The sequence below is a fragment of the Rana temporaria genome, chromosome 2 (assembly GCF_905171775.1).
Source record: "Rana temporaria chromosome 2, aRanTem1.1, whole genome shotgun sequence".
NCBI lineage: Eukaryota > Metazoa > Chordata > Amphibia > Anura > Ranidae > Rana > Rana temporaria.
In genome coordinates this window covers 497,392,436-497,464,524 of record NC_053490.1, presented here as the reverse complement: position 1 = coordinate 497,464,524, position 72,089 = coordinate 497,392,436, and positions in this window count along the sequence as shown.

Below are 72,089 nucleotides of genomic sequence, written 5' to 3'. Positions count from 1 at the left end.
ATATCATAGCGCGTGTCCCCATAGAAGTCAATGGAAAACGAAAATAGTTTGTTCCGCATTGACGTCTATGGCATGTAATACCGCATGTGGCCAGAGGTGGGGGGAACCGGAGAGCCTCTGTAATACTCCGAAAGGTTCGAGGTCAGCTCGGCTGAACTCGGAAAACCTCGGAAAAGTATTTCCGAACGGCTCTGATCGGCTCCACTCGGCTCCGGCGCCTCAGGTCAAATGTGGTACTGCACACCGCTGTGGCTTGAATCCTGCCGTGTTGCGAGACAACACTCGCAAACCGAGTCAGGATTTAAAAAAAAATAGTGCTTGTATCGGGAAACGCTCGTTAATCGAGTTACTCGCAATCCGAGGTTTCACTGTGAAAATATTTTCTGAAAGATGCACATGATACAAGCTTATGTAACACAGCACAACAGCAAACTAAACGTTATCCAGTTAGTGTTCACTTCTACTTAAATACTATTAGCCGGATTCAAAAAGACTTATGACGGCGTATCAGTAGATACGCCGTCGTAATTCCGAATGTGCGCCGTCGTATATTTAAGCGTATTCTGGAAACCAGATACGCTTAAATTTGGCTAAGATACGACCGGCGTAAGTCTCCTACACCGTCGTATCTTATGTGCATATTTACGCTGGCCGCTAGGGGCGTGTACGTGGATTTACACGTTGAATATGTAAATGAGCAAGATACGCCTATTCACGAACGTAGTACGCCCGTCGCAATAAGCTACGCCGTTTACGTAAGGTGTTTTTGCGGCGTAAAGATAAACCACCAAAAAGATGGCGCAGCCCATGCAAGGTATGGACGACGGAACAGCCGTCGTATTTTACGTCGTTTGCGTAAGCGTACGTGAATGGGGCTGGGCGTAGGTTATGTTCACGTCGAAAGCAATGAGTATTTGCGACGTGATTCTGAGCATGCGCGCGAATGCGCCGTACCAACGGCCCTCATTTACATGGGGTCACGGTTGATTTAAATGAAGCCCACCCACTACATGCCTACTTTGAATTAGGCGGGGTTACGCCGGGCCATTTGCGCTACGCCGACGTAACTTAGGGAGCAAGTGCTTTGTGAATACAGTATATGCCTCACTATGTTGCGTCGGCGTAGTGCAAATGGGATGCGCTACGCTGGCATAAAGATACGCCGCGATACGTGAATCTGGCTATATGTATTCTGAAAAACAATCTCAGAGGTAATGTTACACTTTCATTTGTATATATTATTGTAATAAACACTTCTTTTTAGTTAAAAATCACAAACACATGTACAGTACCTAACCTAATTGTTCAGGGTCAGAACTCTTCCATAGAGGTGTCTGTTCTACAATGGAACATTTGGGAAAACAATAAAATAAAAGTTCAAGCTGGCGCAGGTTTGTAGACATGGAGAACTGCTTTTGAAAGTGCTGGGACAGAGACTTAAATGATGCTAATTTTAGAGTACAAAGATAAAAAGAACAAATTTAAACTTTGCCTTTGAAATTTCCTGACGTGTTATGACCTACGTCTTACAAAATTGCAAAAACATGTTTTAGTGTTTTTCTGATGTTGGGTCACAGACCATAGTCATTTTATTAAAACACGGAACAGTCTATCTTGGCCTTGTCCAATTTGGCTTTGGATTCATCAAATTAGGTGTCACTAAGGTAACCCCTAGGTCAATGAACTATGGTACACATGGTAAATTGGTTTATCCCAATTATGTATAGTATACCAGTTACATTTTTTTTAAGATCAAGTGGCCGTTGACACTGGCAGTCACACATTTAGTTTCTGATAGCTTACCTTTCATTAACCACTTAAAGACCAGCCGCCACAGTTGTACTGCGGCAAGTTGGCTCTCCTGGGCGAATCGCCGTCATTGTACATCGGCTGCTTTCAGACCACTAGGGGGCGCACATGACGCCAGAGCCGATGCGAATGTCCGGCGTGCGCAATGTCCACCGTCCCCCGCTCCAGAGAGAGACCGAACGGGGATCTGTCAATATAAACAGACAGATCCCCGTTCTGTCAGGGGAGGATAGACAGATCTGCTGTTCCTTGTGATTAGGAACAGTGATCTGTCTCCTCCTCCAAGCCCTACACTGCACCCACAGTTAGAAACACCTCCCTAGGGAACACTTAACCCTTTGATCGCCCACTAGTGTTAAGCCCTTCCCTAACATTTATAAAGTAATCTGTGGCTATTTTGGGCACTGATCGCTGTATAAATGTCACTGGTCCCAAAAAAGTGTCAAAATATTCAGATCTGTCCGCCGCAATGACGCAGTCCCCCTAAAAATCGCTGATCACTGTCATTACTAGTAAAAAAATAATAATAATAATAAAAAATGTATAAATCTATTAAAATCAAAAATATGTAGAATACAGATCGGCCTAAACTTATAGCAAAAAGTAAAAAATATAGTTGTTTTTTTAAATTGTCAGTGTTTTTTTGTTTACAGCACAAAAAAAAAACCCCGCAGAGGTGATCAAACACCATCAAAAGAAAGCTCTATTTGTAAGAAAAAAAGGACCTCAATTTTGTTTGGGTACAGTGTCGCACGACCGCGCAATTGTCAGTTGCCGTATCGCAAAAAATGGCCTGGTCATTAAGGGGTCCTTAAGTGGTTAAATATGATCAACATGTATCTTTTTCACTAGCATGGCTGCCTTGTTCTACTCCTTTAAGTTCCCCAGTCTTCACTTTAGCAATGATATCAGAACTCATATCTAGACAATCATGTAGCTATGATTTTGAGGTGAACATGGTTTGACCTGAACTTAGCATGTTCACAGTTCAGAGAACTGCCAAACAAACCAGCCAGGGATTTTAATAAGGGGACCCTGTGGAATGCACAACTCATGCAAATAAAGTACATTAGTATACAGTAGTTATTCAAACTGACCGGGGACCCTGGGCAACATCATTAACCAAATATGCATAGGACCATACTTGCTCAAAGACATCTCACAAGAACCTTGGTTGGTTTGTTCACAAACACCAGCCTGTTGGAAACTGACATTTAGCATTGTTCATTATTATTATTATTATTATTATTATTATTATTATTATTATTATTCACAATCTATATTGCGCCAACAGTTTGTGCAGCGCTTTACAATGTAGAGGGAAGACAGCACAATTACAGTACAGTTCAATACAGAAGGGACAGGAGGGCCCTGTTCATCAAGCTTACATTCTAAAGGGAGGAGGTGGTGATACAAAAGGTAATAGCTGCAGAGAATGATTTGATGGGGGGGGGGGGGGGGCTCAGGGACAGTTGTTAGGGGGGTGTGGAATAGGCTTCCCTGGAAAAAAATGAGTTTTCAGGGATCTCCTAAAGGTGGCCATGGTAGGGGCTGATCGGACATACCAGGGCAGGGAGTTCCAGAGGATGGGAGAGGCTCTGGAGAAGTCCTGAAGGCAAGCATGGGAGGAGGTAACAAGGGAGCTAGAGAGCAGAGGGTTCTGGGAGGAGTGGAGAGGATGATTTGGGCGATATCTGCAGATGAGGTTGGTGATGTAGGTGGGGGCGATGTTGTGAATGGCCTTGTATGTTTTGGTTAGCATTTTGAATTTTACACAGTGGGGTAGGGAAAGCCAGTGAAAGGATTGGCAGAGAGGAGCAGCAGTCACGGGTCGGTTAGTGAGGTTTATTAGTCTAGCAGCAGAATTCATAATAGACTGAAGAGGGGATAGCCTACGTAAGGGTAGGCCATTAAGGAGAGAGTTGCAGTAGTCAAGGCGGGAAACAATCAAGGAGTGAATAAGTTGCTTTGTGGTTTCATTAGTCAAGAAGGGTCGAATTCTGGAGATGTTGCGGAGGTTAAGGTGGCAGGATTTAGCCAGTGATTGGATGTGGGGGCTGAAGGAGAGGTCAGAGTCAAGGATTACACCCACCACCCTGGCATGTGAGGGACCAATGGTTGTGATGTTGATCTCAATGGTAAAGTCATGGGGGTGATAATGATACCACGACAAAATGATAGATTACTACCAGGAGCTGGCTGGAGATCTGTCATTTAGTTGTGATAAGAAATAAAAAAAAAAGCACAATAAAAAAGTATATAGTCAGTATATAGCAGGGCTTTTTTTCAGCAGGAACGCGGTGGAACGCAGTTCCAGCACCTCCAGCTCTGAATATATGTAATTACAAGGAGTGATGGGGTGTATTGGAAGGTCTATTGATGCTGGCTGCTGGGGGATATATTGTTGCCTGAGGGGATCTCTTTTTTTACAGGGGGGGTACCTATTGTTGCTGGGGAGCTCTTATGCTACTGGGAGACAATCGTTGCTGGGAGACAACTGTTGAGGGAGGGGTCTATTGATGCTAGCTGTTCAGAGTCTATTGTTGCTGGGGGTGCTCCATTGTTGCTGGCTACAGGAGATCTGTTGTATGTGCTATCATTAGCAAATTACATACACATTACTTAGCACCATAGGCGTGCGCAGCCTGTTGCATTAGGGTGTGCACCCCAAAGCACACATGTGAGTGCAGAGTTCAGATGTACGCTGCGTATAGAGTGCCGCGGTCTGGTGTACGCTGCATATAAAATACAGAGTTTAGATGTGTGCTGCGAGAGTGCAGAAAGAAGGCGTGCGCTGTTCATAGTTCCTATAGAGTGTAGAATTCAGGAGTGTGCTGCCTATAGCGTGCAGAGTTCAGGTGTGTGCTACCTATAGAACGTAGAATTCTGGTGTGCGCTGCCTATGGAGTGCAGAGTTCAGGTGTGCGCTGCCTATGGAGTGCAGAGTTCAGGTGTGCTCTGCTCTCTATAGGCAGCACACACCTGAACTCTGCACTCCATAGGCAGCGCACACCTGAACTCTGCTCTCCATAGGCAGCGCACACCTGAACTCTGCTCTCCATAGGCACCTGAGAGGGAAGGGGGGGGGGGGAGAGGGGGAGACAGATGGGGAGAAAGGGGGGCATGTGGGGAGGAAGAGGGGGGAAACAGGGGAGAGACAGATGGGGGAAAGGGGGCATTGAGGGGGTAGATTGGGCAGAAGGGGGGGCAGATTGGGGAGACAGATGGGGGCGAAGGGGAGGATTGGGACGGATAGGGGAGGAGGGGAGACAGATGTGGAGAAGGGGGGAGAAAGATGGGGGATTAGTGGGGGAGACAGATGTGGAGAAGAGGGGACAGATAGGGGAGAAGGGGGGCAGTTTGGTCAGAAGGAGAGAGACAGGGGAGGAGGGGGGGGCAGGTAGGGGGAGGGGTGAGACTGATGGGGAGAAGGGGGGACAGATGGTGAGAGGGGAGAGACAGATGGGGAAAAGGGGGCGATGTGGAGAGTTCACTGAAATGCTCACTTATCATAGGCTGGTCTCTGCAGGCTCTGTCATTATTCATGCAGCCACGATCTAGCTGAAGCTGCTGTAGTTCCAATCTCCCGCCCACAAGTCCCTTTCTCAGGCACACAGCACTGGCTGCACACACAGGGATTGCGATGTGGGCGGGGCAGACAAAGAGATAGGAGCAAACCAATCAATATTGGGATTTTTTTTACAAAAATGTGTAGCAAAATACATATTTGCCTAAACTTAGGAAGATTTTTTTTCAAAATTGTCGCACTTTTTCTGTTTATATCGCATAAAATAAAAAACGCAGAGGTGATCAAATATCACCAAAAGTAAGCTCAATTTCTGGGGAGAAAAAAGACATCAATTGTATAAGGGTACAGCGTCGCACCACCACACAATTGTCAGCCAGTTGCAGTATTGAAAAAAATGGCCCGGTCATAAGGGGGGATAAAACTTTTCAGAGATGAAGGGGTTAAGATTTAACAAGTCAAGACTAAAAGGGCATTTTTTTTCTTCCACAAATGGCACACATGTATTTTGTGATTGATAGATGACATTCATTTTTATTTTACTCACTTTTTGTCAATGATTTTGGTGCTCTGGTGAGGGGAGGGGCTCCCATGCAGGAGCAATGGAGTGGAGATGGATCCAGTTCCAGTAATTTTCTCAATAAGTCCTTTTCTTCCTGTATTCACGGCGCTGCTCTGATGGAGGAGGTGGGTGGAACCAACACCAACTCAGGGATGGCGGAGGCTGCTGGACATGTAGTGCACTGTGCAGAAACGAAACTCAGTCTCTCTAGTACTCTAAACCAGTGGTCCCCGACCTTTGTGGCACCGGGGCCGCTTTTGGTGTAGCCACTTTTTTCAGGGCCCGTTGGGGGGGGGGGGGGGTGACGTCATATAAGGAAGGCGGGTGGTTTGCGGAGTGTTACAACCCACCCTGCACTGTAAAGGACCACTGTAATATAAAGGGGCCTACACTGTAAGGATTACACTCCCCTTTATATCACAGTGCCCTTTTGCAATCATGGCCCCCCCATCACAGTCCTCCCTGCATTCATGTTCCCCCATCACAGTCCTCCCTTCGGTCATGGTTATGATGCTTAAAGTGATCATTTAACTTATTTATCTTTTACAGAGAAAGATAGCATAGATGGCGTTATTTTGCATTGCGCTGTATAATGTATTATTGCTGGGATTTGTTGTTCCTCTGTAAACTGTTGGTATTCTGCATTGTGCTGTATAATGATTATACTGCGCGATGCAGATTACCACTGACCAGTTATAGAGGAACTACAAATCTCAGCAATAATACATTATACAGCGCAATGGAGAATACCAGTAGCTATAGAGGAACAAAAAATCCCACCAATACATCATATAAACGCAATGCAGAATACAAGCAGTTACAGAGAACTACAAATCCCAGAAATACTACATTATATAAAATGCAATGCAGAATACCAGCAGTTACAAAGAACTACAAATCCCAGCAATAATACATTATATAAAATGCAATGCAGAATACCAGAAGTTACAGAGGACTACAAATCCCACAAATTATACATTATACAGGCTGCTTAATATATTATTGCAGGGATTTGGTGTTTTTTTTTTTAAACAGGAAACTTTAAAACAGATCCCCCTTACCTGTTTCTGAAGCCTTGTAAGTCACATCGGTGGCTCTGCGGGCGTGTGTCCGGCCTGTGTGGTGAGCGTGGCGTGGTCTGGACTCCTTCAAATGCCGCCCACAGCCCACACACACTGCTGCCCCCCAGGACAAACCACCCCGCTTCCATTAGTACAGACCCCCCTCAGGAAAAACCTCCCGCCTCAATTAGTACAGACCCCCCCCCCCACAGGACAAACCACCCCCCCATTAGCAGAGACCCCCCTTCCATTAGTACAGACCCCCCCCCCGACAAACCACCCCCTCCATTTGTACAGACCCCCCACAATCATCCCCCATTAGTACAGACCACCCTTCATTAGTACAGTCACCCCCCTCTATTAGTACAGAGGCCACCACACCCCCCCCTCCCAAGACAAACCCCACCCGGGCGGCAGCTGGAGAGGAGAGGACAGTGTGCAGCTGCTCCGCCCGGGTGGAGAACATGATGATCGTGAGGAGGAGGAGGATTCAAAAATACCGCGGCAGTGGAGAGCTCAGAGCGGCCTCAGACAAAGAGAGGAGGAGGGAGCGGAGCACTCTGGCGCTTGAGCGCCGCCATGTCTGTGGCGCCTGGGTGAACTGCACCCGCACGGCGCACTCATAGTGGAAACGGCCGGCTGGAGGTGGAGGTGGAGGTCTCGTTCGGACGGCTGCAGCCGATTTTGCGCCCTGTCCCCTGGCTGGCGCTGACGTCACTCGTTGCTAGACGCTAAGCGGCCCCAGTGTTAGCAACGAGTGCAGGATAGAGGCTCCACCCACCACCTCCTGGTATCCTGGTCTGTCAGTGTCAGTGCAGTCTCTCTCTCTGCGCCGCTGATCGGGTCCTGAAGTAGTTCTGGCTGAAAAAATAGCCCGACGCCACCACACAGAGCGATATGCGTGCATGGTGATTAGGGTGTGCCTGGGCACACCCGGCACACCCCGTGCGCACGCCTATGCTTAGCACCATGAATTGATACTTGGTTCTGTATCCATTGCTGAGAGGTGGGTAGGGGGTGGAACCAAGGAATGGTGCTTGGAGGAGGGTAGGGGGTGGAACCAAGGAATGGTGCTTGGAGGAGGGTAGGAGGTGGAACCAAGGAATGAGGCTTGGATGAGGGTAGAGGGTGGAACCAAGGAATGGTGCTTGGAGGAGGGTAGGGGTGAAACCAAGGAATGGTGCTTGGAGGAGGGTAGTGGGTGGAACCAAGGAACGGTGCTCACAGGTGGGTAGGGGTTGGAACCAAGGAATGGTGCTCAGAGGTGGGTAATGGGTGGAGCCAAGGAATGGTGCTCAGAGGTGGGTAGGGGGTGGAACCAAGGAATGGTGCTTAAAGGAGGGTAGGAGTGGAACCAAAGAATTGTGCTTGGAGAAGGGTAGTAGGTGGAACCAAGGAACGGTGCTCACAGGTGGGTAGTGGTTGGAACCAAGGAATGGTGCTCAGAGGTGGGTAATGGGTGGAACCAAGTAATGGTGCTCAGAGGTGGGTAGGGGGTGGAACCAAAGAATGGTGCTCAAAGGAGGGTAGGGGTGGAACCAAGGAACGGTGCTCAGAGGTGGGTAGGGGGTGAAACCAAGGAATGGTGCTTGGAGGTGGGTAGGGGTGGACACAAGAGGTGACTTGGAAGAAGAGAGTTCCTGCACCTATTGTTTGAAAAAAAAAGCCCTGGTATATAGTATATAGAGCGAACATGCACGAGTGCCCCCATTACAAGCAGCTTGCCATGGGGGGGCACTTGGCAAAGATGAGGAGCCAGGAGGCCAGGAGCTCCAGCAGGGGACCCCAGAAGAAGAGGTTTGGGGAAGCTCTGTGCAAAATTATTGCACAGAGCAGTAAGTATAACATGTTTGTTTTTTTTGTTCTATATTGCCTTTAGAATCACTTTAAACATTCACACATTAATCCAGAACATTACAAAAAATTCTGACTGTATTTTGTGACTCTTTCAAACTATGTTGCTATTAATGTCGACAGCAAATGTTATTACTGCAGCGGAGTGTTATTTGCATTAGTCTCACTTGCTGCACATTCTGTTAACTATAAATATCATTCCAGCAGACGCATCAATTAAAACATATATATTTTGAGCCCTAGAAAATGTTCCATTGATCTAATATATGTTTGAAACATGATTTTTTTTCCAAGGCCATCTTAAACCTGTAATCATGCTTAATCTCTGCTGAAATCTGAAATAACAGATGTTATTTTTTAAAATAAACACGTATTAGTGTACTTGTCAACATGTTTTATACTGTACGTACAGAACGCTACACGTCTTAGCAGGGTAATAAATTTTCAGCGAGTACTGAGATGACACTTGGTAGATTATATCGAGAACATTGGACCTGTAATGACTTCTCGCTTGGGCAGCCAGGCTGAGCATTATTCCTTACTTGCTTAGTTGGGACAATCAGTGCACCCTTTTCCCAGGAACAACATAAAACATAGGTAGGACATTAGAACTTAATTTACGAAAGGATATTTGCCACCAGAGCAAAGAACAATGCCGAACAGCTCCCAAGCAGATCACAGTGCTCACGTCCTGCTGTCAAAACCAGTGATGGATTTACTGCTCTATGGTCTGTGCTGAACGCCAAGCAGATAATGAAAAACAAGATCCAGCTGTAAAGTACCTCACAAAAGTGAGTACACCCCTCACATTTTTGTAAATATTTTATTATACCTTTTCATGTGACAACACTGAAGAAATTACACTTTGCTACAATGTAAAGTAGTGAGTGTACAGCTTGTGTAACAGTGTAAGTTTGCTGTCCTCTCAAAATAACTCAACACACAGCAATTAATGTCTAAACCGCTGGGAACAAAAGTAAGTATACCCCTAAGTGAAAATGTCCAAATTGGGCCCAATGTGTCAATATGTTGTGTGGACACCATTATTTTCCGGCACTGTCTTAACCCTCTTGGGCATGGAGTTCACCAGCGCTTCACAGGTTGTCACTGGAGTCCTCTTCCACTCCTCCATGATGACATCATGGAGCTGGTGGATGTTAGAGACCTTTCTCTCCTCCACCTTCCTGACTAGGGTTTTAATAGGGTTTAGGTTTGGAGACATGCTTGGTCAGTCCATCACCTTTACTCACAGGTTCTTTAGCAAGGCAGTGGTGACCTTGGAGGTGTGTTTGGGGTCATTATCATGTTGAAATTCTACCCTGCGGCCCAGTCTCTGAAGGGAGGAGATCATGCTCTGCTTCAGTATGTCACAGTACATGTTGGCATTCATGGTTCCCTCAATGAACTGTAGCTCAACAATGCGGCAGCACTCATGCAGCCCCAGACCATGACATTCCCACCACCATGCAGCGACACTTGTCTTTTTACTCCTTACCTGGTTGCCGCCACACATGCTTGACGCCATCTGAACCAAATACATTTATCCTGGTCTCATCAGACCACAGGACATGAATCCAGTAATCCATGTCCTTAGTCTGCTTGTCTTCAGCAAACTGTTTGCAGGCTTTCTTGTGCATCATCTTTAGAAGAGGCTTCTCCTCTGGGTCATAGGAGTGCAATTCGTTTTGCACTCCTGTGACCCGTTTTCAGCAGAGAACAGTCTGAAGTTTGCTCTCCGCTGATGTCATCAGTCGAGGCAGGATGTCACTGAGACTTCCAAGTCGGTCCGCCAGCTGCCTTGATTAATGGCAGTCTCAGCGAGCCGCTGAGATGCTAAGATGACCGGTCCCCGCCCCTCCGCGGCTCAGTGAGCCAATAAGCACGGAGAAGTAAAGCAGATGTGATGCTGACTGACAGTCCTTCTCACTCCCCCCCCTCTTCTCGGGGAGGAGTGCGGACTGAGTGATCGGTGGTGTTCGGTGGCTTGGTTCTCAATGCAGAGATGCTGGGGGACAGCTGCAGCATCGGTCTGTCTTCCACCTAGGTAAGTATAACTAGCAAAACAAACAAAACAACATACTTCTCTTTTAAGATTCACTCCAAATGCCCTCTACCCTGGGATTATGAGCTTGGTATGGCTGTGAAGGGGACCCCACATAATCTTTTGTGCAGGGCTCACTCTTAAAATCCATACCAGATCATAAGGGTCTAGTATTGATTTGGTGGGGATCCTATGTCATATTTTTTTTGTGTGTGTGGGCTTTCCCCCCAAAATTCAAATTAGACTTGAAGGGTCTTGTGTTGATTTTGGTGGGGTTCCATGTCCTGTCTATTTTTCCTCCCTTTGACCTTCGGTTTTTGTAGCATACAGTAGTGACCTGTGCTCAGTGGGAAGGACCAGTAAAGAGCTTTAGGGAACAACTAAGATTGACACTCCGAAAAAATGTTTCTTGGCAGATTTTGAAGGACATCTTCTTTGCAATGGAACAGCATTGAGCAGTGTGGATGGCATCCTGGAACTGGCAAAAATAAAAAAGGTATTGTTTGCTGCAAAACTCGTCTTCCCACACCGTCCCCCATGGAGGTCCCTGGATGGCACTCCTCTTCTAGGACACATGACAGCCAGCCTCATTCAGCTTAATTCCTGTGAGCCCAGTCTTTCATGGGCATATCAAACCGACACAAATTTCCCTGCACACTTACTAGCTAGCCAACAACCCCCCCCCCCCCAAAAAAAAATTAAAAATTCACGCTAAATACAGAGGGCCAGATTCACAAAGCAGTTACACCGGCGTATCTGTAGATGCGCGGCGTAAGTGTAAAAATGCGCCGTGCGTATCTATGCGCCGTATCCCCAAAATGAGTTAAGCCTGAAAAACAGCTTTTTCCGCCCGACAAAAACAGATTACACCGGCGCATCATGGGGCGTAAAAATACACTAGACACACCATTGTTTGGCTATGCAAATGAGGGAGATACGGCGATCCACAAAATTACGTTTGTGCGGCGCAAACTACGCGCTGTGCGCATCAGCTGAATGTCCGGTCTAAAGTTACCCCTTATAAAAGCAGGTGTAACTTTGCACCAGACGTGTGCAGGTCAGCAAAAACAACACAGTTAGGGACTAGCTCACACACATCACATCCTCATCTAATTGGATTAGACCAAAGTACACCGCACGGTACTAGAGAGCAGCAACGCCACGCCAAGGCTCCAATTATGTTACTGTACATTCATACACCATTCACACGGACCTGGGATCACTTCTCCCTGGTCCTGGGGAACCATACTCCACCACAACTGAGGGTGACACCCCTTTTCCGGCAGGAATGTCACCCCCACAATCATACATCATTCACACACATAAAACAAATCATAATCACAGTAAAAACAAATAAAAAATCTCCCCCCCATGAGTCTCTGGGGAGACTCATGGGGGGGGAATCAGGGGAAGGAGGAGCTTCCCCTGGTCTCTGCCCACCTGCCGGCCTGCCCTCCAAGGCCACGGCTATCCTGTTGAGGCCCACAGTGAGGGCTGCAGTATTGGCCTGGACTGCCTGGGTCAGGGCACACACCTCCTGACCCACGCCTGCTGTGGTGGCCTGCATTTCATTAAAACAGTTGATTATAGCCAAGGAGTTGCAGCTCACGTCCGTCACTGAGTCCCTGATGGAGGCCAGGCTCTCCTCCATCCGGGCCAAAGTCCGGGTGACCTGACCCAGATGGCGGGTCTGAAGGGCCTGGTCCCTCCGCAGATTAGCCGGCAGAAGCTCTTCCACCCCCCTAGTCTTGTGCGTGGCCTTCCTGCCTCCAGATGAGGCATGTGGTGTGGCAGTAGGGGAGCCCCTTGGGGGGGGGGGGCCCTGTTGGGGGAGGAGTGGGAGGGGCTACCCCTGGTGGAGGCCTGGCTGCTGCCAGCCCTGGGGGGAGACTCCTCTAAATGGAGGAGTACCTCATTCCCAGAGGTGACCTCCTCCTCCTCAACCTCCTCCCCCTCATCGTCCTCATGGGGTGAGTTGTGCCCACTGCCCTCCCCTGAGGACTCCTGGCCTTCCTGTGGGTCTTCCTCAGGCTGATGTCCGGGGGATGGGGCAGACTGGCCAGATGGCCCCGCACCCTCATGCCCATCTGTGGATGACACAAAACATTCACAGGTTGGAGGATCCACACACTTGTCACATATTCCCTTCCCCCCCCCCACATGCTACTCACCAGATAGATAAAAAAAAAAAACGTACCTGTCCTCACGGCCTCATCAGAGTCAAAGAGCCAGGCAGGCCCACCACTTGCTGCCTGTTGAAGCACTGGGCCACCGCACGCTCCTCAGCAGTCAGCCGGATGGTGCAAGGTGGTCCCCCTCCAGTACCCCTGGAATGTGCCGTTAGCCTGGCCAGCTTGCCATGGACCAGTCGCCTCAGATCATTTATCTTTTTGGTGACCCCACTGAGGGTCCTGGTCTCACCCCCCAAGGCATTAATATCATCCACAATGTCCTGGAGGATCTGCTTCTTCCTGGCCGGGGTGGTGTCACGACTCTCGGGGCCATGCAAAAATCGCCCATATAGGGTGATGGCCCTGGTGAGAATTTCCTTCTCCCGGATAGAGAAGTTCAGTTTTCTCTTCTTTGGTGCCATCTCAGCACCAAACAGACACCAAAAACAGACAGAAAAAACAGACACCAAAAACAGACAGAAAAAACAGACACCAAAAACAGACAGAAAAAACAGACACCAAAAACAGACAGCAAATACAAACTCCTATAACACTCTCCACTAACTTTCAAAGAACAATCCAACACACACCAACAAACAGCCAACAGCACCTTGCTTCGGGAAGGGAAACACATGGATGTACTTTTGCAATGGAAGGGCGTATGTCTGGGCCTATTTATGCACTGAGCGTATCTCACTAAGTACGCCGGGCCTAGTTCCTATCTCACTGATTGCGCCGGGCCAAGTTCTGAGCATGCGCAGAGAGGCTCTGACCATAGTCGGCGTCATGCGCATGCGCAGTACGGCCGGCCCTTCATTTGCATGGGGTCACGGCTCATTTTCGTTTCAATAGTTTTTATTAGTTTTAACAGTATTAAACACAAATTACATGCACAAAGATACACAGAGATCATATTGGCGGTTTGGATCACCAGGTGAGGAGGCATCTTATCCATACAGTACTAAGAAGGTGTATACAACAGATGAGAGTAGTTGGATTCCCGTAACCCATCATGTCTGACGGGCTAGTTGTCATGTAAACCCGAGGTACTGGTTCAGCACCAAACTCAACATGACTAAAATGGGATAGTGCAATTGAGATAACAAAAAATAAGAAGAAACAAGAAAAACAAAACAAAAAACAAACAGAGTAGCAGTCTAAAACTAGAGCATTGTAAACAGTATTGGGCAGTATACCAGCCTTGTGTCAGGCAAGGGCTAACTTACTACAGGCCCTGACCAGGTTGAACCCTATACCAGTCGTTCCACGGTTCCCATACCTTATTAATCTCTGCATAGGTACCTACCCCTGAGGCAAATAGTTGTTCATATGAGCCATGGGTATTGATTATTTGAATAACTTCCGACAGAGGAGGTCTAGCAGTGGTCCTCCAATGCCTGACCAACGCTAGCCTAGCAGCTAGAAGGACGTGGGATTAAAGCGTCCTCGAATGGTAAGGGATCTGATCTATACCCAAGGAAAGTAGCGCCAGCCCCGGGGACAGGGTCACATTAAGTTTAAGGACTTGTGCTACCAGGTGTTGGATTAGCTGCCAGTATTGTATTGTCACGGGGCAGGACCATAGAATATGGAACAACGTCCCCGGTCACGGCTCATTTTAATGGAGCACGCCCACTTCCTTCCCACTTTCAATAACCCCGCCTTACGCCTCGGAAATTACGTTACGCCGGCGCATATTTGGGCGCAAATACTCTGTGGATACGGTACTTGCGTCTCTAAGTTGAGCCGGCGTAACGTAAATGAGATGTGCTACACCGGTCTATATATGCGCCGCTCTACGTGAATCTGGCCCAGAGGTTTTAGTTGAACACTTGCAAATATATGCAAATCCGCAGTGCCTACATCAAGGCTCCTCTGTATACTGCGGCCCTAACACTATATTTTTGTTTTACCTTTGTTATTAAGAGGTTAATTATCCACCCATATTTTGGGAGATTTCTCCTTTAATCACTTGTGCACAGTAAAAACATTTTTTTTTTAATGTTTTGCAGAGCAGCTTTGACGAAGCATGAACTGAGTTAAAATGATGAAGTACTAGTGTGGGCCAAATTGAAATGAAAGAGATGTGTTCTAGCAAATCCTAAGTCAAAGAAACATGAGCTTAGCACATACGATTTCTCATTTGTGTAGCAATTAATTACCTTAAACCTGAGACTCTGGAACTTCCAGAAGAACTTTTAGAACACAGTAAACTAGTCAGGTCAGAGGATAGATGGATAATAACTATCTACCCAAGCTATTGTGAATCTCTAAGGGAGGAACAATAGCCCAACAGTGTAAATGATGTGCAACTCCACAAAAAAAATGTATTTAATAAATACATAAATTAAAAAATATCAGCTCCTGCTGCAATACTCATCTCCTCTATGATGCTGTCTTTACGGCAGCCATACTGCTTCTTTTGAAAAAAAAGGGGTCTTTATTCACTTTTTTACCTTTTTCATGACCAGGCCATTTTCTGCATTTCAGCACTGCACTACTTTCACTGGCGATTGCGCGGTCGTGCAATGCTGTACACAAACAAAAATTATATATATTTTTTTCCACACAAATAGAACTTTCATTTGGTGGTATTTGATAACCTCTGGGTTTTATTAATTTTTTTATATAAATGAAAAAATTACAACATAGTAAAAAAATACAAAAATCGAATTACTTTATAAATTTTGGCCAAAATGTATTCTGCCAAAATGTATTCTGCTACATGTCTTTGATAAAACAAAATGCCATTAAGTGTATATTGATTGGTTTACATAAAAGTCATATAGCCGGATTCAGGTAGGGCGGCTTAATTTTGAGGCGGCGTAGCGTATCGTATTTACGTTACGCCGCTGTAAGTCAGAGAGGCAAGTGCTGTATTCACAAAGCACTTGCCTCCTATGTTACGGCGGCGTAGCGTAGATGGGCCGGCGTAAGCGCGCCTAATTCAAATGAGGATGTTTTATGTAAATGACTAGTGACCCGACGTGATTGACGTTTTGAATGAACGGCGCATGCGCCGTTCGTGGACATATCCCAGTGCGCATGCGTCGGATAGAATGCCTAAGATACGTCGAACACTGCCTACCGACGTGAACGAAACTTACGCACAGCCCTATTCGCGTACGACTTACGCAAACGACGTAAAAAGATAGGCCTGTCCCGACGTCCATACCTTGTATGGGCTACGCCACCTAGGGAGCAGCTTTATCTTCACGCCGGCGTATCTCTTACGTAAACGGCGTAACTAATTGCGACGGGCGCACGTACGTTCGTGAATCGGCGTATCTTGCTCATTTGCATATTCAATGCTGCAAACTACGGAAGCGCCACCTAGCGGCCAGTGGAAATATGCACCCTAAGATACGACGGCGTATGTTTGAGCATACACTTAAACATACGACGGCTTAGATTCCGAGTTACGACGGCGTATTTTCTGATACGCCGGCGTAAACTTCTCTGAATCCAGCTATAAGTGCCTACAAACCAGGGTTGCCAACCTCCCACAGCATTTTTTACTGACAAAACATGGAAAATTTACTGGCAGAGAACATTTTTTACTGGCAACCTGAGAAATTACAGAACTCCTATTGAAAACTAACACAGTGAATATTTGAACAGTATAAACATGATATGGAAACACTGACAATACCTATAACAAGGTAATTAGATTGATTTTCACTTAAAGTCACAGCATGAAATTATTGGCCCGTAATATTTACTGGCAGTTGTAAAAAAAATCACAGATTTTTACAAACTGTCAGTAAATTTACTGGTGGTTGGCAACCCTGCTACAAACTATGGGATATATACTGGAATTTTCTTGTTTTATACTACTAATGGCAGTGATCAGTGACTTATAATAGGACTACAATAGTGTGGAAGGCAATCTGATACTAACTGAAGCTGGGAGGGGGGGGGGGGGGCTGACAATGATCAGTAATAATATTATACACTATCACTTTACTAATGACACTGGCTGGATGGGGTTAACATCTAGGGTGATCTATGGGGTTAAATGTGTGCCTAACTATGTGGATTATGTGTACAGCAATGATCAAAATGTTGAGAATGACACAAATATAAATTTTCACAAAGTCTGCTGCTTCAGTGTTTTTAGATCTTTTTGTCAGATGTTACTATGGTATACTGAAGTATAATTACAAACATTTCATGTGTCAAAGACTTTTATTGAAAATTACATGAAGTTTATGCAAAGAGTCAATATTTGCAGTGTTGACCCTTCTTTTTCACAACCTCTGCAATTCGCCTTGGCATGCTGTCAATCAACTTCTGGGCCACATCCTGATTGATGGCAGCCCATTCTTGCATAATAAATGCTTGCCGTTTGTCAGAATTTGAGTTTTTTTTTCTTCCGCCTCTTGAGGATTGACCACAAATTCTCAATGGGATTAAGGTTTGGGGAGTTTCCTGGCCATGGACCCAGAACTTTGATGTTTTTGTTCCCCAAACCACTTAGTTATCACTTTTGCCTTATGGCAAGGTGCTCCATCATGCTGGAAAATACATTGTTCATCACCAAACTGTTCTTGGATGGTTGGGAGAAGTTGCTCTCGGAGGACGTTTTTGTACCATTCTTTATTTATGGATGTGTTCTTAGGCAAAATTGTGCGTGAGCCCACTCCCTTGGCTCAGAAGCCACCCCACACATGAATGGTCTCAGGATCCTCCAGACAAGGGGCCAAATCCTCAAAAGAGATACGCAGGCAGATCTGCTGTTCCGCCTGGTTATCCCTGTGCCTATCTTTGGAACTGATCCTCAGAAGCAGTTTTCCAAAGATAGGCAGAAGATCCGACATCTGTAAGAGACTTACACTGTCGGATCTTAGGATGCAGTACCGCATCCGCCGCTGGGGGCATTTCGCGTCGAAATGCCGCTTCGCGTATGCAAATGAGGACTTACGGAGATCCACAAAGCTTTTCAGCTTTGTTTTTTCTCCGTAAGTTTACGTTTGCATGCGTAAAATTAGGGATGCTTTTACAAGGTGTAAACTGTTTACACCTTGTAAAAACAGACCTTTTTTTCGATCGCCGCAATTTTTTTAAAATTTTTTTTTTTTTTTTGCCGTATCTTTTTTTTAACCCGTCGCAACTTTATTGTCGTCGGGAAAATGACGTCACGAGCATGCGCAGTACGGCCGGCGCGGGAGCGCACCTCATTTAAATTGTCATCGCCCCCTGGATAACAGGACCGCCTTGCGCCGGGAGAATTTAGGTTACACTGCGTGAAATTTCTAGGTAAGTGCTTTGTGGATCGGGCACTTAGGTAGAAATTTTCCGCCAGTGTAACTTAAATGGGAAAAATTAAGTTAGGCTACGATTTTGAGGATTTGGCCCAAGGTTTTTTTTCTGGATGCCCCAAACAATCGGAAAGGGCATTCATCAGAGAAAAAAATGACTTTACCCCAGTCCTCAGCAGTCCAATCCCTGTACCTTTTGCAGAATATCAGTCTGTCCCTGATGTTTTTCCTGGAGAGAAGTGACTTCTTTGCTACCCTTCTTAACACCAGGCCATCCTCCAAAAGTCTTCATCTCACTGTGCATGCAAACATCAAAAGGAAGTAATTTGGGACTTTATATGAAGCACAGCTAAGAGCATAGAAAATATGAATCACATGATATGGATTCCAATGCATTAACATAGAATAACATAGATAACATGATAGAAATGAGTATGATCTCAGACAATGTATTATGCATGAAAAATGACATGATTCATAACAAGTCTATGGGTAATAGATACATTGGTACATGGTAATACAATTATGCTAATTCATGAACAACATAATTGTGTTATGTTATACTATTAATACCGTAAAAATTGATAATAAAATTATTATGACACTTATTTGGCAGAATCTCAGAATCACATGATTGTATGGTGTAGAATAAGGCTAAGGCTCTACGCGTTTCGTGGAGGTTCCACTCATCAGGAGCAGTTGCATGTGCAACGGTCTATAATGAAAAAGGAGGGATTAAAAAATGAACAGATGCTAGACACAAAGGGAAACCAGAGCGGAGGGAAAAGGTTATTGCCAAACGCTCTTACCTATAAGTAAAGTAGTTACGGTAATTGGATAATATGGTTTAAAAAGTTACAGGCGTCATGCGAAATTTAGGACACAGATGTACTCACACCTGCCTGCTGCCATTCCTGAGCAAGCTCTGCATTGGTGGTGCCCTAATCCCTTAGCTCAATCAACTGTAGAAGATGGTGATGGTGTTTGCTGGACTTTCTTGGATGCCTTGATACCTTTGTCACAATTGCAATGGAAATGGGATTAAGTTAATTTTCATGGCAAAGAGGGACTTTTGTGTCACTGGCGCTCATTAATCTTATTTTATCAATATCTCCAATTTATCTGCTGCAGTATTGGTGCAACACTTCTTATAGAAAAGATGTGCTATTTGTAGAGAAAAAAGTATATATGTGTGAGCATATATTACTGCGCTGATCCTATATATATAAATGTTAATATAAGTATAATACCAGTGAATTAAGTGTTCTCCCTTTATCACCCCATATACATACCCAATTTTGTATGAATTAAATAAATAAATGAATAAATAAAATATCAATGAACAGTGATCAATATGCACTGAACCATTCAATGTGCTGTGATCAATAAACACCAAAGAAAAAACACCAAAGAAAAAATGCTCCAAAAAATGTAATACAACAATTATATAACGTATATTCAAATCAGTGAAATGTGCATCTAAAAGTCCATTTCTCCTTCAAAGTGCAGCTATCGTAGATTTCATCAATTATTTGTGACTTTTTTTACCCGTCGTTTCTCCACCACCTCTTAGCAAAAAATGCGCTCACCAGACCACACTTTAATTAAAGCCTGTACGGGATCAGCCTTCCCTTTAACAGCTCTGAGAAGTTTTCCTTTTAATCCGCAGCTCTTTGAGGTGAATAGCTTTCAAAAGTAAAGAGGCTCGATATGGTGTAGTATGTTAAAACTATAAAATGTATTCGCTCAATAGCATAAAAAGATTTGCACTCACATGCTCTAGTGCAGGGGTGCCCGACCTTTTGAAGAGCAAGGGCCACTTAAGCAACTTGGCAACCGGTCGCGGGCCACAATGAGCGGAGCGGGTGGATGGCAGCCACTCGGCTCTATAGAGCCCACTCTACTCCCAGCACACCAAACTTGCAGGTAATAGAAGTCTTTGGCTCAGTGCAGGTAACCCGCAGGTGCACTTCTCTGCACCTGTGGATCAGTTTAAAAGCAGCCAAGTAACCACTGCAGAAAAGATATGCCCACATATACACTGTGATTTTAGTAATAAACTTTAACAGTATTCTATTCTATTTTATTCCATCCCAGAGCAGGAGGTCGCGGGCCACATCAGAGGGCTCCGCGGGCCACATGTGGCCCCCGGGCCATTGGTTGGGCACCCCTGCTCTAGTGCCTAAGACCGGCACTAGTCTGTCCAGTGTTTTACCGCTCTCCTTGCTGTTCCACGCATGCGCTCCACGCCTCGGTATCAGAGCGTCTCGGTGTACGGAGGTGTTCGTGTGACGTAGTTCCGCTTACCCAGAAGCCTCTACATGTTTCGCAAGACAAAGTTGCGTCATCAGGAACTTCAATTCATTGCAAAGAGGGACTTTGCAATGAATTGCAATTCATCTGATCACTCTTCATACCATTCTGAAGTATATGCAAATTGCCATCATATAAAACTGAGGCAGCAGACTTTGTGAAAATTAATATTTGTGTCATTCTCAAAACTTTTGTCCGCAGCAGTACAGTGTGCTGCTTTTACTTATACTTTGCAGGAATGAGAAACAGAGAGATCGTTATCTCTGTACAGAGCTCTGTGTTTATTGTCAACACAGAACACTGGGCTGTGATTGTACACAATCAATCAACAGGTCCCAGCTGTAAATCATTGGCCGGGACTTGCTGACAGGCTTCTGTTGTGTACAATCACAGTGGGAGGAAGTCAGGGGTGCGCATGCACACACCCTAAACTCTGAAGTAGACAGCGACGTACGCGTATGTCGCTTCGCCTATACAGTCTGCAGTACATTGTGAGCGGGCGGTGCGGAAGTGGTTACTAAAGCACAGATGTGTCCTTTGCAAATGTGCTTCACACAAAGTATTAGAACAACTGAAAAAAATGGGTGAAGAGTTGGGTCATATGACCAGTCAAAGTCATGCGAGTTTTCTCCAATATGTTAATCATCAAGAAGACACAGAACGTTGCACACCAGCCTGCATTTTATGAATGGGCTTTTAAATGCAAGCCACACAATGTGCTAACTTTGTGCAGTATAATGGAGAGTCAATCACAATACCATCTCTCCATTATAAATGGACCCCTATCTTTCAGACCCAGCTAGATAGAACTGACTTGGAAACATCCAAGACACCAAGGTGGGTGTCAACAAAGCCAGGCAGGGACACTTCCTAATGGATCTCTTTTTGTGGTGGTCTAACCTGATTAATATTATTTGTTTTGCTGTAGCGTAGCAGTAACATGATAAAGTGAGCTCTTTAATATAATATGTGTTACATAAGCTCATGTTTGAAATCCAAAACCATCCATTCTTAGCATTCTTAATAACTAATGAGAATTTTTTTATCCATTTAAACAGGATTATTTGTACCTAAAGGTTATTAAAAAAAAGTTATCTGGGTAACATTTTTTGCATGTAAGAAGGTTGGCCATTGATGTCCATCCAGCAAAATATCCAAAGATGTAATACATAGATATTTGTAATATGAATAAGTATAATATTTTTTAATTAATGCATCAATCATTCAGAGTCAATCAGTTATGAAGACTTTATTCTGTGGGGGGTGGGCTGGTGGGGCTACTAACTACTATACTAATGCATCCTAGGAGACTGTTCATACATCAAAGGAAACCAGTACATATAATTTGTAATCCAATAATATAAAAAATAATAATGTGGGGTCAAATCACAACTCTGTTAAACGTTTATTAGATTTTAAGTAATGCAGTGTATCCAGGCCTATCTCTGTGCGGGACTGCAGGCTTATGTTATATGATCCTTGCTGCACAACCTCCTTCTCTCAGTACTGCAGCCATTGAATTGTAGAATTAGGGTTAGACTCACCATCATGCAGAAAATAAGGAATATAGAACAAGATGAATAAAAAAGAAGAGCTAATCAGTTGGTAGGATCTGTTCCTTGGGTGAGCTTTGATGTAATAGCTACTTTTAGGCCGCGTACACACGATCGGTTAAACCGATGAGAACGGTCTGATGGACCATTTTCATCGGTCCAAACCGATTGTGTGTGGGCGCCATCGGTTATTTATCCATTGGTTAAAAAAAGCCAACTTGTTTTAAATATAACCAATGGATTCCTAACCGATAGAAAAAAAAAACGATCGTTAGTAGGCACAACCATCGGTTAAAAATCCATGCATGCTCAGAATCAAGTCGACGCATGCTTGGAAGCACTGAACTTAATTTTTTTCAGCACGTCGTTGTGTTTTACATCACCGCATTCTGACACGATCGTTTTTTTAACCGATGGTGTGTAGGCACGACTGACCATCAGTCAGCTTCATCGGTTAACCGATGAAAACGGTCCATCAGACCATTCTCATTGGATGGACCAATCGTGTGTACAGGGCTTTACTGTTTTAGTCCCCTCAATGTAATGGTTTTAATCATTTTATTTCAGGTTTTTATTAAACATATATACATTTAACAAAACTTGATAAAACAAAACTAAATGGTGAAATATTATTTCATCTTATAGGTACACTTAGGATAGAAGGGTTTAATGGCACTTCTTAGTTTGATTTCTATAGCTTTTCTATAGCCTGGAGTTGAGCTGCTGGAACTGGAGAAGAATATGAGCTGAATTACTAAGGCTGGAGCAGCGCTGGAAATAAGTTTAAAGCGGAGGTCCACATAAAAAAAAAATAAAAAAAATATTAAAAGCCAGCAGCTACAAATACTGCAGCTGCTGACTTTTAATAAATGGACACTTACCTGTCCAGGGTGCCCACGATGTCGGCAGCCGAAGCTGAGCAAACGCTCGTCTCTCGGCTGCCCCTGCCGCCATCCTCGGTGAGGAAATCAGGAAGTGAAGCGTTGCAGCCTCACTGCTGGTTCTCTACCGTGCGGCGTGTCCTCACTGGTTCCCGCTGTGTTCTGGGACCTGTGTGTTTACCAGAAGACAGCGGGGGAGGGGGGAGGGAAGGGGGAAGGGGCATGACTCCCGCGCAGTCTATTCCCGGAAGTGGGTGCAAATACCTGTGTCTGCACCCTCCCTCCCCCCTGAAAGGTGCCAAATGTGACACCGGAATGGGGGAGGGTTCCAAAAAGCGGAGGTTCACTTTTTGTGCGGACCTCCGCTTTAATGAACTACAACAGATCATCAGTTTACCTGCTGAAATTGGAGCAGAATGTGAGCTGAGTTGCTGAGGCTGAGGCAGAGCTGGAACTAAGTTGCTGGAGCTGGGACAGAGGTTGAGCTGTGTTACCGAGCCTAGGCACAAGCAGTAGATAGGTTTATGAACAAATCTTAGGCTGAGTTGGTGAAGCTTACAGAAAGCTAGTGCCGAGTTGCTAAGATTGGAGGAAGACGCCTTGAGCTGGGTCTGGAGCTAAGGCTGAAGTAGAGCTGTACAGAGGCAGGCATTGCCATGGAGTTAAGGCTAGAGTAGAGATGGAGCTGAGGTGGGCAAAGAGCTGGCAACCTCAAACATAGGCATTCTGACTACTATTGTCACCCCTTTGGTGTTAAAGTTTCTCTTGCATTTTGCACACTCTATTCCCCACAAGACATCCCATCTATGGTATTTTTTCTATGAACACTGTCCCCTGGCTGACATAGCGGAGACAAACTCTCAGAACATATAAAAGAGTCCTGAATGTGCTAAGAGCATACATCCCAACATTTTGAAAAGGGAATGAGGCACACCTACTAACAAACGTATGTAGGCGTAGGACACACCCCCTGCCACACCCCCTTAAAGGAGAATTAACCAAATAAAAAGGTTAATTAAATGCACAAGGGCTTTTTGTACCACTACTATTCCTTTATATTGGCTTTTAAAATGTACAAATGCAGCGATTTAGAAATTGGATGAAAGGTTTAGCACTGGGAAACACTTTTTGAAAGATACATAGTGCATTTTATATACAACTATATGGATCAGACCAAAATGAGGGACAAATGAGGAGGAAAGAGGGACAGAGGGACATTGCTCCAAATCAGGGACAGACCCTATTTTCTATGATCAGAATATGTTCATCTTTATCTATCTCCTGCCTATGATCTTATGACTGTTTCACACTGCTTTGTCTCTGCCCCCCCCCCCCCCTGGTCCACATTCATTAGCTCATTCTGTCCCCACTCATAATCATCTGCTTACTGCCCTCTCTTTTTTCACTGGCAACCAGCTACCAATTTTCATCATGTAACCCCCCTCCCCCCACACCTCCCTATAACCTAGAATAAATAAGAATACGCACATTTGGGTGATGAAGGGAAAAGACTAGAAGAAAAAAAAAAGATGCTGGTGTAGTAGGTTAAATAAAGGTTTATTGTAGAACAGAGGCAGTCATCCAATTTGACATTAAAAACTCAGAGAGAGCCACTGACGACCCGGGATCGTGCAGCTGCGTGACTCTCAGTGCTGACGTCACTCCGCTATACGATCTCAGTCGCTGTCAAACTGAATAACTGGCTCTGTTGCTTTTCGATGTGTGGCACTGCCTCTGTTCTAGGGGTGAGATTGATTGGGGTTCTGCATCATTGGACTAGGTGTCACCCTTGGCCTCATTATATACACCCCTATACATATATTAGATTAGACTGGGGTTACCGAGTGGCCAACATTTAGATGGAAGCAGGTGTCTGCTGATACATGATATGATGGATTATTTATTTTATGCTTATATTTTCTTTATTTGAGATTGGCTTATCGGACACATGTCCTATGCAGGGGATTCATATTGGTTCATATTTTACTTTCACTTTCCTTTTCCCGTGGAAATACAGTAGGCTCCTTTTACTGATTGGGGGTCACCCATATGCCTTTGTTTGCAATCATGTTAATCACTTTCTCATTGAGCATGTGTAGCGCCCTGCTCCAGTTGAGTAGGCGCTAATTGTAAATTTAGTTATCTGAGCTGTAATTTAGCTCAGAATTTTATGTCAAATTATGGGTCTCTGTTCCATTTCAGCTGCATTGCACATCTTCCACCTGACTGTGGGTGTCGCTGTCACCAGGAGTCAAGGTTGGAAATGCAATGGGCTGGGTGTATTGGGTGCATCTTGCCCAGAAGCAGCCACTGTGCATTATGGGGAGGAGAACTTAAGGGACGGACACCGTTCTGGCGGGGTCTTACGATCCTGACCTGATGGGCCTCCTGACCTCAGGGATGTGTTAGCAGCCTTTTGGTCTTGGGGCCTGCTGGCCTGAGGCTCCGCTACTGATAGTAGGCCCAGGAGTTTCTGGGGCCTACTGGTCCGGGGGTGGTCCTGTGCTGTGTTGCCTATGGGAAGAAGCTGAACAATTGGAGATCCAATTGGATTACGCATTCTGGCCAACTTACCTCACCGTGCGGCCGGCTTGGCTGAAAGATCCTGGAACCGTGAGCTGTGTAATTTCTTTGGAACTTTGCAAAGTGTGTGTGTGGTTACATGATCCTGTGGCAGAGGACCGTGTAACGACTCGACGGCACTCATCATGTCTGTGGCAGAGACTTTGGAACGAGTTTCGCACTGGCTGCTATGTCAGTGAGAGAGGCCTATCCGGTGGTTGCTGAATCCAGTATGGAAACGATTTGTCCTCTGGTTCCAAGAACGTACCCGTGATCCGCGAAGCAAGGTACCTGAATCTTCCCTACCCCTCTGACGGAACTTGTTTAATAAAACCCTTGAAGAAAAAGAAGTACAGTGTTGGTGTGGACATTTGTAACTCTTCAAGAAAGACCCCTAGGACAAACATGGTGAACAGTAAGGTAACGGCAGGCCCAAATCTAAACCAGCAGCTCCTTCAGCTCCTTCTCCTTCACTGAAAACACCAATGAGCACAATTACATACCAGGTAAGGCTAGGTTCATTCATGGCTGACATCTAGATGGGATTGGGTGGTTGCTCTGTCTCACACATGGTATGTAGGTTTAGTTTTGGCTTCAGGTCTATAGTACTTTTTATTTTTTCCTATCTGAGAGGTCTTCATGCAATATATCCCTGAAGGGGATTTTACTTTAGTTCTTTTCACCTTTCCTCTTTTTGTTTTTTCTTTATTCACACCAGGCAGCCCCAGTGGATGTGTGTTGGCCCCTGGGATGTATCCCCATCCGGGACTTGGGTGAACCAGCAGTTTGTTGGCAGCCCTATTTTTGCAACCATCTATATTCTTTTTTTTGTGGGTGCTTGGGGGCCCCCATTTTGCTTGGGCCCCCCAAATTCCTTCAAACGGCCCTGTGTACAGTCACGCCAATGAACATCTAAGTGATTCAGAAAAGGATTGGGAGAAAGTGCTATGGTCAGATGAGACCAAAATTGAGCTCTTTGGCATTAACTCGACTCGCCATGTTTGGAGGAAGAAAAATGCTGACTATGACCCTAAGAACACCATCCCTACAGTCAAGCATGAAAGTGGAAACACAATGCTTTGGGGCTGTTTCTCTGCTAAAGGTACAAACCGACTTTGCCGCATTGAGGGGCCAATAGACAGGGCAATGTATTGTAAAATCTTGAATGAGAATGTTCTTCCCTCAGCCAGAACACTGAAGGCGGGTCATGGATGGGTCTTTCAGCATGACAATGACCCAAAACATACTGCCATGGCAACAAAAGAGTGACTCAAGAAGAAGCACATTGTAGTCATGGAGTGACCTAGTCAGTCTCCAATCCTTAATCCTGTAGAAAATTTATGGAGGGAGCTGAAACTTTGAGTTGCCAAGAAGACAGCCAAGAAACCTTAAGGGTTTTTAGAAGATCTGTAAAGAAGAGTGGACCAAAATCCCTCCTGACTCTGAGAAGTGAGCAAACCTGGTAACCAACTACAAGAAACGTCCTACCTCTGTGCCTTCCAACAATGGTTTCTCCACCAAGTACTAATTCATGTTTTGCTTGGGGATCAAATACTTGTGTTACTCACTGAACTGCAACTCAATTTGTAGCATTTATTTTATGTGTTTTTTCTGGATCTTTGGTTGATATTCTGTCTTTATCATTTAATTTAAACCTATGATAAAAATAATAGACCCTTCATTTCTTTGTAAGTGGGCAAACTTACAAAATCTGCAGGGGATCAAATAATTATTTCCCCCACTGTATATATAGACTTTGATTTAAAGCGGGGGTTCACCCTATAAAATAAATTTTTTTTTTTCCTTCTAGCCTAAAATTCGGCATTGTAGCGCGAGCTACAGTATGCCGGTCTTAATTTTTTTATCGCCGTACTCACTGTTATATCGTACATAGTAGATTCTGACTGCCCACGGGGAATGGGCGTTCCAATCCAGACGGAAGGTGATTGACGGCCGGCTCTGGCGCGTCACGCGTCTCCGGAAATAGCCAAAATAGGCTTGGCTCTTCACGGCGCCTGCGCATAGTCTGTGCGCAGGCGCCGTGAAGAGCCGAGACCTACTCCGGCTGTCTTCGGGGAGCGTGACGTGCCAGAGCCGGCCGTCAATCACCCTCCCTCTTGAAAGGAACGCCCATTCCCCGCGGGCAGTCAGAATCTACTATGTACGATATAACAGTGAGTTCAGGGATAAAAAAATTAAGACCGGCATACTGTAGCTCGCGCTACAATGCCGAATTTAATGCTGAAATGTTGTTCTGCAGGGTGAACCACCGCTTTAAGAGAGACTTCACATTTGGCACATTGAACTTTGTTAACTTATTTGTTTTCTTGTATGTTTTTGTTAAATTCACTGGTGCTGCTTCATTACATGATGTCATAAAAAAAAGGAAAGAAGAACATAGGGATTTGGGTAAAAAAAAGGGACAGTTGGAAAACATACCTTTATATCGCTTATTCCTTTTAAATTTTGGCACAAACAGATCGTAAACACACAGAGCCGAATATGTTTCATACCAACACACAAAATAAGTTTACCAAATTTGACACATTTACGGCTTGCTACACATCTGCAGAATATCTTGTTCTGCTTGGTGTTTAAATTCTGCATATGGGATGAAACATAACAGCCTGCAAATGATGCCGTATGAATACAGATAACACAAGACTCTGACTTGGCGGGGCTCCACAAATAATCTCCAAACCGAACGCAACTTGGATCCCAAACAATATTTTGTCTTTGTTATGATATTTTAATTATCGTCTCTTTCAACTGGGGGAGCATGTGGCACAATGTGTTGCAGGTTTCCCGAGCCGTAAAAATAGAAAGATGCCAACTCTTGGCTTCTATAAATGGCGCCACACACACCACACATAATGTGAGATCAAGTCAGGATAAGTGCAGTTGCTTCCAGATCCTTAAAGCAGCCATTGTGCTTGTGCATGCTGCGGAGTCTTCTTAATTAGGAGAAGGAAACCTTAGCCAAAGTCATTTTCTCTCATCTAGTACAGAACAATGTGTAACCCATCTGATTCTCACCCGTGCATGTGTTTTCATACATTTCCATTAATCGGCTCTTTCCTGGAAGAGTCTGGGATATTCTCTAGCTGCAAAAGTTGAATCAAAGTTTCACACTGTGCCTTTGACTTTGCAATAAGTCGCTTAATACCGGTGTTAAAAAAGATCTTCGGATTAATGGAAAAGTAAAATATTGTTTTAAATGAGGAACAGTTGAAATCTCTAATTAGAACTGGCTAGCAAAGTGTCCCTGTTGTTTGAATGGTATGTTTAAATATATTATATATACAATGCTCAAAAAAAAATTAAAGGAACACTTATTAATCAGAGTATAGCATCCAGACAATTAAACTCCTGTGATATTGATCTGGTCAGTTAAGTAACAGAGGGGATTGCTAATCAGTCTCAGCTGCTTTGGTGGTAATGAAATTAACAGGTGCACTAGATGGGCAACAATGAGATGAACACCAAAACAGGAATGGTTTTATAGGTGGAGGCCACTGACATTTTTTTTCACTAGTTTTGCATTAGGCTAGGGTCAGTGTCACTACTGGTAGCATGAGGCAATATCGTGACCTTATAGAGCTTGCACAGGCAGTCCAGCTCCTCCAGGATGGCACATCAATACGTGTCATTGCCAGAAGGTATGCTGTGAATCCCAGCACAGTCTCAAGAGCATGGAGGAGATTCCAGGAGACAGGCAGTTACTCTAGGAGAGCTGGGCCTTAGAAAGGTCCTTAACCCATCAGCAGGACTGGTATCTGCATTTTTGTGCAAAGATGAGCACTGCCAGAGCCCTACAAAATTATCTCCAGCAGGTCACTGGTGTGAATGTCTCTGACTAAGCAATCAGAAACAAGCTTCATGAGGATCTTCTAGTGGGCCCCGTGCTCACTGCCTGGCACTAGTGTTCGCCTGTTCATCATTCGCCCGGGAGCCTCGGAGGAGGCTGTATTATTCGTAGCGGCGGGTCCGGGTCGTAGAAGGATTTACAGCGCTGGAATTTTTTTTATTATTAAAGAACTTGTCCCAAGCTTTGTGTGTGTGTGTGTTTTTTTTACCTTTTTTGACACTTTTTTGTGTGAAATGGTAGGGGTACAATGTACCCCGTTACCAATTCAAATAGGGGGGAGGGGGGTGGCATCTGGGGGTCCCCTTTGTTTATGCCGGCGTAGCATATCGAATATATGCTACGCCGACGCAGCGCAGAGAGTCAAGCACAGTATTCACAAAGCACTGGCTCCAACTTGCTTCCGAATCTAGCTGGGTCTTGAAAGCGTAAGTCGTCGTAAGTGGAAGTGGGCGTGAGCAATGCAAATGAGGCGTGACCCCATGCAAATGATGGGCCGAGCGTCATAAAGATACGAATAACGAACGGCGCATGCGCCGTCCTGTGGACGCATCCAAGTGCGCATGCTCAGAATCACGTCGGAACTACTTACGTACTACGTAAACGACGTAAAATACGACGGCTGTGTTCCCTGGTCCATACCTTAGCATGAGTTGCGCCTCATATATGGGGAATAACTTTACGCCGGACGTACGACTTACGCAAACCGCGTATATTATGCGCCGGGCGCAAGTACGTTTGTGAATCAACGTATCTCCCTCATTTCCATATTTAAATAGGAAATCAATGGGAGCGCCACTTGCGGCCAGCGTAAATATGCACCCATGATACGCCGGCGTAGGAAAGTTACGTCGGTCGGATGAAGCCTATTTTCAGGCGTATCTCAGTTTATGGGCACGGCGCATAGATACGACGGCACATATTTACACTTACGCGGCGTATCTCGAGATACGTTGGCATAAGTGCTTTGTGAATCCGGGCCATAGTGTGCTTTTTGGTAAAGGTGAACTTGTACTTTAAAACTGAACTCCGGAAAACTGACAAGCCCCTCTTTGCAAAGGGGCTGCCCCCACACTGCAAGGGTTAGCTGCCCATTTGGTCTAGGACAACCTTTATCAACTTTTTCAACAAAGAGGAACCCTTGAAAAACCTTTCCGGTCTCAGGAAAACCCTACTAATAATTACTATATCTACAACTGATAATACATTAGTGTGATTGTCAGTGGGAAGAATTCTCCATACACTGGTCATTGGGAAGAATCACCCTCTTACAGATAGCTAAACAGTTCAATGGTGTCAGAGGGAACTTATCTGAGAGACAGAAATTCCTTATAGGTCATAGAATTACTAGCAACCTCTGGAGGAATCCTAAGGTTCCATTAAACCCTGGTTGAGAAACCCTGATCTAGAGTATGGTAAAGGCACTTTTACTTACCTGATCCTCCACTCCCCCAACAAATGCTGCTCCTACAGTGGACTGCCCCTCTGCATCCTCACATCCAATGCAGGGCTATGATCCCTAAATTGGCCTTGATTACATCAGATGTCTTTAGATTGCAGGTAATAGGAGGCTGCAGGGACCAGTCTAGCAGTGCATAGGAGCCTACGTAAGTGGAGGATCGGTTAAGGTGTTTGTTACCCCAACACTTCATATTCTTGATAGGTACCTGCTGTACCATGTACTTGTATGAAAAGGTATACTGTTGTCTTTGTATTGCTTTCTTTATGTGAAATTCCTGGTGTTCATGTCAGTCCCTCTGCTTTTCTATTAATAACTGACCACACAAAGAAGGAGAGAACACTGTGGTCAGTTCTCTAGATATGCTGGGAACTCAGTGTACTCTCCTCCAATGATCAGACTTGTCCTAAGACCCCCCCCCCCTCACTGCACAGTCGGTCACTGGGAAGCTCACAGTGCTGCTGCTTCTCCTCCCCTTAGCTCTTATGCAGCAGAGAACAGAGGGAATGTGATCACTTATAAAAAAGGGAAAAATGGTATTTATGTTTTTTTTATAGATATACAACAATGGTTTGCCTTTCGTTTCTATTTTAAACTGAATGGATTGTTTTACGAGATGATTGTTTAAGACGAATTTAACTAGTCCTCGTTGACATCAACGAGTAGTTAAAGGGGTTGTAAAGGTAAAAAAAAAATCCCTAAATAGCTTCCTTTACCTTAGTGCAGTCCTCCTTCACTTACCTCATCCTTCGATTTTGCTTTTAAATGTCCTTATTTCTTCTGAGAAATCCTCACTTCCTGTTCTTCTGTCTGTAACTCCACACAGTAATGCGAGGCTTTCTCCCTGGTGTGGTGAAAGCCTCCTGAGGGGGCGAGCAGGAGTGTCAGGACGCCCACTAACACACAGCTCCTTTCTCTATCTGCAAAGTAGAGTGTGTCCTGACTTGCCTGCTCACCCCCCCCCCCTACAAGAGGCTTTCTCCACACCTGGGAGAAAGCCTCGCATTACTGCGTGTAGTTACAGACAGAAGAAAAGGAAGTAAGGATTTCTCAGAAGAAATAAGGACATTTAAAAGCAACATGGAAGGATGAGGTAAGTGAAGGAGGACTGCACTAAGGTAAAGGAAGCTATTTAGGGTGGGGTGACCAGACATCCCCAGTTTCAGGGGACAGTCCTCTGATTGAGGACACTGTCCCCGGACCAAGTCTGTCCCTGGTTTTGTCCCCAGATTGGATTTAATAGGGGGTAGGGGCAATTTCAAAGACAATCAGTGCAGAATTAAAAATAAAAATAAATTGAATTACACCCCCCCTCTCTGCCGTGCCTACTAGCATAGGGGGGCTGTATTTTTCCCATTATCTGTGCCCCTTTCTGATGATCATGTGCTGGTCGGAGCGGAGGGAATATTTCTTCAGTTTCGGGCGCATGCCCATTCACCTCCGCTCGCATGTTCTTCTGCCTTGGCTCAAATCCTGACCAGCCACCTGCCTATCTCCTTGCCTTCCCTGGTGGAGTGATCTTCCTCCGCTCCCCATCCTGTAGAAGCCGGGGCCTCGAAGAGTAAGACTTGACAGGCTGTGAGGCAGGCGGCGACGGGCAGAGAGTCGCTGATTGCCGCCATTACTAGTAAAGAAAAAATATGTCCCGGATTTCATTTTAAAAATCTGGTCACCTTAATTTAGGGAAAACATTTTTTTACCTTTACAACCCCTTTAAAGAGGTGTTCCAGCTCCGCCATGAAAAATTAAAAGTCAGCAGCTACAAAAACTGTCTATTACAATTGGCAACTCAGCTGGAGTGCCCTTCTGCTCTGCGCATTCGCGGGCACTTTTCGTCGGTGGGCACATATCGACAGAACACCGGTCCCCCTACTGCTCATGTGCAAAGCGCTCTGTTCTTTCTAATTGGTCTGGTGGCAAAGGAAGGAGGAAGGGGGGCCGAACCTCTTAGCTATGGCACAGTCTCCAGAAGTGGGGAAGGGGGCGACCTGTCAAAAAACAGGTACCCGTTCCCCCTTAAAGTGCCAAATGTAGCACCAGAGGGAGGGAGTAGACAGATAAGCGGAAGTTCCAGTTTTGAGTGGAACTCCGCTTTAACCCTTCCAGCAAGGGGACAGCCGCACTGCAAGGGACGACTTTTTTTGTTTTTCAGAGTTGATCTTTATTACATACAGTATGCTTTGCAGCAGGCAAGAAAAAGGTGAACAAAACTCCTACATTTTATGCTAAATGTTCTTGTTTGCCTGAAGGGTGTCTTTAACAATCCCTGTCCAGTCTTATGACGGGGTGATGATCATGTAACACCTGTGGGTAGCTCTGACCTATCAGTTGTCTAATCAATCTTTTATGGCAAGAAAAAGAAAGGCAAAATAGTCCGCATCTTACAATTTACAGAATTGAATCCTTACATGGTGATATATTTATTATTTGACCAACAATGCTCTGAATGTGAATACAAATGAGACATCATTGTGTGTTTGAGAACATCGGCAGAGTCATGTATGTACTTGAATTATGTGAAATCACACAACCACTTCCACACTGGTCTTTTGTTTATACACCTGAGCAACAAATCCACAGAGTTCCTGGAATTCCACACTACTTACTATACTTCAAAGAAACACATTTTCTTAGAAATTTTCTCACAACTGAAGAATCTTATGATGATTTTTAAATGTGGTAAATTATAGCATGAGCCAATGCAAAAATAGTAATTAAATAAATAGTGATATTGCGGCTTGGCAGGTTATAAATATTTAAAAGCAGTTGGCTGTACAGAAAAAATATGGAAACAATACAGCGGCAAGAGGAAACAGTCATTTGGTAGTTTTCCTTAAATAAGATGTAACCTCTTCTTCATTGGGTTATGCATATATGCGGAGGCAGAATAAGTGGGCTTAGCCACCGGAAATATACACTCACCGGCCACTTTATTGGGTACACCTGGTTCAGATGCTTAGTAACACAAATTGCTAATCACATAGCAGCAACTCAGTGCATTTAGGCATCTAGACATGGTGAAGCATCAGAATTGGGAAGAAAATGCATTTTAGCTTTGGCATTTGGCTTTGAACGTGACGTGACATGGTTATTGGTGCCAAATGCGCTGGTCTGAGTATTTCAAAAACTACTGATCTACTGGGATTTTTACACACAACCATCTCTAGGGTTTACAAAGAATGGTCCAACAAAGAGAAAATATCCAGTGAGCGGCAGTTGTGTGGACAAAAATGCCTTGTTGATGTCAGAGGTGAGAGGAGAATGGGCAGACTGGTTCAAGATCATATAAAGGCAACAGTAACTGAAATAACCACTTGCTATAACTAAGGTATGCATCGGCAGCAACTGCGTGATACTATTATGTCAATATGGACCAAAATATCTGAGGAATGTTTCCTACACCTTGTTGAATCTATGCCACAAAGGATTAAAGCAGTTCGGAAGGCAAAAGGGGTTCCAAGCCAGTACTAGAAAGGTCTACCTAATAAAGTGGCCGGTGAGTGTGTGTGTCCGCAGTGGTCTGAGGTTGTTTGCTGGGAGCGTGCATACGGCGTGAACAAAGAACACTGACCAAGCTGCCTCTGACAGCTGTTGATCATGGCTTCTGATCGGGAGCCTTCAGATCATGTGACTTCTTGTGAGCCAATCACAGTGGTCACATTATCAGGAAGCCATTCAGCATCCCTGCATTAAAGCCATATAAAGGGCTGAGAGGCAGCATGATGAGGTTAATCCAGAACATTAATTTCAACATAAATCCATATACTTTTAAAAGAGAAGTGTAGAGTAAAAAAAAAAAAAAAAGTATACTCACCTAGGTGGATACAGTATCGAACCAATGTTGCATCTGTCCCCCGCCACCTCTACACTGAGAACTGAGAGATCAAACACTGCTGATCGCTCAGTTCTCCCCTCTGTTTTGAGCAGAGAGCTGTGAATATCAGTCACTGACTCTCTGCCCCTCCAGTGCTCAATGGAGTACTGGGCTGTAGAGGGGTGGGAACAGCCGGCTCAGTCTCCCAGCAGCTTGCTGAGAGGCTGAACCAGTTGCTGATCCAGGCTGGTGGGTGGATCCTGACTGTAAAGTCACAATTGATCCAGCGCCTGGACCAGCTGAGAGACATCAGCTAGCTTTAGCCCGCTGTCTGCTGAAAAGGGGTCACAGGAGTGCGGAACAAACTGCACTTCTGTGATCCATAGGAGAAGTAGGGACACAAAAAGCTTTGTCTCATTGTCTGTACTTCTCCTTTAATGCATTTTATGAAATTTATGTATATTTATGTATTTACAGTATCTCTTCACTTATGTCCGAGTGATCCTATGGACCGGCTCTCCAGGCACCAGGTCTGACATGCATGAGAGCCATTTTCACTCCAGTTTTCTTGATGATTTTTTTTATGAGGTAGGTCACCAGATCTTTTCTCAACCCTCCTAAAGTGGTTCTATAGACCAGCTCTCTGGGCACAAGTCTCATAAGAGTCTTTTTGCATAGAATTTTCTTGGTGACTTTTTTTATGAGGTACTGTGGGTCACAAAGTCCTTTCTCAACCATCCCCGATTCAGTGATCTTATAGACCAGCACTCTTGACACCCACTATGGGATTCATTTACTAAAACTGGAGTGCAAAATCTGGTGCAGCTCTGCATAGAAACCAATCAGCTTCCAGGTTCACACTAAAGCGGGTTAGAAATCGCGTAAGTTTAGCTGAACCAGCAATGCAGTCTGAGTTCGGGGGTGATTTGGCAGACATATGTGCGTGTTCATTCACAGATGTCTCTTTAAATTGGCCCTGAAGTTGCCAAAAGTAGTACAGGAACTACTTTGGGAATTGGTCAGCATTGCACCGATGCGGACGGTGCCATTGCCAGGAATAGCCGTCGATTTGACATGTCAACTCGCATGGCAAATTGGCCCAATGTGAATGTGGGCTTATTGTCAAAGCTTAATTGAACAAGCTGAAGTTAGAAGCTGATTGTCTGCCATGCAGAGCTGCAACAGATTTTTTACTCTTCAGTTTTAGTAAATCAACCTCAGTGTCTCATTTGCATGGAATGCTTTTTCCATAGATTTGTCTTGATAGTCTGCCAGGTCCTTTCTCAACCCATCCCAATTCAGTGATTCTAAGGACCAGCTCTGTGGGCACTGTGTCTGATACACATAAGTCTTTTTTTTTCCTCCACAGAATAATCTTTGTGATTTATTATTATTTTTATTTTTTTTACAAAGTAGCTCTCCAGGGGCCAGATTCACGTACGAGCGCGTAACTTTGTGCGTGCATAGCGTATCCTATTTACGCTACGCCTCCGGGCCTGGACGGGCAAGTGCAGTATTCACAAAGCACTTGCTCCGTAAGTTGCGGCGGCATAGCGTAAATGGGCCGGCGTAAGCTTGCGTAATTCAAATGTGGAAGAGGTGGGCGTGTTGTATGTAAATCAATCGTGACCCCACGTAAATGACGCGCCTAATGAACGGCGCATGTGCGCATGCTCAGTATCACGTCGAATTTACTCCATGAGATACGCCAGGCCCATTGCCTGTGACGTGAACATAACCTACGCACAGCCCCATTCACATACGACTTACGTAAACAACGTAAAAAGATACGCTTGCCGACGTCCATACTTTGCATTACCTACGCCTCATATAGCAGGGGTAACTTTACGCCGGACGTAAGCCTTACGTAAACGGCGTAGCGGCCGCTAGTACGTTCGTGAATCGGCGTATCTACCTAATTTACATATTTGACGCGTAAATCTACGGAAGCACCCCTTGCGGCCAGGGTAAATATTGCACCCAAGATACAACGGCGTAGGAGACTTACGCTGCTCGTATCTTGGCCAAATCTATGTGTAACTGATTCTAAAGCCCCATACACACTATCAGTTTTCCTGATGGTTTTCTCTTCAGGTTTACCAAAACCATCTAATATGAGGTCAAACCTTAAGCGTTTCAATTTGAATGCAATCAGGCAGGTCCTTGTACTACATGGTTTTGGTAAACCTGAAGAGAAAACCAGCAGGAAAACTGATAGTGTGTATGGGGCTTTAGAATCAGGCGCATAGATACGACGGCTCACATTCGGACTTACGACGGCGTACGTGGAGATACGCCGTCGTAAGTCCGCTGTGAATCTTGCCCCAGGTCTTTCCACATCACTCCCCAATTGCATGGTTTCGAACCAACATCCGGAATGCTTTAATAAATGTACATAGCCAATTTGCAGAGACACACCAGGGATAATTTTAAACAAGAGCTTACCAGCTACCAGTATGTCTTTGTTTTTTGTTCATTTTTATTTTATTTTGAAACAAACAGAGAAAAAAACAAAGTATTCCTCATACATAACTATAGAAAATATACCATAATGTACAATTTTCCCATATCTTAGTGCACTTAATGGCCTCTTACCCTCTAAAGTCACTCGTATTACTTCAAATCAAATATTTTTTTTCATATTCACACAAAATGGGCAACCAATCCCCCCCTTCCTAACCCATCTCCTAGCCTGTAGTAGGTGGACCTGTTGGGTCCCTCCCACAGCTCTTATCTGTCCCAGCTATGTACACCAGAATGATAATGTTGCTGCCACAGTATATGATAATATCTGGGTTTTCAAAGACATTTGTGCACACAAAGCAGATTGTTATCCTTTGCGGCTATTCAGGAATATATTTAAATAAAAGTTTTATTGCTTGGAGTTCAGCTTTAAAACAAAACTGAAAAAAAAAATGTTTTGGCTATAAAATACACATTATAGGATTTAGGCAGTAAATTACTCAACACACCCATGTTCTCCCCCTGCCCCATCCAAATGCCAGGGCCCCCAAAGAATCCAGTGCAAGTTTTGATGCTGTATAGCCTTCTCTTGCTTTTATTTTCTTTATAACATGGTATCAAATTTTACAATGATCCGGCTGTCCTCAAATGACCCAGAAAATGTAGATAATCGCTTTATCAGAAAACACAAAGTTCACCTTCTGCTGATAAAATTATGTTTTCTAATGAAATGTTTTCCATATTTCTTTTTACCAGAAATTACTCCACCTAAATTTGTTTTTTTCTTGTCATTTCATTTTAATAATAACCCCTCACATCTGCTAAATTCATAGAAGTAGATCTAAGCTCTGGAAAGCCTGTTGAATTCTGAAAGCATGATCCTAGCTAGTCTTTCCTTCGGATGACTTCATGTAAAATGATCTAGCTAACTGAACATTTCAGATAAAAAAACAACACATTTTGGCTTCAAAACAATAGGTAAAATTCAAATTTTCCACTGAAAAGAATCTTTCTAAGAAATATGTTATGTAGTTATTGTGCTGGTTCTGAATCCCTAAATGATTAGGTAATAATGTAATAAAATGTACAAATTAGTATCGAGATGTTCACACCATAGATTTAATGTCAACTGGGGGTAAGGGCTAAGCCAAACGGCTTATATATACACACATGGGTACGATGCAGTTTTATTCCCCTTTTCCAGTGAAGACTGGAAGAGTCTCAATGCAATAAAGTGTCAAGAACACAGTATTCTTCTAATGCATTTGCACATCAAGTGCCATATGGAACCCATTTTTTGTGTTTAACATGGTGAAGATGGGGTATTTTGCCATAATGGACTTTCATTGACATACAGACCATCACAATAGGTCAAATAAGGATGGGGGCATCAGGAGGAAAAAATTAAAGATTATACTTTACACCCTCCTCCATGTCCTGATGTTCAGGCTGAAAGGCATAGGCCAAGCAACTTTTTAGTAGTGGCATACACAACTCTAGAAGAAGCAAAAATTATTAGTCATATGACTGGAGCAGCGATATCTTTGAATCCCATGGTTTTACATAATTTGTAGGCATACTGATGGATGATTATTAAGTTGGATGAATAGAAGACATTTGGAGGACATGTAAAATTACATTGCCACTTCAAAGCACCTTTGTAAATTGTGGTCCCTATCTCTGAATATCTCTGTGTTGATAACGTGGTTCTAAAGGCTCAAGGTGTTTTACTTTCTTGCATTCTATGCAGAAATATAAAAAACTTTTGTGTGCAGAAGCTCCCGCAGCCCCTCCCCTAATACTTACCTGAGCCCCATCTCGATCCAGCAATGTGCAGAAGAGCCTCTGCCTCATTGGCTGAGGCAGCAGTGGGAGCCATTGGCTCCTGCTGCTATCAATCACAGTTAGTGAGCCAGTCAGGAGAGAGTGAGTACAGGGCCGAGCTACGGCTCTGTGTGTGAATAGACACACAGAGCCATGGCTCGGGAGTGAGCTTTGCTTGGGTGCAATTGAGGAGAGGAGGATCCAGGTAATTGAGAAGAGGGGAATCCAGGCTGCTCTGTGCAAGCAGGTAAGTATAACATATAACATGTTTGTTATTTGAAAATAACAAAAAAAAGACTTCAATATCACTTTAACTATGGGATATATGTATAGCAAAGCATGACTGAAAACAGCCTTACCTGTAGGCAACCCTTATCTTTCTAAATAATAGAGACAAGGTCCTCTTTCCCAAACCCCTCACCTGGTGGATTAAGGGGTGTGCAGGAAGGAATTATCAGAATCTGGAAGTACCTTCAGAGTAAGGGGGTCCCCAGATATCCCACTGTCAGTGAAACGTGTGCATAACCATACACAAAGACGTGTACGAAGATGTGCACTTGCTAATAGGAATTCTCAAGTGACAGCTAGAGGTTCCGTAACTCTCATGCATGCGCATAGGAATTCGCAAGTGACATCTAGACATTCCTGACTCGCTAATGTATTCCACGCATGTGCACATGTGCATCAGCGTGAAAGCGTGAAAGTGCGTGAGTACTTGGCACCCTCTTGCCTATTTAAAAACTGTCTCCATAGACCTGAAGATTGCTGAGTGATCGTCAGCTTCTACCATCTGTGACCTAATCCTGTGCTTGTTCCTGTGTATACCCGGCCTGTGCTGGTTCCTGGTTCCTGATACCTGATTGCTGACCTGGCTTGTGACCCGACTCTGCCTTCTGCCTACTGTTCCAGTACCTTCTCTGCTCGCTTGATACTGACCCTGGCCTGCCCTGACTCCTCTCTGGATCCAATCCAGAGAGGATGTTACGGCGGATCCCCGACGATTTTCACATTCGCTACGTCGCCGCTAGTCTAGTTTCCCGTCGCAAAGTTAGTCGCTGTTTGCTTTAGTCAGCAAACGTATTGCTGTCTAAAGTATGGCCGTCGTTCCCGCGTCGAAATTTAAAATTTAACATCGTTTGCGTAACACGTCCGGGAATACGGAAGTACGCTACGCGCGTCGCCGTTAGAAAAAATGACATCACGGCGCGCAAAGCACGGCGGGAGTTAGGAAACGGAGCATGCGCAGTAGGTCCGGCGCGGGAGCGCGCCTAATTTAAATGGCACACGCCCATTTGAATTGGCCCGCCTTGCGCCGGAGGCCGCGGGCGTAGTTTTCATCGCAAGTGCTTTGTGAATCAGGCACTTGCGATGAAAACTTGCGGCGGTGTAACGTATCTAAGATACGTTTTCATCGCAAGTGCTTTGTGAATCAGGCACTTGCGATGAAAGCTTGCGGCGGTGTTACGTATATACGATACGTTACGCCGCCGCGATTCTACGTGAATCTGGCCCATTGTACCTACTCCATGCAAATTATATACGGTAATCACTTTTACTAGGCCGCAGTTTTACAGTGTGACACAAGGCAGATTTATATTTACAGTACATAAGAAATCAAAATGATAGTGTATTTCACTGACAAAAGGCAGAAATACTATATTGACTCCATGAACAACATGAAAGCAAGTTTTAATAGGCCATAATCTTTGGGGGTGACTTTCATATAGAGACATAGGGCTAGATTCAGATACCTTTATGCGGGCGTAGCGTATCTCCTATACGCTACGCCGCCGTAACTTTGAGAGGCGAGTATGGTATTCATAAAGATTTTGCGTCCGAAGTTACGGCGGCGTAGCGTATTAGGGCCGGCGTAAGCCCGCCTAATTTAAATGTTGAGGCTGTGGGCGAGTTTTATGTAAATTAAGTGTGACCCCACGTAAATTACATTTCTACCGAACGGCGCATGCGCCGTCCATGAACGTATCCCAGTGCGCGTGCTCCAAATCACATCGCAAATAGTCAATGCTTTCGACGTGAACGTAACCTACGCCCAGTCCCATTCACGGACGACTTACGCAAACGACGTAAAATGTGAAAAATTTGACGCGGTTCCGACGTCCATACTTAAAGTGGAGGTTCACCCTCCAAAAAATTTCTGACATCACACGGAGTCGAGCCATCCTACCGACAGAATGCCGGTGTTTTTTTTTTTTACCTCAGCACATACCTCGTTATCAGGATTTTCAACTCACGGCAATCCCGCGGGAGTGTGCTGAGAAAAAAAAAACACTGGCATTCTGTCGGTAGGATGGCTCGACTCCGTGTGATGTCAGAATTTTTTTAAAGGGTGAACCTCCACTTTAACATTGGCTGCGCCATGTATTTGGTGGTTTATCTTTACGCCTGAAAACGCCTTACGTAAACGGCGTATCTTTACTGCGACGGGCAAGCGTACGTTCGCGAATAGGCGTATCTTGCTGATTTACATATTCTAGGCGTAAATCAGCGTAAGCGCCCCTAGCGGACAGCGTAAATAGGCAGTTAAGGTACAACGGCGTAGGAGACTTACGCCGGACGTATCTTAGCAACATTTAAGCGTATCTCAGTTTGAGCATATGCTAAGGCCTCGTACACACCAGCGGATCTGTCCGATGAAAACGGTCCACGGACTTTTTTCATCGGACATGTCCGTTCCCCCGGAAAACAAACGTGATGACGTGTCGCGACGTGGCCGCGACGATGACGCGGCGACGTGCGCGACCCTGGAAGGTCAATGCTTCCACGCATGCGTCTAATCACTTCGACGCATGCGAGGGCTTTCGGCCGAGCGGACATGTCCGGTAAGTCATACAGACGACCGAACATGTCCGACGGACAGGCTTCCAGCGGACATGTTTCTTAGCATGCCAAGAAACATTTGTCCGCTGGAAACCTGTCCGATTCGCCGGACATTTGTCTGGTCGGCCATACACACGACCGAACATGTCTGCTGAAACTGGTCCGTGAATCAGTTTCAGCAGACATGTTCGGTCGTGTGTACGGGGCCTTAAAGTTGCGACGGCGCGGATTCGGACTTACGACGGCGTATCTACTGATACGCCCGTCGTAAGTCTATATGAATCTGGCCCATAGTTTACAAATAAGGAAATAAAAATTAGAGTGCATCATTTTGCAAAAGAAAGACAAAAAAATTTGGACTGACTCTATGCACACATAGGCCCGGATTCACAGACACTGGCGCATATTTATGCCGCCGTAGCGTATCTCCTTTCGCTACGCCGACGCAGGGCAGAGAGGCAAGCATGGAATTCAGCAAGCCAATGCTCCCAACGTTGCACCAGCGTGGCGTATATTTCGTAGGCGTAAGCCGGCGTAGGTGGAAGTGGGTGTGACCCCATGCAAATGATGGTCCCCCCTGGGAAGCCATGAGACAGTGGTGGAGGGGAGTGCCCACACCTCTGCTCTAGAGGTAGTTGAGGAGGAGACGGTGGATCTCCATCTAGAGCAATGCTTCTACTTTGATGAGGCTTCCATTTTCACCGGATCCTCTCAGACCTCCACGCCCATCAGGGGAACCCCATCCAGGGCTACCCTCTCCAGGGCTACCCCATCCAGGGCTACCCCCTCCAGGGCTTTTCCGTCCAGACAGACTCAACCGGCTACTTCCCCTAGGAAGGCTCTGGCCAAGACTAGGGGTGTAGCCTGTTCCCTCCAAGAAGGGCTTGAGAGGGAGCAGGCAAGGCAGACGTGCCAATGGCCGATATTTCCGGCAACCTTCATAGAGTTGCTGACAGCCTGGCCTCTTTTGCTGGGTCCTCGGACATGCAGCAGTGCCTCAGCCAGCAGGCTGCCCATACCCAGGTCATAACGGACTGCCTGCATGACATCAATTCCAACTGTGCAGCCATGGCCACAAGTCTCTGTGACCAAAGTCAGACCCTGGATGCCATGCATCAGCATATGTCAGCAGGGGCTCCCTCGTCATCTGGGGTGACGTGCAGGCCACCCAGGACCGGCCCACGGCGGCAATTGTGGAGCTGCAGGCCACATCATCTGGGATCCTGGCAGAGGTGAAGAGCCTGGGGGAGGCTGTGCAGGCCAACACTGCTGCCATCCAGGCAGAGGGTCAGCAGAACAGGCGCCTCCAGCGGCAGACCAACGCCCGCCAGCTGCAGATGCAGGCGGATACTAACACTGTTCTCACCCGCATTGCCGTTGCGTTGAAGGGCATGCAGGCTACATCTGCCATCAGAGACAGGAGTGACAGACCAGGGGATGAACCTCCTCTTGATGCCCCACCTCCCCCCACCCAAGGCTCCCCCCAGACAATTGAGGAGCCGTACCCGTGGCACCAGGCCTGGTCCACGAGAGGGCAAATGTTTTCTGTTTTTTTAGTATGAGCTTTATTTTTTTGTTTTTGTTGGACGTGCACAGAGGTATGTGCCGTCCTCCTGTAAGGGCATGATACCTATTTTAGTTTTATTTTTTGTCACTGCACACGGTGAGGAGTGCAGAAGTGGTGCCCGGACAGCCGTTTGCAGGGGCAGGGTTTGCCCGGTGCTGCTAGAGTGTGACTGGTGTGTGAGTGTGTGTATGTGTGTGTGACATTCCTGCCAGCAAAGCCTGTCACCTTGGATCGTCAGGGAGAGGTCATCCCCACGACCGTGTGAATGTGGTATGAATGGACAGCAACATCAATGGGGCCTTGGCATGGCGTTGCTGCTCCCAAGTCCTGCACGGTGGGCTTGGGCTAAACCAATGTGAGGTGGATGTGGTGTGTGTGAGCTAGGGATCACAGTGGTGTGCGTGCGTGCATTGTCCGTGTGCCATGATGAATGTGTGTGTTTAACGTGCAAAGATACGTTCCACGAGGCAACTCCTGACTGCTGTTCCTTCAGCAGACGGGGTAGCCTCGGGCAGGGGGGGACTGTCTGGTTCGGGGGTCAGGTTATCACATATGTCAATCTCCAGGCCCTTTCTCATGGCGTAGTTGTGCAGCACGCAACATGCACTGATGATCTGGCACACAAAGTTTGGGGAATACAACAGGGTCCCCCCGGACTTATCCAGGCATCGGAAACGGGACTTCAGGATGCCAAATGTGCGCTCCACCACTGCACAGGTGCGTATGTGTGCAGCATTGTATCTTCTCTCTCCTCTGGTTTGGGGATTCCGGTATGGAGTAAAGAGATGGGGCCCAAGTGCATATGCCGAGTCACCTGGAAGGGTAAAGACAGGAGGATGTTAGTCGTGCATGTGCCCCTTGTGATGTCTGCATCATGGGGGCGGACAGTCATGCCTGACTCCCATGTCACTCACTAACCAGCCAGCTGTCCCTGTACACGTTCTGTTCGAATTCTGTTGGAATGTTGCTTTGACGGTATATGTAGCTGTTGTGGCTGGCTCCTGGGTGTTTGGCACGGACGTGCCATATGAGGCTTTTGGCATCGGCTATCACCTGTACGTTGATGGAATGCCACTGCTTACGATTACGGTATATGTGCTCTGTGGCACGGGGGAGCTGTAGTGCCACATGTGTGCAATCAATGGCCCCGACGGTGCGTGGGAATACGGCAATTCTGTAGAAATCCTGCATTGCCTTCTGCCGCAGATGCTTATGGGTGGGTATGATGATGTGGTGGGACATGCGTGTGAGGATTGCGGGGACAATCTGCTCATGATGGATTGTGACATCCCAGACACGACTCCACTTGTACGTTGGAAAGATCCACTGGCAAGGAAATGGAGTGTTGCCAGTACCTTGACTAGTGGCTGCACTGCATGTGAGCGTTCTGTCTGGCTGGTGATTTCATCATGCAGGGCTGTGGCTAATTCAAGGATGTCATCAGGGCTGAATCTGAAGATGCGGTACACCTCCGATTCCCCCATGCCAAAGATGTTCATGTATATCCTCTCCCGTGCCCTCCACCATGCCTGTGGACGCAGTAGTGCTATGACCATGGCTTCCCCTGGCATGTTGGCATACAGATGTGTTGTCCTGCAAGTGTGGTTGCTCAGCTCGTCCGTAACGGTGATGCTGCAGCTGCTCTCCAGCTGACCTGTGCACGTCTGGTGCTGAGTTACACCTCCTTTATGGGGAATAACTTTAGGCCGGACGTACAACTTACGCGCACTGCGCGTAGCCTGCGCCGGGGTGTCAGTCTAAACAACAGGCGTCAGTCTAAACAACCTTTTTTCAAGTTGTAGTGAATTAAATAGGGTGCTGCTGTTGTATTTAGGGCAAGAAAAAGGTATACCTTAACAAATCAATTGCATATCCAAAATATGTGATGCCATAATACAGTGTCGCTGGACCTGGGCATGAAAATCATACAACTCCTTAACACATCACATATGAGCACATTATGAAACACTTACCTTGGAACAAAGTCCTCCAGTGGTGTGCTGTCCCCCACTGCAGAGGCTTTCCCTCTTCGCCTGGTTTTCTATCAGGGTTCACGGGCTGCGGCCGCTTGAAAGGGAGAACTACGATTACCTCACTACTACTCATGCACACGGGAGTCACGGCCACGGCATGGAGCTCTGAAGGAAAGGCATGAGTATACCGTTTCTTCAGAGCGCATGCACTGGTGTCATCACCAGCTGCCAACCAAGCAAATATCTAAAAAACAGATTTTGCACACTTAGGAGATATATTTATTTAACCTAAAGTTAATCTTTATTATAAACTTACCTGAAGGTAAAAATCAACATTCAGAGTTTACTACCACTGTAATCAAAGGGGAATCTTTGGGGGAAAAATACAGCAAGAATTTTTTTTTCTCTGTACTCCGTACTGTGAGTTCACACAGATGGTAATAATAAAAAAGAAAGCCGAACATCAGCCAAAAGCGTCGGCCTGACCTCTTTAAACGCACCTCATCTAGCATGATTGCTATAATATTTATCCTATTGTAATTTTTTATTTTTTTGCTGTGCCACTCGTCTTTGAAAGTAATTAGAGTAATCAACTCGATTTCTCTTGTTTTGTTCTGCAAAACATTCTGAGGGAGACTAAAAGCTTGGATCTTGTTCTATAAAGATTTAGATTGGACAGTGCAATTCTGAAAGGTTTTTTTTTGGTTGCATTATCCTATCTGTGAAAAAGGGTCTTGCCATAGAAAGCGATTTTACTGTAACTGTTCATTGAAGTCACAGTTACTATTACGTGCTGCAAATACCATTTGCATCTTGATTTTCTTGTAAAATCTGCCGTTAGCAGTTCAGGATCAATGTACAATTCCAGGAAAATGCTGTAATAGGTGTTGCGGCGTGAAAACGTGATTGAATCTTTATAAATTGTTATGTAATGTACTTAACCTCTACTTAGCAAAAATCAAAGCTCTTATGAATACAAAACAGAATTAGCAACAAGGGCCAGAATTAGCAAACGTTAGCAAAGTACTAAGAGATCCATGCAATAAGTTGAAAAACATAACCCTTCACAGGAAGAAGTCCAAATGTTTCTAACTTTCAGGAACATATATTTTTGAATGTGAGCTCCACATTACAACTTTTAGAAAAAAAGTAATTTTTCTTCTTCACCAATGTGTACTGATGAGGTGGTACTGGTGGGCATTGATTAGTGGCACTCATGGGCACTGATGAGGAGGCAGTGATAAGGCTCCACTGATAGGCGGCACTGATAGGCACTGATGAGTCTTCACTGATAGGTGGCACTGATGGGAATTGTCTCTTACACAAATTCAGGTGGCATAAAACAGCATTTTCACCCAATTTAGGAAAGTAAAACCCAAGCAGGGTCAACAGGTATGTTTGAGGACTAAATGAACATGAAATAAAATAAAACAAAATATAATTTAACATTTTCACCATACAGTAGATACACATTAACCCGTTCCCTACCGAGTCATTGTAAAATGACGTCGGCGGGAACCCTCCGTCCCTCAGACTGGACGTCATATGACGTCCTTGCCTTCTCGGGGGGCTAGGGGGCGCGCGCCCCTGCCGGATTGCTCGCGTGCCCGACGGCCGTGATGTCTGCCGGGCACCCATGATTGCCCGCAATCACGGCAGGACCATGGATCTGTGTGTGTAAACACACAGATCCATGTCCTGTCAGCGGTGAGGAGACCGATGTGTGTTCCCAGTACAGAGGAACACACATCAATCTCCTCCCCTTGTGAGTCCCCCTCCCCCTACAGTTAGAATACACTTTAGGGAACATATTAACCCCTTCCTTGCCCCCTAGTGTTAACTCCTTCCCTACCAGTCACATTTACACAGTAATCAGTGCAGTTTTATAGCACTAATCACTGTAAAAATGTGAATGGTCCCAAAAATGTGTCAGCAGTGTCCGATATGTCCGCCGCATTGTCATGGTCACAATAAAAAAAAATGCAGATCGCCGCCATTACTATTTAAAAAAAAATGCCATAATTCTATTCCCTATTTTGTAGATGCTAGAACTTTTGCGCAAACTGATCAAATTTCCGCCAAAAATATGTAGAAGAATACGTATTGGCCTAAACTGAGGATTTTTTTTATTTTTATTTTTTAAATTATGATATTTATTAAATCAAAAAGTCAAAGGTATTGTGTTTTTTTCAAAATTGTCGCTCTTCTTTTGTTTATAGCGCAAAAAATAAAAACCACAGAGGTGATCAAATACCACCAAAAGAAAGCTCTATTTGTGGGGAAAAAAAGGGCGTCAATTTTGTTTGGGAGCCACGCGCAATTGTCATTTAAAGTGCGACAGTGCTGAAAACTAAAAATTGGTCTGGGCAGGAAGGGGGTTTAAGTGCCCTTTGTTAAAAGCAGAAAAATAAAAACAGCCCGCACAGAGCATGCAAATAGTCCTGCAGCAGCGCTGCAAACTCCTGGTTTGAGAAAAATAATAAAAAAGCTGTGTGTGATGACTCGATCAGATGTAGTTTAGGTATGTGCTCCAATCACCAAAAAAAGGCATTCACCACGTGGGGGGATATAGGGTCCCCTTCGGGGGAAACACTCACCAGATGGTTTCTTTAAACTCGCATTTCCATATCCATATAAATCACCTCAGATGTTTGGAAACTGCATACCTCTCTCCTATCTTGATCACCGTTATTGCATTTACTTCCAGGATGTATTGCTCGCAAATGTATGAGGAAATGAAAAAAACCATATGGTGCAATATCGTTTTTTGAAAATTTAATGTTACCCCAAAAACAAATATACAACGGTCCCCTCATAAAAACGTGCGTACCAGAAAATGCATTGAATCAGGCACATAAAGGTTTCTTTAGCATTGCTCACTGTTAGGTGTAGACCCCTGAAGACCGCTCTATAGGCTTTCCTGTGGCTGTCACTTCCTGGTTTCTCCTACAGTGGAACGCATGTGTCACTTCCGGTCGGATGCTGGTTAGCAGCGCTCTGACGTTTCGTCCGTTCGGACTTTTTCCAAGAGCGTCGCTCTTGGAAAAAGTCCGAACGGACGAAACGTCAGAGCGCTGCTAACCAGCATCCGACCGGAAGTGACACATGCGTTCCACTGTAGGAGAAACCAGGAAGTGACAGCCACAGGAAAGCCTATAGAGCGGTCTTCAGGGGTCTACACCTAACAGTGAGCAATGCTAAAGAAACCTTTATGTGCCTGATTCAATGCATTTTCTGGTACGCACGTTTTTATGAGGGGACCGTTGTATATTTGTTTTTGGGGTAACATTAAATTTTCAAAAAACGATATTGCACCATATGGTTTTTTTCATTTCCTCATACATTTGCGAGCAATACATCCTGGAAGTAAATGCAATAACGGTGATCAAGATAGGAGAGAGGTATGCAGTTTCCAAACATCTGAGGTGATTTATATGGATATGGAAATGCGAGTTTAAAGAAACCATCTGGTGAGTGTTTCCCCCGAAGGGGACCCTATATCCCCCCACGTGGTGAATGCCTTTTTTTGGTGATTGGAGCACATACCTAAACTACATCTGATCGAGTCATCACACACAGCTTTTTTATTATTTTTCTCAAACCAGGAGTTTGCAGCGCTGCTGCAGGACTATTTGCATGCTCTGTGCGGGCTGTTTTTATTTTTCTGCTTTTAACAAGTGACATTTAATTTTAAGCAGCTGCTTTTATTTATATTTATTGTGTTTAATCGTGTTAGAATTTTTATTGCCTGGACTTTGTTGTCTATTCCTAAAGCGCAGGGTTGTACTATCATTAGAGGGCCACCATTTAGTACTATTTTATATACGTTGGTTTAAGTGCCCTGTATGGAAGTGGTTAAAGCGGTGGTTCACCCTCCATAACAACATTTTAGCATAAAATTCGGCATAGTAGCGCGAGCTACAGTATGCCTGTATTTATTTTTTTAGCCCGGTACTCACTGTGCAATCGTATATTGAAGATTCCAACTCCCCGCGGGGAATGGGCGTACCTATCCAGAGGGAAGGTGATTGACGGCCGGCTCTGGCACGTCACGCTCCCCGAAGACAGCCGGAGTAGGTCTCGGCTCTTCACGGCGCTATACGGCGCCTGCGCACAGACTATGCGCAGGCGTCGAGAAGAGCCAAGTCCTATTTCGGCTATTTCGGGAGAAGCGTGAAGTGCCAGAGCCGGCCGTCAATCACCTTCCCTCTGGATAGGAACGCCCATTCCCCGCGGGTCGGAATCTTCAATATACGATTGCACAGTGAGTACCGGGCTAAAAAAAAAAAAAATACAGGCATACTGTAGCTCGCGCTACTATGCCTAATTTTATGCTAGAGGAAAAAAATATATATTTTTTTTTTTTATAGGGTGAACCCCCGCTTTAAATGTGAAATTGTCATGTTTCCCTGGCGTGAACTAAAACCCATCCATCCTACTTATGTTAAAGTTTGATGTCTCCATTTATTTAATTATCGAATGTTATCATATGGAAGACATTAACAAAGAAAATGTTAAAGTCCTTCTACATCATAGAGAACAGAAAAGAGTTAATGGAAAAATGATGGCAAAGGCCATCAGAATAATACTTTTCTGTTGCTCCTCATTCATTACAAAAGTCACACAAATGTTTCTCATTAGCTCATCCTCAGCTTCCTGTAGACATCTTCATCTGATGACCCCAAAATCTGAGAGTAATATTAACATGTTTAAGTTAGCTCATTACTTTAAGATAAACATTCATCAACTTGAACTGTGCACATGTGGGCACCAATGCTTTACCGGACTTCACCTTTTTTTCTTGCTGAACTCTATATGTTACGAAGGATAGACTAAAATAATGTGTCTCACATTTGAAATGTGTACAACTCAAAGACTCCATGTTTTCCTGAATCTGAGTCTGTTGACGCGTGCACACCATCGTGACGTGCTGACGTTCAAAAGCCCGTCGTTTTTCACGACGTGATTCCTCTCCAGCCTGACTTGCATACACACGTTCATGCAAAAAAACGGCCGACCAAATCGCGGTGACGTACACCACGTACGACGGGACTATAAAGGGGAAGTTCCTTTCAAATGGTGCCACCCTTTGGGCTGCTTTTGGGCTGCATACTTGACTCTGAGCATGTGCGTTTATTTAGAGTCTCCCCCCCATTTTTTTGTCTAACAATTAAGACGTTCTATTACCAAAGTGAGTACACCCCTAAGTGAAAATGTCCAAATTGACACCAAAATGTCAATATTATATATTTTGTGTGGCCACTATTATTTTCCAGCACTGCCTTAACCCCCTTGGGCATGGAGTTCACCAGAGCTTCACAGGGTGCCACTGGAGTCCTCTTCTACTCCTCCATGACGACATCACGGAGCTGGTGGATGTTAGAGACCTTGCGCTCGCCAACCTTCTATTTGAGGTTGCCCCAGAGTCGGATGCTCAATAGGGTTTAGGTCTGGAGACATGCTTGGCCGGTCCCTCACCTTTACCCTCAGCTTCTTTAGCAAGGCAGTGGTCGTCTTGGAGGTGTGTTTGGGGTCGTTATTGTGTTGGAATACTGCTCTGCGGCCCAGTCTCCGAAGGGAGGGGATCATGCTCAACTTCAGTATGTCACAGTACATGTTGGCATTCATGGTTCTCTCAATGAACAGTAGCTCCCCAGTGTCGGCAGCACTCATGCGGCCCCAGACCATGACACTCCCACCACCATGCTTGACTGTAGGCAAGACACACTTGTCTTTGTACTCCTCGCCTGGCTGCTGCCACACACGCTTGACACCATCTGAACTGTTTCTCGGGCGAACCCTCACATCACTTCTGAAAGTGTTTCAGCGGCTCATGAGCTTCATGAGAAAGCCAGCCGGCCGGTTGTAAAAAAAACAATACTGGGGTTATGGCTGAGCCATAATCCTGGTAAACCACTTCAAAGCTGCAATATACTGTATATATATATATATATATATATATATATATATATATATATATATATATATATATATGTGTATTGCGGTCCTAACAACCATGTTATGTGCTTAAAACTCAAAATTAGTAAAGCTATAATATGTTTCTTTACATAAACTACTCTCCCCACAGAAATAGGGGATTCATTGCAATGTTGTATTATAGTCACCAGCATTTTTAAATTAATTTCTCGAGAAGTTTTTCTGCTAAAATGTCATTATTATCTGGCAGAGGTAAGATACAGGCAGTCCCCAGGTTACAAACAGGATAGGGTCTGTAGGTTTGTTCTTAAAGCAAAGTTCCACCTAAAAGTGAAACTTTCACTTATCTGATCCCTCCCCCCTCCGGTGCCACATTTGGCACCTTTCGGGGGGGCGAGTACCTGCTTTTTAAAGGTACCCTGACCCCACTTCCAGGAGAGCAGGCTGCGGCAAAGTATGTCAGCAGCTCTGTCTCCCTCCTCTTCCCTCCTCTTCCCTCCCCTCCAAAGTGGTAATGTAAATACAATTGAGACCAAACATATGCCCGTCCCGGGACAGAGGTGGCAGACCAGCAGGCAAACAACAGAGCGCATGAAGCATCCTTCCCAGACAGCACAGCGACCATGGGTAAAATAAAATTGGTTGGGTCTCAATTGTATTTACATTACCACTTTGGCATACTATGTAAGTAACCAGAATTGACTTACTACCTCTTTTTTGGTGGATCCAATTTTAATACCTTGATCACTAATCAAATCTGTATTCCAGATATCCCACTACATCCGCCCCTGATGAGTGTTTTTCATATACACGAAACGCCGCGTCGGGCTTACAAAGATGTAGCTATACGCGTTTATGGGACCCATTCTGATCAACCAGTACTTTTATGATCTATTTACATTTTATACTTCACCTATTACGTGGTTATGCTCAACCTCTATGTGGTTATATATGTTGTCATCGACTGTTATTTATTCAATGTATTTTTATACCAACTATTGTATTATGTATGAAATGTATGCTCTGTACTTTTGTACAAGCTATTTGTTTCTACCAAATATTCTATTTTCTTAATACATGAACATTTTATCTATGGTTTGTTTCATTACTTTGTCCCCATTTAGCCCACTGTTTCATTTAAAGTCCCAAATTCCCTTCGTTGCAATCTTGGTCCTTAAAGAGGTTGTAGTCACTGAGGAATACGACACCCTATCTTCCCAGGCCTGAGGTGTGCCTTTAGCCTTGCTGGTCAGTATGCCTATAAGTGGGCATACCCTGAAAGTGATAGTGAAGAAATAACTGATGAAAAATGATAAAATGAAAAAAGGGGGAATGGGTGGGTGGGTACCCAGAAACCCCACCGACGCCGGAGATGCGAGGGGAGGAGGGATAAATAGCCCTCCGACTCCTCCTACAAACCCAGGCTAGCCTGCAGCCAGCCTTTACACTTGTAAACCCTTTACAACCACTTTATGCTACAGGTAAGCCTAACTTAAGGCTTTTTCTGTAGCTACCCAGGATATCTCTTAAACCTGCACGTTTAGGAGATATCTCCTGTCCCCTGCATGTGCCAATGTCATCGGCACATGTGCACTTGGGTAAACTGAAGCAATGGCACCTATGTGCCGTTGCTTCAGTCCCTGTGCCATTTACCGGTGGCGCATGCACGGGAGTGAAGTCATTGCGGCTCCGGACAATCACAGCGCCGGAGCCGCGATACCCGGAAGTAAACGCCGGGGTAGATGTCGGCGGTTGGAGGGGGAGACTTAGACCACTGCGGGGGCTTCGTTCTGAGGTAAGTAATACTTAAAGAGCTAGAATGCTATGCATACTATAGCTCATTATGCCTTTGTCTTGCAGGGTTTTTATTTATTTTTTATTTTGAATGGTTTACAACCACTTTAAGTGGTTAAGGTTTTCTTTGTGTGGATTTTATTAATACACAAACAAATAGGACTTAATAGAAGTGCAATGGGACTTAAAGGGATACTATGGGTTATAGAAACTCTTTTCACGTATTCTGGATTTGCTCTTGTGACACAAAATAGCCAATTTTTAGCCAAATGTAACGTTGCTTCTTTTACAGAAATAAAAAAACAGACAGTGAAAAAAAAAAGGAAAATTAAAAAATAAAATAAAAAATAACAATAGTATACAAACAGCAGTCAAAATTCAAATACAAAGAAATGTAAAAAGCAAAGCAAACTAAACTAATCTAAATACACAAGAGATAACAAAATCACTCTATAAATAAAGAAAAAAGGAGGTCTATTGGAAAGCTGAGAGATTTTGCAAAGGTGAAAATTCATCAATGGCTAAATTGCTAATTTTCCATTAAAATCACTCGTTAGTATCCTAACGTAATAACAAGGAAAGAATCATACAGTTAGTGACATATGCAAGAACAATGCTTTAAGTGTGAGAAGTTACTGGAAGTTAAGGCAGCTGGTAGCAATGTTAGGTACTGGTTCTCTCCCCTCTTACCCTTTTGCCCTAGGCACAAAAAAAAAGAAAGCAGTACCTTATGGTAAATAAAGCTTTGCTGATACTATTAGCCAAGTGGTAAACATAAGCATATGCATGGAACGAAGATTACTACCAGGTTGCCTTGTGTCTAATGTGGAATCAGGTCACTGATTATCCTACATTGACATATTGGAAGCAGTAGCGTGAACTCTGCAATGATTTTAACCTTACGGGTCAATGTAAAGCGAGGGCCAGCCAGGTATAATATAAGTAATGCAATCAGGACAGAGGAAAAGAAGTCTGTTACATTTACAGAGGTCATGAGAAAAGTCATTCACCATAAATTGAATTCTAATCAGTTTAAATTGCCAAACTCATTCTTTATGCCCTGGAGGATGGCCGTCATGTTTTTAAAGTGAAAATCAAGAAGATAAAAATATTGGTTTTAAAAAGACATGTATACTTATTTTTCCTTTATAAAAGAACATTTCTGACCTTATTAACTCTGCAACCACAACCTATGAAATACTTCCTTAAAGCGGTGTTTCACCCTAAAAACAAATTTCTAGCATGCCATAAAGCATACTAGCGCGATCTACAGTACACCTTTCTTTTATTTTTAGGCGCCGTACTCACTGTTTACTGCCGTAATGAAGTTTCAGACTCCCCGCGGGGAATGGGCGTTCCTATGCACAGGGAAGATGATTGACGTCCGGCTCTGGCGCGTCACGCTCCCCGAAGATAGCCGAAATAGGACTTGCCTCTTCACAGCGCTATACGGCGCCTGCGCACAGACATCGGAGCTGACTGCGCAGGCGCCGTGAAGAGGCAAGTCCTATTTCGGCTATCTTCGGGGAGCGTGACGCGCCATAGCCAGCCGTCAATCATCTTCCCTGTGCATAGGAACGCCCATTCCCCGCGGGGAGTCTGAAACTTCATTACGGCAGTAAACAGTGAGTACGGCGCCTAAAAATAAAAGAAAGGTTTACTGTAGATCGCGCTAGTATGCTTGATGGCATGCTAGAAAAAAAAATGTTTTAGGGTGAACCCCCGCTTTAAGTCTTTTGAAAAAAGGCTAACTATCCATCCACAAAACTGTTTTTTTTCACTGCGGTGTGGGCACTGTAGGGTTTAACTTTAATTTGTTTTGTTTTGTTTTTTTTGCTTTTTTTTTAATCCAATAGAGTTTTTATTAGTTACTCTCATATGTTTTGGAGTAAGGCCCACAAAGTGTGTTGAGGCCTCGAAGCAAAACCATTAAAGTAGAACTCCAGGCAAATGTATTGATGTTATCATTAAAGGGGTTGTAAACCTTTGTGTTTTTCACCTTAATGCATCCTATGCATTAAGGTCAAAGTTTTGAGTGTAGCCTCAGTTAAAACTGATCGAACTTAAAGTAAACAAGAGCCATCACCCATAGTAAATGATAGAGAAATGGCCTAATCCATGAGCCATACTTGGTGAGCAGATGAGCATAATTTTCTGACATTGACTGCATTCATGACGTTAAAATGTTGTATTTTTATATGTATTATGTTTATATTTTTGCTAGTTTATATGTATTGTATTATATATTATACAGACCCTCCTGAAGAAGCGGTGCTAACCGCAATACCGGTTGAGGTTTTTGCCTCTCTCCACTACAACAGATACGTGACGGTTCTCCGTTATCAACAATGCTGTTTTCTATTGTGGGGTTTGGCTCAAATGTTTTTAATTTTGTATAGTTTTTATGTTTAATAAATATGTTTTATCTTATTTTCTTGTTGTGTTATTAGTGCCTAGAAAAGTCCAAGTCAACATCTCCATTCTTGGTGACCATTTATGGGTTAGACGGCACTAGCGGCCCTCACCCTATGCTCATCCGGTTCAACTCTCTATGCATTAAGGTGAAAAAACACCTTGCAGTGTATGCCCCGCCCCGTTTTACTTACCTGAGCCCCAAATTTCCATGGGCGCGATCCCGTATCGCTCTCTCCACTGCTTTTCTGTTTTTCATTGGATAGATTGATAGCAGCGCAGCAATTGGCTCCCGCTGCTGTCAATAAAATCCAATGATGTGGTGCCGGGGGCAGGGCCGAGTCATACACTCGGCGGCTATGGACCCGGAGTGTATGACACAGGAGCGTGCCCGTAAGGTAACTCCCTCGGGAGAGAGCTTCCCAGAAGGGGTTATCTAATGTGGGAAGGAGCCACGAGAGATGCCGTGGGTCATCAGAAGTGGTGGATCAGGGCCACTCTGTGCAAAACGAACTGCACTGTGGAGTTAAGTATGACATGTTTGTTATTTTATTTTTTTTAAACGGGAACCTTTGCAACCACTTTAAAGCGGGGGTTCACCCTTAGAGGGCACTTTTCCCCCTTAGATTCCTGCTCGTTTTTACTAGGGGAATCGGCTATTTATTTTAAAATATGTGCAGTACTTACCCGTTTACGAGATGCATCCTCTCCGTCGCTTCCGGGTATGGGCTTCGGGAATGGGCGTTCCTTCTTGATTGACAGGCTTCCGAGAGGCTTCCGACGGTCGCATCCATCGCGTCACGATTTTCCGAAAGAAGCCGAACGTCGGTGCGCAGGCGCAGTATAGAGCCGCACCGACGTTCGGCTTCTTTCGGCTACGAGTGACGCGATGGATGCGACCGTCGGAAGCCTCTCGGAAGGCTGTCAATCAAGAAGGAACGCCCGCTCCCGAAGACCCATACCCGGAAGCGACGGAAGAAGATGCAGCTCGAAAACGGGTAAGTACTGCTCATATTTTAATACAAATAGCCGATTCCCCTAGACCGAACGAGCAGGAAGCTAAGGGGAGAAATTTTTTTTTTTTACAAATGGGTGAACTCCCGCTTTAATGCATCATTATTATAATTTTTTTTTACAAGTAAGCAGTGTAAGTGCCTGTATTCAACCCGGTTGAACCCCTGTATCAGCCTCTTGCAATCTCCCGTACAGCAGAGCTTGGGTTGGGAATGGGAGGAGCAGTACAAAGAGCCAATCGGATGTGTTGCAATGTTCATGCACTGACAAGCAACCATTGATATGAGGAGAGAGCAGAGTGACAGAGAGGTGAGATTATCGGTGTGCTGCTTATCCTTCCACTATTAAATCATGGACTGGGAAGGGACAAGACCTGTAAGTGTTATCCAACTGCATCAGGAAAAAGTCAGCTCTTTGCCCTGCCAAACAAGGCTGTACTGTAATGTAAATTGTAAACCTTGACAAATGGACTCCGATCCATGAAAATGTTGGGCAGAATAAACCCCTCTTACTTCCCAACATGACTAAAGTAGAATAGATGGTCCCCCAGTGCTGGATTACCATATAGAAATGGACCCCACACCATTTAAGAGACCCTGCAACAACGGTTAAAAATAATATTGATTTTAACTTGTAAGGTTGGGAGGTGAGTGGCACTTGCAGGAAGGCACACGATCAGCCCTCCTGCACAGAGCGCAGACTGCGAGCCAGGCCAACAGGGCACCATGTAAGGGGCCCAATGGTCCCCAGGGGCCCGGCTGGCTCCTCTCCCGTTTTTTTTATTTTATCTTATTCATTTTTTTGCATTACACCTGTAAGGTGCCCACCCCGCTTATTATCTAGGCCCTGCCTAAAGCTGTGATGGCAGCAGCCAATCACATATGAACAATTGTGATCAGTGGGGATTATATTTTTCAAGAAGTTCATAGTCACTTCTGCAACCATGAGTTTATAGCGAAAGGGAATGCAGGTAAGGCAAGCAATTCTGTCCTGTCATATACCATATGCTGGTGACAATGAAAGGGTTAAAGACAATCTCCTGGCAAAGTTAAACCATCCTCCATCCTATCCCATTACCCACCTTTCACCATGAATAAATTATAATATTAAATAAATATTTAAAAACAGTATTGGGATGTGAACAAACTACAGCTGTGAGTTTCTTTAGATCCCATTATTGCTACTTCTGCAGTGTAACACTTATGGCAGTAAAAGTGTTAAAGAGATTCAATCACTTTACCAGGTTCGGGAACAAGAAAGAGTTTGGTGAAAAAGAATAAAAAGGGAATGCAGAGAAGGTGAATATAGGCACGGTAAGCTTTAGAGGGCCCCTTCTACTTTGTCCTGAATAGGAAAAGTGACAGTCTCTTCAAGGCAAACCCGTACATATTAATGGGCTGGAAGATGACATCTATCTGACTTAGGGGGTTGGAGTGAGCTCCAGCACAACACCTAGTGGCCTGGGAGTGAAGCTGAGCAGTGGCGGCCCGTCCATAGGGGCGCCCGGGCGCCGCCCACCATCCCCCAGTCAGTAAAAAAAAAAAAAATTTTTTTTTTAAATCTGTCCCTTTAAGAAAATGTTTTTTTCCCAAAAAAGGGCCTTATGTGCTCTGTGTCCGCGCGTCGGACGCCGTGAACAGTGTTGTAGGAGTAGCGCCACGTCTGTGCAATCACGGGATTGCAGACGCGGCGCTACATTGGCACAAAAAATATGCCTTTGTGGCGTTCTCCATCGCGCCACTTGCTTCCGGCACGATGGAGTGTATTGTTTTGGCCGGCCGGGTGCATACACTGTCTGTGTACACCCGCCCGTCTCTGTGCTCGTTCCGACGTCACTGGAAAAACAGGAAGTGACGTCGGGTCAGCTCGAGCTCAGTGCGCCCGACCGTGGAAGAGGTAAGCCTGCCTGTCTCTACATCGGCAGCCGCTTCACAGCAGCATCCAACCCCTCCTGCGATTTCCACAAACTATTTTCGTATTCCCCCGCTTATTCAAAGTTTTTTTTCTCTTTAATATTCGGCGGCACCCCCCCTCTTTTTTTGCATCTAATATTCGGCGGCCCCCCTTCCGCTTATTCAAACTCTTTTTTTTATCTAATATTCGGCGGCTGGCATCCACCCTCCACCCCCCCTGCTTAATCCAATTTCTTTTTTATATATTTTTTAATATTTTTTTAAAATATTTTTTTATATATGTAATATTCAGCCCCCCCCTAATCAATTTTTTCTTTTATTTAATATTAGTTAAATATATTAAGCTTATTAACAGTTTATTTTTTATATTTGATTCAATTTAGCATTAAGTATAAAAAAAGTTATTTTTTTTAATAACTGGGGGGGGGGGGGGGGGGTGGGTGGTCTGGTGAGGTAGTGTTACCGCCCGCTGTAGTGTTACTTGTGCTGTAATGAATTTTTACATAGAAAAGAAATGTTGTTAATAAATGGGTAAATGAATTATAAAAAAAAGATTTTTCCAATAACGGTTATTAAAAAAATCTTTATATACTTAATGTGCAGGGAAAATATCGGCCGTCAACACCACACCACCCCCCGCTTGCAAATTGTCCTGCGACTTGGGACTGGAAAGTTGCAGGATAAGTTGGACCCGATGATTTCCAATGAGAACTGTTCATATCTGTGCAACTTTGAAGTAGTCCCTGCATTACTTTTGTCCCACCTTGATGTGACTTGAGGTCCATAGACCTCCAGAATACATAGGCATTGCTTCAAGTCGCTGCAAAATCGCACCAAAAAATTGTGGCAGAATCTTGCGACTTTCAGGCTAATGCAGTCTGAAAGTTGCACAATTCTACTGCAATTCTGATGTGACTTAAAGCAATGCCTGTGTATTCTCGAGGTCTACGGACCTCAAGTTGCATCAAAGTGGGACCAAAGTAATGCAGGGACTACTTTGAAGTCGCACAGATATGAACGGTTCTCATTGGAAATCATGGGGTACGACTTGTCATGCAACATTTAAGTCCCAAGTCGCAGGACAAGTAATTCCTGCAGTCTCTGGTAATCTTGTGCAGTATGTCCGCAGTCTCTGGTAATCTTGTGCAGTATGTCCGCAGTCTCTGGTAATCTTGTGTAGTATGTCCTCAGTCTCTGGTAATCTTGTGTAGTATGTCCGCAGTCTCTGGTAATCTTTTGCAGTATGTCCGCAGTCTCTGGTAATCTCCTGCAGTATGTCCGCAGTCTCTGGTAATCTCCTGCAGTATGTCTGCAGTCTCTGGTAATCTTGTGCAGTATGTCCGCAGTCTCTGGTAATCTTGTGCAGTATGTCCGCAGTATCTGGTAATCTTGTGCAGTATGTCCGCAGTCTCTGGTAATCTTGTGCAGTATGTCCGCAGTCTCTGGTAATCTTGTGTAGTATGTCCGCAGTCTCTGGTAATCTTGTGTAGTATGTCCGCAGTCTCTGGTAATCTTTTGCAGTATGTCCGCAGTCTCTGGTAATCTCCTGCAGTATGTCCGCAGTCTCTGGTAATCTCCTGCAGTATGTCCGCAGTCTCTGGTAATCTTCTGCAGTATGTCCGCAGTCTCTGGTACTCTTGTGCAGTATGTCCGCAGTCTCTGGTAATCTTGTGCAGTATGTCCGCAGTCTCTGGTAATCCTGTGCAGTATGTCCGCAGTCTCTGGTAATCCTGTGCAGTATGTCCGCAGTCTCTGGTAATCTTGTGCAGTATGTCCGCAGTCTCTGGTAATCCTGTGCAGTATGTCTGCAGTCTCTGGTAATCTTGTGCAGTATGTCCGCAGTCTCTGGTAATCCTGTGCAGTATGTCCGCAGTCTCTGGTAATCCTGTGCAGTATGTCCGCAGTCTCTGGTAATCTTGTGCAGTATGTCCGCAGTCTCTGGTAATCTCCTGCCCATTTTGAGTCCTTCATTACTAACAGTGTCATATTTTAGTTTGTTTGCACCGATCTGTAAGGCTGCGCTATATACCATGATTTGTGATGCTGGGGCTATATACTCTGTGCTGTGACGCTGAGCTGTATACTCCTGACATTGAGTGGAATACAGGGGACGGAGTGGTGGATTCTATAAGGGGTGTGGCTTATGAGAAGTGGGAGGGACCAAATGTGGAAGGGCGGGGTATTGCGCCCCCCCATCATAAAACTTCACCAGCCGCCACTGAAGCTGAGCAGGACATGGGTGTGGTGGCATCCCTTTATTATCTATGGAAGAGGGCACTACTGATTTCCTGTGATACTGCTATTTGCCCCGACTGTGATATCAATATATTGGCTTCAATATTTTCAAGTACAAGTATAGATATCAGAAGGCCTAAGTTCACTCTGAGTTTACAATGCTGCATGCCTGTTCCAGGTCAATGACTGAGGCTATAGAAGCCAGAGACATTTAGGCAGTTGGTCGTTTCAAAAAAGGTTTCCATTAAATATTCCTTATTAAAATATAAAAACCATAGTTATATGAATAGGTGATGATAACCAAAATCTAATTTACTTAATATTGTGATATATCTCTCTGAAACATTAAAACCATAAGTTATATTAATAATCAATAATAACGTAAAGTGTTACTAAACCCAGGGCCATGCATTCACTATATCTGGTCTTCCACAGTACACAGAACATGGAAATGCAATTATTTTAGTTACCGTAATCTAAACTGCTAAATACCTTTTTCTAATCAGCGGTATATAGCAGTCTTGTGACTTCTATTAATGTCTGGTTAAAGCTTAAAGGAGGAGTTTTCATTCTACTCTGGCTGTCCTATGAGGCTGCAGGACCCCCGATCCACTGTCTGGATAGTGCTGATTGGCCCTGTGCAATACACACCAAACTGAGCATGTGCAGAGTGCCCCCAAGGCTCCGTTCTACCGGGAGATGAATTACCCCCTTAGGTTCCAACTGTGAGTATAACAAGCATGCTTTACTGCATATACAGACTGATTTTACTGTTGTGTTAACACTTTACTGCAGTTTACTTAAAAATGAATTTTGAAGGATTGATATTTATTATTATATTTGTGCTAAACACAGGGCTGGTGCAAGGATTTTTGACACCCTAGGCGAAACCTAATTTTGCCGCCCCCACACACACACACACATTGACTCCGCCCCTCACTAAAAAAATTGCGGCACCTATTTATTCAGCAGTGGTCCACAGGTTTGCATCTGTGCCTCTGGACCTTCTCACCCCATCACTGTATCACTCTGCATGCCTGTTCCCCTCTGCACACACCCCCTCCCCCTGTACATCTGCCCCCCACACACATCTGCTACCCCTCTGTAACCCCCTTGCACATCTGCCCCCCCACACACATATCTGTTCCCTCTCTAAACCCCCTGCACATCTGTCCCCCCCACACACACCCCTGTCCCCCCCTGCACACCTGTCCCCCCTACACACATATCTGTTTCCCCTTTGTACCCCCTGCACGCCTGTCCCTCCTACACACACACACACACACACACACACATCTGTTCCCCGCTTTACCCCTATGCACATCTCCCCCCCCCCACACACACACACACATCTGTCCATCCCACACAAATTCAGTACCCCCCTGCACGTCTGCCCCCCCCAAACACATATCAGTACCCCCCTGCACGCCCTCCCCCACACACACATTCAGTACCCCCCTGCACATCTGCCCCCCCACACATATCATTACCCCCCTGCACGTCCGTCCCCCACACACACATATCAGTACCCCCCTGCACGTCTGCCCCCCCCAAACACATATTAGTACCCCCCTGCACGCCCCCCCCACACACACACATTCAGTACCCCCTGCACGTCTGCCCCCCCAAACATATCAGTACCCCCCTGCACGTCCGTCCCCCACACACACATATCAGTACCCCCCTGCACGTCCGTCCCCCACACACACATATCAGTACCCCCCTGCACGTCTGCCCCCCCAAACATATCAGTACCCCCCTGCACGTCTGCCCCCACACACACATATCAGTACCCCCCTGCACGTCCGTCCCCCACACACACATATGAGTACCCCCCTGCACGTCCGTCCCCCACACACACATATCAGTACCCCCCTGCACGTCTGCCCCCCCAAACATATCAGTACCCCCCTGCACGCCCCCCCCACACACACATATCAGTACCCCCCTGCACGTCTGCCCCCCCAAACATATCAGTACCCCCCTGCACGTCCGTCCCCCACACACACATATCAGTACCCCCCTGCACGTCTGCCCCCCCCAAACACATATCAGTACCCCCCTGCACGCCCCCCCCCCACACACACATTCAGTACCCCCTGCACGTCTGCCCCCCCAAACATATCAGTACCCCCCTGCACGTCCGTCCCTGTCCCCCACACACACATATCAGTACCTCCCTGCACATCTGTCCCCCCCCCACACACATATCAGTACCCCCCTGCACGCCCCCCCACACACATTCAGTACCCCCCTGCACGTCCGTCCCCGTCCCCCACACACACATATCAGTACCTCCCTGCACATCTGTCCCCCCCCACACACATATCAGTACCCCCCTGCACGCCCCCACACACACATTCAGTACCCCCTGCACGTCTGCCCCCCCAAACATATCAGTACCCCCCCTGCACGTCCGTCCCTGTCCCCCACACACACATATCAGTACCTCCCTGCACATCTGTCCCCCCCCACACACATATCAGTACCCCCCTGCACGCCCCCCCACACACAATCAGTACCCCCCTGCACGTCTGCCCCCCCAAATACATATCAGTACCCCCCTGCACGTCCGTCCCCGTCCCCCACACACACACACATATATCAGTACCCCCCTGCACGCCCCCCCCACACATTCAGTACCCCCCTGCACATCTGCCCCCCCACACACATCAGTACCCCCCTGCACGTCCGTCCCCGTCCCCCACACACACATATCAGTACCCCCCTGCACGTCTGCCCCCCCAAATACATATCAGTACCCCCCTGCACGTCCGTCCCCTGTCCCCCACACACACATATCAGTACCTCTCTGCACATCTGTCCCCCCCACACACATATCAGTACCCCCTGCATGTCCGCCCCCCCACACACATCAGTACCCCCCCTGCATGTCTGCCCCCCCCCACACATCAGTACCCCCCTGCACGTCTGCCTAAGTCGCCCCCCCCACATATCAGTTCCCCCCCTGTGTACACAGTGCAATGCAGAGTAAGAAGCAGAGTCAGTGTTTGCTTTTGTGACTGGGCGCTGGCTACAGCACGGAGAGCTGCCTGTGCTTCCACTATAACTGAGCCAGCGGCGGTGATTTCTTTACTCCGGGTCCAGGAGAGTGGCGCTGCCCCTGCCTGTCCTTTCAAACCAGATCCCCGAGCGCCCAGGAGGAGGGGGGGAGCGGATATCACGGCAAGCCCGCCGTAGTTACACTACATGCAGCCACAGGGCTCCCATCTCATCCTCCCCCTCCACCGATCATGCGGCACTTCCGGCCGGCTGCTTCTCATCCCGGCTCTCTTACCTCAGACCTCATATCATCTTCTCACTGCCGCCGCCGCCGCGCCGCTACTACAGGCTGGGGATAGAGCGGCCCGTCGAAATTCACAGGCGCAACCGCCGGTCCTGGTAGGATTATCCAGGATAATCTGAATCCCAGCGAGTGGCTGGGGATCCGGATTTTGGCGCTCCCCCTAATCTGGCGCTCTAGGCAGCCGCCTGATCTGCCTATTGCTAGCGCCGGCCCTGGCTAAACACTGCATGGATGTGGACCTTCACCCCTTTTCTGTTCCTCTCTCCTGCTTCCAAACCCCTCACTATAACGCAATTGTAACACTGTAGGTCATTCCAGGATTCCTTGTGGTGATTCCACAAACCTCCTACTAAAATTTCTATGTCACGCATCCCAGGAGGCAGCTTTTGTGATCCTGTGTATGTGCTGAAATGGTGTGGGGTCTCTGTCAGTTTACTGGCAGGGCCCATAGTGTGTCTGAGCATGTGCAGGGGGTCCGGCGCATATACAGACACACAGTGGGATTTGCCAGGACCAGCAGACCTGGCAAAGATCTTTGTAGCTTGTCAGAACTTGCACCAGATCTCAATTTAAGATGGCGGTCCTAGAGAGAAGCAGTATAGGGAGAACTTTCATTACAAGCAAGACAACGCTGGGCTCCATGGACAAGTAAGTATGTTTATCTTTACTTTTTTACATGGACAAGTTTTAGTATTAAATAAATGTATTTTTGATAGTAAGGGTGGAGTTTCCCCTTGATGTATACCTCTCTCTATAGGTAAGAATAGCTTGGAATATAAACTATGGAGAAAAAAATCTTGTTAGAATTATAAATAAAACCATACAAGAAGCAACTAAACATAAAAGTGAGTCCATAGCATAAGCTTCATTTTACCCAAAAAGGGTCTACTAGTTGGCCTCCAAACATTTACAGTATCCAAGTATACTGTATATGTAGTTCAGATTTACAATAACAGTACTGTTTATTTGCTGCTGACGGGCCTGTCCTATTGAAGAATGTTCAAACTGTTTTGGAGTTGGCTTGTTGCCATAGAAATACAACACCGATATTCCAAAAGGTCATCTGACATTCTAGTTATAGATAGTAAGTACTGCCTTGAATTTCTTTGTACAGAATAGAGCCTGTAAATATATTCTTTATCATGACAATAAAAATGTATTATTCTGGGTATTGTGAACAAAATACACACAGAAACCCCAGGTAAATAGCTAATTTTTGATCCTCCTGAACATATATGTGAAGATTTGTCCACTCTGCGAAGAATCATACAATTCGTCAATCATCATTTCTTAGATTACTCAACTGTATGACTATCTACAGATTTTGCTTATCTACATGGAAATACCCAGGATAAGGCCTCATTCTCACAGGCATACTACTCTGGTATTGATTTAAGGGTAACCCCACACCAATTTTTTTAAAATAACAGTGTAGGGTCCCACCCAAAATCCATACCAGACCCTTATTAGAGCATGCAGCCTTGCAGGTCAGGAAAGGTGGGGGGACGAGTTTGTTGATGGGAACAAGGGTCTCTTCTCCACAACCCTGGCTGTTGTTGTTGTGGGGGTTTGCAGGTGGGGGGCTTATAGGAATCTGGAAGCCCCCTTTAACATGGGGGCCCCCAGATCCTGCTTCCCCTTTGAGAATGAATATGGGGTACTTTACCCCTACCCATTTGCCAAAAAAACTGTACACAGGTTTTTGACACATTCTTTATTAACAATAAAAAAACAGTGTCCCTCCATATAGATCCATTGTCAATCAGGACACCCGCCACACCGTCGACCCAAAAAACAAAAAAAAATTGCTCTTCACGTGTGAAGGCATACTACCTAATGGCTGGCTCACCGTTTGACCAGCATGCATTGGTTGATGATGTCACAAGAGGGGGTGGTGCCACCAGGTGATGTCGCCATGTGCCCCTGCTCTTACCTATATAAGAACGGTCAAACGGCAAGCAAGAGATTTTTATTTTCAGTTTTTGGGTCCGGCGCTGTGGCGGCATCATGACTGACGATAGCTCTACATCGGGGGACATTGCTTTTTTTATTTAAAATAAAGGAATTGTCAAAAACCTCTGTAATGTTTGTATTTATTTTGACACTTTTTGGGGAATGGGTAGGGGTAGTATGTACCCCACACTCATTTACATGGGGGGATCTGGGGGCATGTGGCCTGGTATGTTTCAAGAGGGGGAGATCGCTCAATCCCCCATTCCTGACCTGCCAGGCTGCTTGCTCGGATAAGATTTTGGGGGGACCCCATATTGTTTTTTTTTATTTTGGCGTGGGGTTTCCCTTAAAATCCCTACCAAAGCTTTGCCCAATCAGTGAGCAAAATGCACTGTACAGCGTGCACATGGGCGAACACCCGCCAACAACCTGCAAAGTCGGGTGTTCCTTGAATGGGGAGAATAGCCAATGTTACATAGTTACATAGTTACATAGTTACATAGTTACATAGTTAGTCAGGTTGAAAAAAGACACAAGTCCATCCAGTTCAACCACAAAAAACAAAATAAAAAAACACAGTAAAATCCTATACACCCAACTTCATACCCACAGTTGATCCAGAGGAAGGCAAAAAACCCCAGCGGAGCATGATCCAATTTGCTACAGCAGGGGAAAAAATTCCTTCCTGATCCCCCGAGAGGCAATCGGATTTACCCTGGATCAACTTTACCTACAAATCTTAGTACTCAGTTATATTCTGTACATTTAGGAAAGAATCCAGACCTTTCTTAAAGCAATCTACTGATCTGGCCAGAACCACCTCTGGAGGGAGTCTGTTCCACATTTTCACAGCTCTTACTGTGAAAAAACCTTTCCGTATTTGGAGGTGAAATCTCTTTTCCTCTAGACGTAAAGAGTGCCCCCTTGTCCTCAGTGATGACCGTAAAGTGAATAACTCAACACCAAGTTCACTGTATGGACCTCTTATATATTTGTACATGTTGATCATATCCCCCCTAATTCTCCTCTTCTCAAGAGTGAATAGATTTAGTTCTTCTAATCTTTCCTCATAGCTGAGCTCCTCCATGCCTCTTATCAGTTTGGTTGCTCTTCTCTGCACTTTCTCCAGTTCTCCTATATCCTTTTTGAGAACTGGTGCCCAAAACTGAACTGCATATTCCAGATGAGGTCTTACTAATGATTTGTACAGGGGCAAAATTATATCTCTGTCTCTGGAGTCCATACCTCTCTTAATACAAGAAAGGACTTTGCTCGCTTTGGAAACCGCAGCTTGGCATTGCATGCCATTATTGAGCTTATGATCAACTAAAACCCCCAGATCTTTCTCCACTACAGACCCCCCCAGTTGTACTCCCCCTAGTATGTATGATGCATGCATATTCTTAGCCCCCAAGTGCATAACTTTACATTTATCTACATTAAACCTCATCTGCCACTTAGTCGCCCAATCAGACAGAGCATTGAGGTCGGCTTGTAAATTGGAGACATCCTGTAAGGACGTTATTCCACTGCATAGCTTGGTGTCATCTGCAAAGACAGAAATGTTACTTTTGATCTCAGACCCAATATCATTTATAAATATATTGAAAAGTAAGGGTCCCAGCACTGAACCTTGGGGTACACCACTGATAACATTGGACCATTCAGAGTAAGAATCATTAACCACGACTCTCTGAATTCTGGCTTTCAGCCAGTTTTCTATCCATTTACAAACTGATATATCCAATCCTGTAGACCTTACCTTACACATGAGCTGTGTGTGCGGAACTGTATCGAACGCTTTTGCAAAATCCAAATATATCACGTCCACAGCCACGCCTCTGTCCAGGGTTTTACTTACCTCTTCATAAAAGGAAATCAGGTTTGTCTGACAACTTCTGTCTTTCATGAATCCATGTTGACTGCTGCTTAAATAGTTTTTTTCCAGCAAGAACTCATCCATGTGGTCTTTTATTAAACGTTCCAGTATCTTCCCAACTATAGAAGTTAAACTAACAGGTCTATAGTTACTTGGTAAAGACTTTGTTCCCTTTTTAAATATGGGCACCACATTGGCCCTGCGCCAATCCAGTGGTACTATTCCTGTCTTTAATGAGTCCCTAAATATTAGATACAGTGGCTTTGAAATGACAGAGCTCAACTCACCTAGGATCCGTGGGTGGATGCCATCAGGTCCAGGTGCTTTATCCACCTTTATTCTGTCTAAATATTTCTGGACCATATCACTTTTGAGCCATTGTGGATTTGGGGCTGTGTCACTCCCACCCCCATTTTGGACATGAGCTCCCCCATGCTCCATTGTATACACAGAGCTGAAGAAAACATTTAATAAATTTGCCTTCTCTTTGTCCCCAGTCACCCACTCTAGATTATTTTGTAAGGGGCCTACATGCTCAGACTTCACCTTTTTACTATTAATATATTTAAAGAATTTTTTGGGGTTTGTCCTACTATCTTTTGCAATCTGTCGTTCGTTTTGAATTTTTGCATCCTTGATTTCCTTTTTGCATATCCTGTTATATTCTTTGTAACATTTAAACAACACTAGTGTTCCTTCATTTTTATATTTTTTAAAAGCTACTTTCTTATTGTTTATAGCTTTTTTAACTTTGACCGTGAGCCACATAGGTTTTATTTTTAGCCTTTTAAACTTATTGCCCATGGGAACATACTTTGCAGTGAGGTTCCACACAGTCTTTTTGAAGAATTCCCATTTCTGTTCTGTGTTCATATGTGCCAATAGTCCCTCCCAGTCCAAGTCCTGGAGAGCAGCCCTCATCCTTGGAAAATTTGCTCTCTTAAAATTTAGTGTTTTAATATTTCCTGTATGTATTTCTTGCTTATAGTTAACATTAAATGAAATCATGTTATGATCACTGCTACCCAGGTGTTCCTTTATCTGAACATTAGTAATAAGCTCTGCATGGTTTGAGATTATCAGGTCCAACAGAGCATCATTCCTAGTTGGGGCCTCAATAAACTGCACCATAAAATTGTCCTGCAATAGGTTTTTAAATTTTTGTCCTTTAACTGTCCCAGAAGTGCCATTAATCCAGTCAATTTCTGGGTAGTTAAAATCCCCCATTATTATCACCGTCCCAGACCTTGCAGCCCTTTCCATCTGTGCAAGGAGCTGAGTCTCCACCTCCTCATTAACATTGGGTGGTTTATAACAAACTCCAATGATTAATTTTGAACTACGCACATCTGTATGCAGTTCCACCCATAATGCTTCAGCCTCATCACACGCTCCATCAACCAGGTTCTCTTTCACGCTTGCTTTGAGGTCACTTCTCACATAGAGACAGACCCCTCCACCTTTCCTTTTTACCCTGTCTTTCCGAAAGAGAGCATAGCCAGGAATATTAATAGCCCAGTCATGTGAGGATTGAAGCCAAGTTTCAGCAATACCGATTACATCATAGCTCTCCTCATGCATCAGAGCTTCCAGCTCACCTGTTTTGCTTGGCAGACTTCTGGCATTGGTGAACAAACACTTAAATGTATTGTTACATTTTTCTCTGGTGTTTTTCATATAATTTATAGTAGTACAAATGGCACTATTATTTCCAATGGCTGTTTGCAACATGGGAACTTTCTTGTCACCTGCCATAACCCTCCCCCCATCTATCCCCATTCCACTCTCCATTAATGTCTGACCACTAACTGACCTGTCTGCTCGATGTAATTCTAATTCACCCTCCCCCCTCAATCCTAGTTTAAATACTCCTCCAGCATTCAACATGAACTCAGGCTGGGGCAGAACTGTTCGCCCAACACTACTTACAACACAAGTTATGTAAATTCTTGACCCATTCCCAGCATCTATAAGATGGCAACAGCAAAGCCAAATGCTGGGATTATATAACTCTTCTGTACATTACATCATCCATGGCCACCCAATGTCCAAAGGGGGAAGATGTCAGATTTGGAAGAAGTGCCAGAGAAGATGACAAGAGCGGCAAGGGTAATATTGAACCTGTATGTGCTGTAGGAGGGTAAAGAAGGAGGGAAGTCTTATATGATGTGCAAGTATTCTAAGCATGAAGCTACCATTACAAAGCTGGAGTTTAGGTATGGCTTTTTTTCATAGTTACATTGTTTCAGCTTGGAAAAGTATAAGCAGGGCTGGACTGGGACAAAAATTTTACCCTGGACTTCATCCAGACGGGCCCAGTTTGACAGGTGGCAGATCTCTCCCATACTGACCGGCTGGACAAACCCGCCCCTCCATAGAATGCATTAAAGTGGAGTTCCACCCATTTTTTTATGTTTGTCTGTGCTGCATGCCCTAATCTCATACGGTAGTGTTCAGAATGGACAATTTTTATTTATTTTGTTGCTTGTAAATACCTTTATTTTGTAGTCCTTCATTACTTCCTCCTCCTTATTAGCCTAGGCTATTAAGTCACAAGGCTATTCGCAAGGGTTTCTGGGATAGGCAACTTCCTCTGACACTCCCATTGCTATGGAAACCTGACTGAAACCTATTACATCGTTTGTGCAGCACTAAGCATGTGCGAGATCTGCAAGGCTGAAATCCAGGAAGTCATACAGTCTGGCTTCATGATGCCCACACTTAAGATGGCCACGGTCTATTTCTAGATTATAAACTAACTAAATGCTCTAACAACCTAACAAAACGGACCTTAGTTTACAGACTAACTTTACTAGACTACATTAAGCTTAAGTATTATAGGGGTATTTATATTTTAAAAGTGAAATTGTGGGTGGAACTCCCCTTTAAGATAAAAAAAACTTCTTCCTTTACAACCACTTTAATTATAATTGTACAGTGCAGTGGCAAAGGCAGTATCATATCTGTTCTAGGATGTTCTGCTTTCTTTATCTTTCATTTTCTGCCAATACACATGACAGCTTTCATGGGTAACTTCTGTGTGGTCTTTGGGAATTGTCCATGAAACTTTCAACCTTTTCATTACTACAGGGTTTTCACACAGTAAAATACCTTCCTATGAAGAAAATTAGATTTAATGATGTGAGGAGACTTTAAAATGCCTCAGTCAATTATACTTATTATTGTGTCTGTTCATTTATCTTATGTAATGCAATGGGAATGAGAAGTAAGCTTTTAGCAAATGGAATTTTCTCAGATATGATAAAGACTATACAGGAGAAAGTAGCATATATTATTTGCCCTTATCTTTTTCCTTTTCTTCACATTTCTCTATGCAATTAAAGATAGAGTGAAATTAAACTAGGTAACTAAACTCTGGCTCCAAAATTATTTTTATCATTTCCTCTATTCTTCTATTTTTTATATTGACTATTAAAAACCAACTAACTGAAAACTTTAGGGAACTGAATCGCTGTTTAAAGTAGGACTCCAGATAACACATATTGACTGATTTACTAAACGAGTAGATAATCTCCACTTAAAAAACTGAATACTTAAATTTTCACATGAAAAGCAACTGCACACAATTGTGTATTTAAAGTGAACAGGAATTCGCTTTTCACATAAATGGGTGACTGAACTGAATATTCACATTATTAGTAAGTGAGAAGTTTAAACTCTTTTGGTAAATTAACTTAAAGCGGGGGTTCACCCTAGAATAAAAAAAAAAATTTTTTTTTTTATTCTATCATAAAATTCGGCATCGTAGCGCGAGCTACAGTATGCCGGTCTTACATTTTTTATCCCCGTACTCACTGTTTAATCCGACCTAGACGATTCCGTCTGCCCACGGGGAATGGGCGTTCCAATCCAGATGGAAAGTGATTGACGGCCGGCTCTGGCGCGTCACGCTTCTCCGGAAATAGCCGAAATAGGCTTGGCTCTTCACGGCGCCTGCGCATAGCCTGTGCGCAGGCGCCGTGAAGAGCCGAGATCCACTCCGGCTGTCTTCGGGGAGCGTGACGTGCCAGAGTCGGCCGTCAATCACCCTCCCTCTTGCTAGGAACGCCCATTCCCCGCGGCAGACGGAATCGTCTATGTACGATTAAACAGTGAGTACGGGGTTAAAAAATGTAAGACCAGCATACTGTAGCTCGCGCTACGATGCCGAATTTTATGCTGAAATGTTGTTCAGCTGGGTGAACCACCGCTTTAAAGAGATTGTAAACTTTTTTTTTGTTTTTTTTT